This window comes from Schistocerca piceifrons, chromosome 1 (genome assembly GCF_021461385.2).
Source record: "Schistocerca piceifrons isolate TAMUIC-IGC-003096 chromosome 1, iqSchPice1.1, whole genome shotgun sequence".
NCBI lineage: Eukaryota > Metazoa > Arthropoda > Insecta > Orthoptera > Acrididae > Schistocerca > Schistocerca piceifrons.
This window is the reverse complement of record NC_060138.1, coordinates 1,237,631,637-1,237,703,725: the sequence shown is the minus strand read 5'-3', so window position 1 is coordinate 1,237,703,725 and position 72,089 is coordinate 1,237,631,637.

Genomic DNA, 72,089 nt, shown 5'->3' with positions numbered 1-72,089 from the left:
GGTGTGCGGCCACACCCATATTTGCCCTGCTTTCACGCATTAAATTTTGTAATTAGACTGTCGTTCGAGAACAATATACTACACAAAGCTTTTCCGAGTTGGCAGCCCTGTGAGAAGATACAATTTGCAATGCTGCTATGCTTTTCCTCCTGTGTCTTTGGCGTTCGACCGTTGTTTTTCAAAAATGGTTCAAATGGCTCTGAGCACTATGGGACTTACCATCTATGGTCATCAGTCCCCTAGAACTTAGAACTACGTAAACCTAACTAACCTAAGGACATCACACAACACCCAGTCATCACGAGGCAGAGAAAATCCCTGACCCCGCCGGGAATCGAACCCGGGAACCTCGGCGCGGGAAGCGAGAACGCTACCGCACGACCTCGAGCTGCGGACGACCGTTGTTTTTCTGATAAACTTTTCCGTAGTTTCAGTTGTTGCTATTCCGCTATTCTCGAAATTTATTATGTCTCCTTTTATTACGTCTCCTAGAAAGTGTTTTGGCACCGGGAAACGTAGGTTTCACGGCACTCGGCTTACTTCGCCAGAAAGTAGAGATTGTGTAAATACATTAGGAAACTGAATATACGTTACATCGACTTCATCAAAAGTCTCAAAACGCAAGCTCAAATATTTGATACTTGTAAGAGAATTCATCAAGACAGTATAACTGAATGTCGTTCCAAAGCTGCTGAACTAAGCGCTTTGTATAGGTTTCAAACGGGTTTTGCTCTTTGTGCGCCCTGCGGGAAAGGTGGTCTTGAAACTGTAGAAGATCTTTAAGGCAGTAAAGGTGAGGCCTGTAATCTTAAAATATTTTGTGATTTTTGTGGAGTAACTAAAACTGAATATTCTTCTGGATCACACAGAGAAAGAGTTCATAATTGGCTCTGAGCACTATGGGACTCAACATCTTAGGTCATAAGTCAGTTCATAATTCAAATAATAGAATATAGCATGGAATAAGGTGCATTGGGAAGGGTAGAAGAGCAACTGAAATGTTTCACGGTATCGTCACCTCCAGTACCCAGTCACTTGTTTGGACATTTTGGAAATTTGTGGTAAGTTCCTACGGAACCAAACTGCTGAGATCATCGGTCCCTAAGCCTACACACTACTTAATCTAACTTAAACTGACTTACGCTATGGACAACAAAGACACTCATGACCGAGGGAGGACTCGAACCTTCGACGGGGGGAGCCGCACGGACCGTGACAAGGCGCCTGAGACCGCGGGGCTATCCCGCGCGGCAACGACTCTGGGATGGCAATAGAAGACAGTAAAAGAAAAGCTGAAGTTTTAAGTTTCACGTTAAAGAAATCATGCATAGGGATCGTTCAAACATACCGTCGTTTGTATGTCGTACAGACTCCCGCCCTGTGGACATAGAAACTGGCACCCGTGGCGTAGTGAAGCAGATGACACAATTGAAAAAAAAAAAAAAGAAAAAAAGCTAGCAGACCCAGATGGAATCCCAGCTCGGTTTTACAGATAGTATTCTGCAGCATTGGCCCCTTACTTAGCCCCTTATCATGAATCCCTCATTCATCGAAAATTCCGTAGGAAATGAAAAAAAAGAGCAGTTTATTCCTGTATATAAGAACGGTAAAAGAACTTGTAACCTCCCCCTCACTTATCGACCTTAATGACAGCGAAAAATTAAACCGCGTGTACCTAATGGAAATTTGGTAAAAGCAATCGTCACCGAAGTTAATCTGTCGGTAAAGAGGGAGGAAAGTGTTACATCTAAATGAAAGGAAAAATGCAAATGAAACTGGTGGAAATTAATTTTGAAACGGGATAAAGTTAATAAAGAAAGTAAATGTGCGGCAGTTACGTCAACAATTAACTAGCAGTAATTAGATATTTGAGATTTGGGGGAAATTATGGTCGCCAGTCCTAAGGATAATTACTATAGTAACTGAAAAAGAAAGGTTATTACACATATAATTAGCACTATAAGCGTGGCAACTGAAGGTTGACACGTGTAATGTGAAAACTGAAAGTTTGTCAGAAGTAATAAATTTCGCTACACTCTGACTTAATTTAGCAAAAGAATTAATGAAACCGGAAAATTGAAAGTTAATTTAGTGACTGAAGTTAATAGTGAGCTTTCTTTCCGAAGCACATCGAAATTCAGTAAAATACAGTTAGTCTTGGGCTACCTCAACAAACATTTCAAAAGCTACTTGAATCTACGCCATTTAGAAATAAGAGATATAAGTTCGAACTTGAATTAAATGATTTTGAACAATTAACAATAGTAAAATTTAGTACGTACCAAGCTGAGTTGCAGTCACAGGTAAGCTAAAATATGCTAACAAAACTCGCACTCTTAATTTGTGCTCGTGTAATCTAAATATTGTAGCCAGCTATGAATACTTTAACTGGACTTTGAAATTAAAGCAGTGAAATCGAATTATATTATTTTAATGCTGGCGTTTGAATTTCAACGACGCTCGGGTTCATTTCGGAAAAGGAAGGGACCCTGCTTGGTAATGCAATTGGGACAATGAGCAACAAAGGTTCATGGTACGTTGCTGTAATTCAGTTATGAAAATGGAACAGTTTGAAAAGCTGAGGTCTGCCATACAGTTCTAAAACTTTACGTGCTTCCAGTCTTCCTTGTTGGTTGATTGAAGGTTTGAAGTCGCCGATCGAGGAGGTGGCGACAGTCACTCATTGTCGGCCGTCGCTGTTGCAGAAGCTGGACGTTGGCGCGCCTTCTTCTCGACACGGTCACCAGGCGAAACGGGCTCTTGATGTGCGCCAGCTAATGCTTCCCGTCCGCGACACCGTGTCAGAAACTATCATAGCAAGTCGAGCGCAATTACATGCTGCCAAACCCCGAAAGCGCGGCAACTCGCGGGAGCGTCTCACAACACACCTGCTCCACTGCACCACCCCAGCCAGACTCCCTCTGCTCAGCCCGCGCTCCACGCGGCAGAGTTAACACTACCAAAGATCCTAAACACTTTGGTTCTCCACACGACCTATCGATGTATTCGTTCGATAGCACAGTTTTCCCTAGGCCAGACCCAGCGTATAAATACAAATAATATTCACAAAACAAACCAATTATATGTCGACATAAATGCATATATATACAAATAGTAAAACAATTACAATATACAAAGACACAGAAATGTTATATCTTCAGGTAACAAAATAAGGAAAAAAATTTGCAGTGCAATAGATGGAAATAGGAGGATATGCATTTGCGGCGTTACAAACTGGCACCCATAATTACGGAATAATCTCCTTAACAGCGGTTGCAGCAGAGTTCTTGAACACACTGTGAGTTCGAGTGTAATTAATTTGCCTGAGACAGAAACGCTTCTGCCCACAAATCAACACGGATTTAGAAAATCTCGATCATACGAAACTCAGGTTGCCCTTTCCTTACATGATATCCTAAAAACTATGGATGGAGGGTAACAGGAAGAGTCGGTATTCCTAGGCTTCCAGAAAGCATTTGAGACGGTACCCCACTGCAGACTGTTGACGAAGGTCCGAGCATAAGGTTTAGGTTCCTAGATGTGTGAGAACCTTGAGGACTTCTTAAGTAGTAGAACGCAGTAAGTGGTCCTTGTCGTCAAGTGTAAATCAGAGACATGGGTATCGCCAGAAGTGTCACAGGGAAATGTGATAGGACTGCTTTCATTTTCTATGTACACAAATGACGTCACGGACAGGGTGATCAGGAATTTACCCTGTAGTGTACAGGAATGTGTCGTCATTGAGTCACCGTAGGATTGTGCCGGTAGATGATGACTTAGATAAAATATCTAGTTGGTGTGATGAGTGACAACTTGCTAAAAATGTAGAAAACGTAAGTCACTGCCGATGAGTAGGAAAAACAGCCCTGTAACGACCGAATACAGCATTAGTAGGGTGCGGATCGACACAGTCACTTCCACTAGATATCTAGGTATAGCGTTCAAAGCGATATGAAATGGGATGAGCACGTCACGTGGCAGTAGGGAAGGTGAATAGTCGATTTCGTTTTATGGAACAATTTGGAGACAGTGCGGCCCATTCATAAAGGAGACGGCGTGTAGAGCGCTAGCGCGACCCATTCTTGATTGCTGTTCGAATGTTTCGATCCCCGTCAGGTAAGAGTAAAGAATGACATCAAACCAACCCAGAAGCGTGCTGCTAGATTTGTTACCGGTAGATTCGGTCGGCACGCAAGTGTTACGAAGATAATCCGTAAACTCAAATGGGAATTCCTGGAGGGAAGACGATGCTCCCTCCGCAAGACTCTATTGAGCAAATTTAGAGAGGCATTTGAGATCGGTTCCAGAACGGTTCTAATGCTGCCAACGTACCTTTCTTGTAAGTACCACGAAGATAAGATGTGAGATATTACGGGTCTTATGGAGGCTTTTGTTCAGTCCTTTTTCGCTCTCTGTATTTGCGAGTGAACCAGTAGAGGAAATGACAAGTAGTGGTACCCCTCTAACATGCGCAGCACGGTGGTTTTTCGGAATATGTACGCAGATGTAGATGTAGAGCTGAGCATGTACACAGCCTTAACCAAGTGAGTGCTGTGTCTGCGCCAAAACCAGTAGAAGAGATGTGGTGTGCAATGAAGGTGACAGTGACATAGCTGCAGCATTTGATGGGCCATGGCAGAAGCGTGGTCACCTGCCATTGGATTCCGTTGTGACAGCAACACCCCTAGGGAATGGAAAGGTGCTGGACAGCGAATGTTTGACAAAATGCGTCAAAGGGTGCAAAGAAAGTAAGCAGGATCATGTTGTACTCCGAATTTTTCTGGTTACATTGGCGTCATGGCACCATATGGAGTTCTCAGAAACTTTTTAAGGTCGAAATGGAATTATTGTACACGTTACGAGCAATATGTCGTATATGGAGGCTCGAAAGTGTCTGAAAATGTGTTGGAAAAAAGTATTGTGAAAAAACTGATAAAATTGACGAGCTAGAGTACGTTAGATAAGTGAAAAAGAGGCTGGGCAAACGTTTATGTGAAAAAAAAATGAAGTACATTAAAGGGGAATAGCTCAGTGATGCAGACCTGTACGTCGTTGTCGTCTCGCTAAGGAAGTGGTGTAGAAGCTACAGTTCTATTATGGTTTACCCATAAGAAGGAATGAAGGTGGTGTAGAGGTCATGGGGAAAGAAATCTGCCCCAGCTTCTTCCATGCAGCTTCTACAGATCATAATCCACAGCACAGGCTTTGTGACGCTGGTGTAGACTCATAGTGTGGACACAGGAACGGACTTGCAACTGGTGAAATTTATGTTCACCGTCACTCGCTGCCTTCTGTAGTACCGAGCGAGGTGGCGCAATGGTTAGACACTGGACTAGCATTCGGGAGGACGACGGTTCAATCCCGCGTCCGGCCATCCTGATTTAGGTTTTCCGTGATTTGCCTAAATCGCTCCAGGCAAATGCCGGGATGGTTCCTTTGAAAGGGCACGGCCGACTGCCTTCCCCGTCCTTCCCTAATCCGATGAGACTGATGACCTCGCTGTCTGGTCTCATTCCCTAAAGAATCCAACCCTTCTGTAGTGTTAGAAGCAATTAAGGATTAAACATTTTTGGCAGGTGACTATTAATGGGCGTCAAGTAATGTATAAAACGCATGTTTGACCATCAGCTGCTTTTTTATATTTTTTTAAAACGCAAATATCGATAGGTTTCAGTGACAGACCATCTTCACGCATTTGCGTGAAAAACACTTTAAGCCACACAAGCTGCGACATTGTCGCGAGTAAAACAGCGACCCGTACTTACATTAACTTTCCTTTAATTTACGTCTATGGTCACATAGTTTTTTGTTAACAGATTACTGCTTTCGGTCTATAATATCAGATCTGCTTTATAAAACAGATCTGATGATGGTCATTATAGACCGAAACAGGTAATCTGTTGACAAAAAAAATTGTTACCATAGACGTAAATTAAAGCAAACTTTAAGCAACATCGTCACATCTGTCATGACTTTAAAAGTCCTATGTGGTATACTGGAATTCATGCCACGCTCTACGTATGAGACGTGGCCATAATCTAAGTAATGACAGATGTAATGTTGCGGCTTAAAATGTTTTAACCCTAATCCGTGAAGACGGTCTGTGACTGAAACCTGTTGATATTTACGTTTTAAATAAATAAAAAAGTAGCTGATAGTCAAACATGCATTTTATACTCATACAAGGACCAAAGAGACAGAAAACTATTTTAACGGTACTGTACTTACATGAGAAGACACATATTGTGAAGTAGTGTTTCAAGCATTTGGAAGTGCCTGCCGAAAACAGTATTTTTTGGTCTCAGTATTATGAGGTTAGGTTTGTTACACGCTGTAATTTCTTTTAATGATGGGGGATTAAGAGGTTTGAATTTCTAGAATTACTGGGGATATATGGGTCGTTCAGAGCACAAGGGAATCAAGCCCATTTTAGGTAATTTGGGACTTATATCACTTTTAAGTAGCATCAATAAACCTACTTCAAGAGCATAATAGATACGTGATTAGATATTGTAAATAACTATTATCGGATTGGTAATACTGCTGATCACGGAAGGAAGCAATCTTTCGTTCAGGGTGTAATGGGAACACGTCAATTTTCGCAGTTTGCATGTTTTGTTTTGTCGGTGTGTGAGCTTTAATTAAAGCAGGTTGATGATTATGAGTGATTCGTCTGAAGATAGGAGAGATAACGCATCGGAGTATCAGCATTCTAGTTCAGGTGAGCTAATAATTACTGTGTAAATTTGATTAATTGACGTTAAATGCATTATAAAAGTATTGTTGTGTTTTTTAATGTTTATGGTTATCAACTGCGTAAGGAATAATGACATAAAATTCTATTCAAAGATGGCTGTACAGAAGAAGATAGCCTCAAAGACGATGCTGTTGAATAATTATAATGATAGTTGCATAAGCTTGAAAGAGAGCAAGTCATGCAGACTTGCCCCATTTCAGTTTTTAAATTAATTGTCATGAATATGTACACGTGTAATACAAGAGTATCTAAACTGGAAGGCACTCACCCAGTATGACGTTTAAAGAGTTGGTCGACAGCGATTTCGTACGTCTTGCCTCGGCATATTATTGCTCTGGGTAATTAGAGGCGACGGGATTTTCTTTCCATTGAGTAACTTTTCATGTTGGCACTGTTTGGGGAGAAACACGCTGCTCAAAGATGACGCTCCTTAACGGGCTACAGTTCTGTGAAGGTGAAGGGATGGAGGCACAGTACCAGGGGTAGTGTCGGAGCCAGTCACTGCTTTCCGATCACGCGGGTGTCTAACAGAAGACCAATGCAGCCAGTCCCCGAGCAACGTCCCGCCGTTACTGGCTAAAATGGTTCAAATGGCTCTGAGCAAAATGTTTCAAATGGCTCTGAGCACTATGGGACTCAACTTCTGAGGTCATTAGTCCCCTAGAACTTGGAACTAGTTAAACCTATCTAACCTAAGGACATCACACACACGCATGCCCGAGGCAGGATTCGAACCTGCGACCGTATCGGTCTCGCGGTTCCAGAGTGTAGCGCCTAGAACCGCTCGGCCACACCGGCCGGCGCGCAAGGTTAATGCTCTATGCCTCTATGGTACATTGTTCCCAGTGACAGCCACAGAATATTTTTACAGCTTTCAAGGCTCGACGCATGATGCACCGACCCCTAAGAAATTCTTCTCTGTGAGCTGAAAGAACTTGTTTTGAATTTGCAGGAATTTGTTGGCTGGCTTTCGGATGAACATTTTTTTGAGAGAAGCGTATCTGTTCGGCCCACGAAACGTCTCAAATAGCTCCAAGCAACTGGGTGCTCAACACTGTATCGCCAGCACAGCTGGTGTATTTGTTAGACCTCTTTAGTCACCTGTGGGCGTCGTGCGTGGAAAACAAATGGTGACGTCAGAAGCCCTACTGTGGGCGTCTGTAATTTCTGGTGACAAGCCGCTCTGTTGGGAGGAGTGATTTCGCCCGTCCAATGCAGGGAGGCTATGCATGGGAATATGTTTATGCAACTGGCTTCGAAAGGGCCAGGCGCATTTTAATTGGTACGGTGTATATTCCGCGTTGCTCCGTGGGACGTATTTTGAGGAATTAGGTTTTTTCTAGAGATGTCCTTTGTTTCTGGGGGAACGGGAGGGAGGAGGAGTACGTTTGGGGACAATGTTTTGGAGATTTGATCCGAGGATGGCGTGGAGAGAGGATCGAAACAGCAGCAGACTCCCCGGTGCAGCATGCATTGTTCGAGTCCGTCCAGGGACTAGTTGCACACTTGCAGATTTGTGGCGGCGAGCATGGGGCTATCCACGTGAGACAGTTGTGTATGGTGATCTTCTTCTGCAACCCTGCAAGTTAGGAATTTTCCAGGTGTTCTATCATCCTGCTCAGTGTGTTCTTTCGACATGCAGCAGCAGATGGTTAGTTAACGCGTGAACGACTGCTATACTCTTTCAATTTAGTGGTTCACACACACTGTCGCTCAATACAGAAACAGTCACATAGCATTAATGTTGATACTCACAAAAGGGAATACGTTATGCAGAGAATTCCACTATTTCATGCCAACTTGGTAAATCTCATTAGTACTTACGCGATTTTGATATATATACGTTTGAACTCCGTAAGTGCCTTTATTGTTTCTGTGTTTAAATGTCAAATTACATCCACGATTTATTCAATAAATCCATTGTCACGACCTTTAATGTAAAAATTACTGTACGTGGATCACTTAACAAATTTTGGTCTTTTTCTTTGGGATATTAGATCTTATTTATTGTTTATCGCAAGTTTGCCAATATAGGGTACAGTAATAGGGCCACACACTTCATTAATTCGTGTTCATATAGTCCGTTGTGCACAGATTACAGTAGTATTTCTTGACGGTGGTTCTGTGTCGAGGCTCATTCCGGGGGATAAATTAATCACAGGTATGTCTCCCATTACCATATAACCGGGCATCTTATGAACTCTGAAATAACTTTTCTGGTATCTAGTTTTTCCGATGACATTCTTTTCTTTGAACATTGATACACAGATTATATAGATATTTTGATGACTTTTTTCCAGTGCACAATTTCGGCGTTAGGAAAATTTTTAATACTTCTATTAAACATAATTATTGACCGAAAGATCGCCACAGATTTTTGACATCAGACCAGTGAGGCAATATTTGCTACCAGAGAAAATTGACGATGTTGTAGTCGATAACTGGTCTACAGTCGAAACTGTATAGCACTAAAGAAAGTTGATAGTTGCAAGAGCTATAGAGTCATTCTAAAAATATTCTTTGTACGTATGATAAATGCCCCAGAGTCCATTTACAGTAGAAGGATAAAGATTGCAGGAGTTATTACTTAATATTGCTAATACGGGTGAGTTAAATGATTTGTGGAATTAATGTACATTTAAAATGTGTAAATGTCCTAATATACATAATATCGCAAGAACTAAATATTGTTATAGCGGCATAAGAATAGAGCAGATGTTTATGCACAGGCAAAAAAATCAAGAGACAGTATTCTTGAGGAATAATAGCTATGATGAGAAAAAAGACTGCTGTAAACCCCAGAACTGAAACGATAAGGCACGCGGAGTGGCCGCGTGGTTTGAGGCGCCATGTCACGGACTGCGCGGCCCCTCCCGCCAGAGGTTCGAGTCCTCCCTCGGGCATGGGTGTGTGTATGTTGTTCTTAGCATATGTAGTGTGTAATTAACTTATTTAACGCCGGCCGAAGTGGCCGTGAGGTTAAAGGCGCTGCTGTCTGGAACCGCAAGACCGCTACGGTCGCAGGTTCGAATCCTGCCTCGGGCATGGATGTTTGTGATGTCCTTAGGTTAGTTAGGTTTAACTAGTTCTAAGTTCTAGGGGACTAATGACCTCAGCAGTTGAGTCCCATAGTGCTCAGAGCCATTTGAACCATTTGAACTTATTTAACGCTAAGAAGAGAATATAAATGAATGTTCAATATTAGGTTAAAAAATACACCATCGTGCTCTCGACATCATAAGATATTGGAGAGTAATAAAATAAGTTCCAAATTGTATCGTAGTTCAACATTGATAAAATTTTAGAAAATGATAAAATTGGCAGAAAGTTACATCTTAGTTGAAACAGCGAAAAAAGTTCTAGACAGTGAAACTGACTGAATAATGCTTTTAAGTGACATCGACCTCAACGCTGTCCAAGTCAAAATCCCTTCCCGCTTCTTCCCCTACCCGAGGATTGGCAGCGGTAGGAGGGACTTCAGGAGTGCCTTCCTGCGCGATTAACACCTCGGTGTAGAATTCGAGTTTGTCGTTTGTCACCCAGTCTTCAACAAAGTGGAGCTCCAAAAGCTTTTCGAAGTCTCCGAGCTTGGCTTCTGAAAGTTCTACGCCTGCTGTGATTGGTGTTGGGACGTTTCCTTTGCTGAAATTTTTTCCTGTCCTCAGGATGCTCTTCCTCTCCCCATCTTCAAAATTGTAGAGGGCTTCACCACGAACTAGACAAATCTTCTTGTGTCTGTGTTTTATGAAAAAGACTTTTTTGGCTTTTTGAATCTCAAGATGCCAGTTACCAGTGACTTTCGCTAAGACTGCTGCTTATGTCATAACGATTAGTGTCAACACAGTTTTCATTGCGTAGTATTGCTTTAATATCACTTTTCATGTTCCTACCCTTCTGTTTTGGAAACATTTCTTTTCCACTGATCAGGACGCCGTTTTCTTTTCCGGGAGGGACCGTCACCCTTGATCCCGTTCTGGTTGTTTTGAACTACTACAACAGGTTCAAAAAAATGGTTCAAATGGCTCTGAGCACTATCCGACTTAACTTCTGAGGTCATCAGTCCCCTAGAAATTAGAACTACTTAAACGTAGCTAACCTAAGGACATCACACACATCCATGCCCGAGGCAGGATTCGAGCCTGCGACCATAGCAGTCGCGCGGTTTCGGACTGAAGCTCCTAGAACCGCTCGGCGACTCCGGCCGGCACAACGTGTTCGATTTTTTGCAGAATTCCAACTATTTCAATTACTCCCACTTCGTTTGCACTATCTTCTGCATTTAAACAGGCCACGAAATCACTCATTTTCTTCAAAAAATTCGCGCAAATACGTCAAAACATATCCTGATGATCAGCTGCGCTATGATTAACGGCATATATTTCGAAAACGCTTGGGCAGCGAGAGCTTCGCTGTTGTGTACGCGTTCGCTACAGCGTAGCCAACCTAACTCCAAATAAGAAAAATATACCTTCTAATCCTAACAAACTGAAATTTAGCTTCGAACGTGTAGATTGGTAAGTGTGATGTCAGTTAGCGTGCTTTGCATCTGGACATGACACGACGACCGCGATGCCTGTTGAACTTGGTGGGTTTTACAAACGTTGGACATTTGGCGGGCTTTGCACCCGAAGACAACGTGCAATTAGCGGCTCCTGCAACTGAGCACGATTTTCTGCAGCCATTTTCAACGGTTTATAGCGGGTTCTGCGCCCTGAAACCTATTCCATCGTGGTGCACTGAATAAATCTATATGACAATGTGTTCAACTCAGAATCGACAAAAAAGTCTTTTAGCGGCTTTTGCATCTGACTACTCTGTTTACGTCGACCGAAATGTCCTTGGGAAGAGACCGTGGGGAAGATCTCATCGAAGCTAGGAATCCTCGAGGACGATGTCCAAGACACCAGTTGGGATCAGGTAAATGAGGGACAACTGTGGTGCGAGATGTAACGGCGTAAAGTGGGAAGAGACTTACCTGCAACCGCACTCGGTCTGCTGAAACGGAGAAATAATGATGACAACGAATGTGGGTAAGCGGAGCAGAACACCGAGGCCGTCAGCCTCAAAGAGATTCATTAAAGAATTACTATAGCACTTTATGCCAGATGCCATAAGTAATAACGCCGTGGAAGATTAAGCGATACTAAACAACAAATACACAGTTACGAATAAACTTTCCTGGGCGAAACTTGCTGAGGACCAAGTTGGGAACACGAACTGAAGTTCGTTGGGAAAGAGCGTAGTTTTCACTAACAAATGTCTTGCACACTTCGTGGTACGTTGTACAAATTATTGCAGTGCGTACGTACGCGTTGTGCTGAGATGTAACACCGTTCGATGACTCCTCCCATGGAGTCCTATGGATAGAAATAGTGCCAAAGTTTTCGTGTTCCTTCTACGGCGATCAGGAATTTAAGAATGTATATATATATATCTTCCCCCCATGAACCATGGACCTTGCCGTTGGTGGGGAGGCTTGCGTGCCTCAGCGATACAGATAGCCGTACCGTAGGTGCAACCACAACGGAGGGGTATCTGTTGAGAGGCCAGACAAACGTGTGGTTCCTGAAGAGGGGCAGCAGCCTTTTCAGTAGTTGCAAGGGCAACAGTCTGGATGATTGACTGATCTGGCCTTGTAACAATAACCAAAACGGCCTTGCTGTGCTGGTACTGCGAACGGCTGAAAGCAAGGGGAAACTACAGCCGTAATTTTTCCCGAGGGCATGCAGCTTTACTGTATGATTACATGATGATGGCGTCCTCTTGGGTAAAATATTCCGGAGGTAAAATAGTCCCCCATTCGGATCTCCGGGCGGGGACTACTCAAGAGGATGTCGTTATCAGGAGAAAGAAAACTGGCGTTCTACGGATCGGAGCGTGGAATGTCAGATCCCTTAATCGGGCAGGTAGGTTAGAAAATTTAAAAAGGGAAATGGATAGGTTGAAGTTAGATATAGTGGGAATTAGTGAAGTTCGGTGGCAGGAGGAACAAGACTTCTGGTCAGGTGACTACAGGGTTATAAACACACAATCAAATAGGGGTAATGCAGGAGTAGGTTTAATAATGAATAGGAAAATAGGAATGCGGGTAAGCTACTACAAACAGCATAGTGAACGCATTATTGTGGCCAAGATAGACACGAAGCCCACACCTACTACAGTAGTACAAGTTTATAAGCCAACTAGCTCTGCAGATGATGAAGAAATTGAAGAAATGTATGATGAAATAAAAGAAATTATTCAGATTGTGAAGGGAAACGAAAAATTAATAGTCATGGGTGACTGGAATTCGAGTGTAGGAAAAGGGAGAGAAGGAAACATTGTAGGTGAATATGGATTGGGGGACAGAAATGAAAGAGGAAGCCGCCTGGTAGAATTTTGCACAGAGCACAACATAATCATAACTAACACTTGGTTTAAGAATCATGAAAGAAGGTTGTATACATGGAAGAACCCTGGAGATACTAAAAGGTATCAGATAGATTATATAATGGTAAGACAGAGATTTAGGAACCAGGTTTTAAATTGTAAGACATTTCCAGGGGCAGATGTGGACTCTGACCACAATCTGTTGGTTATGACCTGTAGATTAAAACTGAAGAAACTGCAAAAAGGTGGGAATTTAAGGAGATGGGACCTGGATAAACTAAAAGAACCAGAGGTTGTACAGAGATTCAGGGAGAGCATAAGGGAGCAATTGACAGGAATGGGGGAAATAAATACAGTAGAAGAAGAATGGGTAGCTTTGAGGGATGAAGTAGTGAAGGCAGCAGAGGATCAAGTAGGTAAAAAGACGAGGGCTAGTAGAAATCCTTGGGTAACAGAAGAAATATTGAATTTAATTGATGAAAGGAGAAAATATAAAAATGCATTAAGTGAAACAGGCAAAAAGGAATACAAACGTCTCAAAAATGAGATCGACAGGAAGTGCAAAATGGCTAAGCAGGGATGGCTAGAGGACAAATGTAAGGATGTAGAGGCCTATCTCACTAGGGGTAAGATAGATACCGCCTACAGGAAAATTAAAGAGACCTTTGGAGATAAGAGAACGACTTGTATGAATATCAAGAGCTCAGATGGAAACCCAGTTCTAAGCAAAGAAGGGAAAGCAGAAAGGTGGAAGGAGTATATAGAGGGTCTATACAAGGGCGATGTACTTGAGGACAATATTATGGAAATGGAAGAGGATGTAGATGAAGATGAAATGGGAGATACGATACTGCGTGAAGAGTTTGACAGAGCACTGAAAGACCTGAGTTGAAACAAGGCCCCCGAGTAGACAATATTCCATTGGAATTACTGACGGCCGTGGGAGAGCCAGTCCTGACAAAACTCTACCATCTGGTGAGCAAGATGTATGAAACAGGCGAAATACCCTCAGACTTCAAGAAGAATATAATAATTCCAATCCCAAAGAAAGCAGGTGTTGACAGATGTGAAAATTACCGAACTATCAGCTTAATAAGTCACAGCTGCAAAATACTAACACGAATTCTTTACAGACGAATGGAAAAACTAGTAGAAGCCAACCTCGGGAAAGATCAGTTTGGATTCCGTAGAAACACTGGAACACGTGAGGCAATACTGACCTTACGACTTATCTTAGAAGAAAGATTAAGGAAAGGCAAACCTACGTTTCTAGCATTTGTAGACTTAGAGAAAGCTTTTGACAATGTTGACTGGAATACTCTCTTTCAAATTCTAAAGGTGGCAGGGGTAAAATACAGGGAGCGAAAGGCTATTTACAATTTGTACAGAAACCAGATGGCGGTTATAAGAGTCGAGGGACATCAAAGGGAAGCAGTGGTTGGGAAGGGAGTAAGACAAGGTTGTAGCCTCTCCCCGATGTTGTTCAATCTGTATATTGAGCAAGCAGTAAAGGACACAAAAGAAAAATTCGGGGTAGGTATTAAAATTCATGGAGAAGAAATAAAAACTTTGAGGTTCGCCGATGACATTGTAATTCTGTCAGAGACAGCAAAGGACTTGGAAGAGCAGTTGAATGGAATGGACAGTGTCTTGAAAGGAGGATATAAGATGAACATCAACAAAAGCAAAACAAGGATAATGGAATGTAGTCTAATTAAGTCGGGTGATGCTGAGGGAATTAGATTAGGAAATGAGGCACTTAAAGTAGTAAAGGAGTTTTGCTATTTGGGGAGCAAAATAACTGATGATGGTCGAAGTAGAGAGGATATAAAATGTAGGCTGGCAATGGCAAGGAAAGCGTTTCTGAAGAAGAGAAATTTGTTAACATCCAGTATTGATTTAAGTGTCAGGAAGTCATTTCTGAAAGTATTCGTATGGAGTGTAGCCATGTATGGAAGTGAAACATGGACGATAAATAGTTTGGACAAGAAGAGAATAGAAGCTTTCGAAATGTGGTGCTACAGAAGAATGCTGAAGATTAGATGGGTAGATCACATAACTAATGAGGAGGTATTGAATAGGATTGGGGAGGAGAGATGTTTGTGGCACAACTTGACCAGAAGAAGGGATCGGTTGGTAGGACATGTTCTGAGGCATCAAGGGATCACCAATTTAGTATTGGAGGGCAGCGTGGAGGGTAAAAATCGTAGAGGGAGACCAAGAGATGAATACACTAAGCAGATTCAGAAGGATGTAGGTTGCAGTAGGTACTGGGAGATGAAAAAGCTTGCACAGGATAGGGTAGCATGGAGAGCTGCATCAAACCAGTCTCAGGACTGAAGACCACAACAACAACAACATATATATATATATATATATATATATATATATATATATATATATATATATATATAGTGCACACACACACACACACACACACACACACACACAGACACACACACACACACACACACACACACACACACACATTGTAAGCTTCCACCCCATGTAGCCTATGTTTGAATGAACGTTACCCGTCGCAGCTTTAATTAAAGATAATTGGAAATTATTTACTTGGTTGGGCGTAGGGAGGAAGGAGTGGAAGGATGAGGTAAAGAATTCTCATACACGTAAACAAGGGAAGACTAAGAGCTGTGACCGTGCGTCGAGTACCTAACCCGTGAATCTCGATTTTAGCAATCATTATTATCCGTTGCAGTTTAATAAGTAGTAGAATGTGCTTGTCTTACTCTCAGTAATTATGACGAACAACATTTGCAGTTATTGGTTATTGTATGAAAATTTCAACCCGAATTACCTTCAGTTCGCATATGTATTCGTCACAGCCTTTATAATTCTACTATCATTCTTGCTAATCTCGTTCTCCAATACCACTAAGAAAATTATATGAAGTATCGCCTAGGCCAATTACAGTATCTTATCAATCACATGCAATGGTTAACCATACTATTTGAGCCAATGTAAAAGTGAGGAGGACTTCCTTAATAAGTCCTTATTGTCATTATTTCCTATGCATTACTAATTAACATTCTGCCTGTCGTAGGATTTCTGCTGCTTACCTATGTTTGACATCACTTTTACATTTTGGTTGGTTGATATATTTGTGGGAGGGGACCAAAAAGCGAGTCATCCGTACATTTTACATTTTATTTTCGCTAATATTCAACACTACTTTGTTCTGAACGGTCAATGACTGATTGACTCACACTTGCTACTAGTAAACGCACGCTCGTACAAATCATACAACAAGAATTGTCAGCACTGTAACCTACAACGGATGTCCGTCACCTAAAAAACTTGGGCCGCGGTAGGTACGGTACGCTTCTTGCTGTCTCCCTCTCTCTCTTTCTTTGTCTCTGTCACTGTCTTCTACCTAAGCCTGGAATTGTTCTACGACGGAATTCGTTGAGAAATGACTCTAGTTTACGCCCGAAACAGTTTTCGCATTTCTAATGGATGTATAAAAACTTCAACATTGATGCATGCAAGTGCGTTGCAGCTCCCAGAATATTACCTCGGCGCGGTCCCTCCACTCCTGCCTCGGCACGAGAGGTGCCCTCGTCACCTCTATGACGTCAACGAAGGAATCCTTATCTTTAAGCAATGCGAAGCATGTGGCGAAAGTAACGATTTGTGAGTTTCCCAAAGCTTACATTCTCCTTGTAGCCAAATCATCACTGTTCGCAAAACAAATATCAAGTTGCCACGGTTATTTTATGGTGCAGCTTCATGTGGTTATGAGTGGCCTGCTGTTGTTGAAATCATACTCTTAATTAAATCAGCGTGAGAGCAGGTTGCTTGGTTGGTTGGTTGGTTTTCGGTTGATTTGGGGGAGGGATCAAACAGCGGGGTCATCAGTTCCATCGGATTAGGGAAGGAAATCGGCAGTGCCCTTTCAAACGAACCGTCCCGATATTTGCCTGAAGCGATTTAGGGAAATCACGGAAAACCTACATCAGGATAGCCGGATGCAGAAGGCAGGTCCTTCTCTACATATTCAATCTTCAATACGACATATTATTCCCAGTGATGAATGACTTGGCGGGGAGCTTGGCAGTGTAGGTCTGCATTTTGGCTATTGAAGAAAAGATCCACTTCTAAAGGCGCTTTGTTGTCATTCTGACAAGGGGTTTTTCCTCCTAGTTAAGAGGAAGACGTCACTGTGTGGCATGTCAAGAGGACATGAAGCGGAGGCAAAGTTTAATAGCCGAAAGAAGGAGCATGTGTGACTGCGTCCTGTTCTCGCGTCCGTCGGCCGTCGTAATTTAATACATTATTATTATTATTATTATTATTTTGGTTGTTGCCGACTTACGTGGTGAACCCTAATAAAAATGATATTTCATTCAATTTTGATTTACGATTAAATGCTTTTGTGAAGTTCTCCTTTTTAACGATATTAATCTTAAATTATTTGTTACGTTAATGAATGTTAGACTCGCAGAATCTTAAGACACGAGCATATAAGTTGAACAATGGAATAAACTTTTCATATTAATTTCCTCGGCTAGTCAGTTCACTTTAAAGCAAAAAATCTTTAGTTATTAATTACAATTGCGGCCCACTTACGCGCGAGAGTATTTTTTATTACCTCCGTTAACCATTCCATTGTAGTCGGAGTCTTGGCTCTGGCTCTCGGCTGTGGTACTGAAAATAAGAACCTTAAAGCTACGTATTTTCTGCAACGTCGGGCGGCTGTGGAGAAAAATGTATATTATGTTAATAGCGGGCGAGTATTTCGCTTCCGCTAAATTTTATAAGTTAATACCGCCACGTAATGGCGTCGTTGGCTGCATCGGCCGCTGCGATTATTGAACTGTAAATTACTCGAATGCAGGTTAATTCAAAGGAAGGCGGACATGAAATCGGGATCACCACCTACAAATTAAAAGTGAATTATAATATTAAATCAATATATTATCTGCTTAATTAGTACAAATATGCTTACATTTGCCAGCACTCGCAAGATGTCCGTCTACACGCAACCAAGACAAGAGAAGAAGTGAAGACGACTAAAAAATTAACAAAAGAGCGTACCTTGTCGTCTCTTTAGATCGTTTTGTTATATTTCTTTGCACTCGAAACATACGCAGTGAAATGATTATTTTACGGGTACATGATAAAAATATACATTATTCAATTTATAAATGTCTATTCTTTATAAATACTGTTTTTAAGTCTTTTCGTATTATTTCACTGGGGACGCTATACTGTGTAAAATTTGCTGGGGAGTCATCCTGGAGCAAAAAGGCAGCTAGTAGCAAGACTTCCTCTTGACAGCTTCCCGTAACCTCTTCAGCAGGTTTCGGTAGCATTCTCCTGTGACAGTTTGCCACTTACGAGCATAATGTGTTAGCACTACGACATGGCATTCCCAAAAACTCCTCAGCGCTACCTTTGCCAACAAGCGTTGGTATTTACATCTTCCGACGGTGAATCCATACATTTCCAAAGCTTTCTTTGCTAATTTGTATCGTGGTGACGGTGATACACCCACCATCCGTCAATGATTATTCGGTGGCTAAAGAAGTCATCTGGATTTGTAACTTACCCATACTGTACAGTGTACGTAATGTTTTATTGTGACACGTGTACCTGGGATTTCGCTGTTAGCACAAACACATCTAATCCGGAAATCAGTGATTACCGACAGAACGCAGATAGTTATAACCTGATGGATATCTCGTGAGTGACCCTTACTACGCAGAACAACTATCAAAATGCGAAGAGTGATAATAAATTAAAGTCTCACAGTACTTAGCCGTCATTTAAAATGCTGGAATTAAGTTTAAATGAATTCAGATTGCAGAATGAGACGGTCGTCAGATATAAAAACGAGCAAAAATTAATTTTAGTGAATGACTGTAATGACTTTGAAACAACGCGAAATCGTGTGAGAAGGACAAGGCAGCAACTTGACAAAATGCACATGCGCTAGCCTACATGTAATAGAGGTGACATGAACACAAAAGACGTTAATTTGGACTGTAAAAGTGCTAGTTACCAAAATCATCACTAATAATAACCGAGCGAGGTGGCGCAGTGGTTAAACACTGGACTCGCATTCGGGAGGACGACGGTTCAATCCCGCGTCCGGCCATCCTGATTTAGGTTTTCCGTGATTTCCCTAAATCGCTCCAGGCAAATGCCGGGATGGTTCCTTTCAAAGGGCACGGCCGATTTCCTTCCCCGTCCTTCCCTAATTCGATGCGACCGATGACCTCGCTGTCTGGTCTCCTTACCCAAAACAACCCAACTAATAATAATTAATGACGAGCAACGCTTTATAAAAACTGTACTGTGTTACATAAATCACGGTAAACGCTATCTGTTCGAAAAAATGCCTAAACTTGACAAATTAATTATTATCATTTACATATTACTCTGCAATTGATTGCTTGTCAGATTAATGCAGTAAAACTTTTCATTCATGGCAACGACTGCATTCAATACAAATGTTACGCAGACGTAAACACACAGCGTCGTTTACAAAAATACAACATAAATTTCTAGAACTACTTTGACTACAAGGAAGTCAACACGCTTTTATCGTAGAAAATGAATTTCAATTAAATCATTTTTAATTTAAGCTGATTGTCTACAGTAGTAGTGCAATAATGTCTGAAACACTATAGTTACTACTACTTTTGACCACAATAAGTACTTGATTATCAGTCGTAAATTTAACAAGGTTTTGATATCTTTTGACAATTTGTTTCACTTGTGACTTTCTCGGAATTTGTGGTAATAGGATAGAACGATAGAACGCTGCTGATGGCTAAAGACTCAGGACAAGTTTGTCCTGACTGATCGCGCTATAACGCTCCAAAATGTTAGGAAGACGCTGGTATGCCTATTACACAGCTACAAAAATACTGAGTGAAACTTACTTTAGGATACGTTGCTTGTGGTGCCAAGTAGTGGTTATTATGAGATCTATTATAGGTAACAGGCTCTTCTTGATTATCGAGCAACTTGAATAAATACTGGACAACTCAGTATTCTTCTTTACTTCTAATATCCCCTTGCAATCATAAACTGTGTCAACATACATGCTCGCCTACTTATAATTTGCCTGGCCATATATTACAAAATTTTCAGAGCCAACACTTTGTGTTATTGTTATATGAAATATATTCTCTTCGTTTTATACTATGAGACTTCCCCTGACATGACCAGCTTGTTTACTACAGTGATTTGATATAAATAATTCTTACTTGTCCTATCAATATACGTTTCATTTTTATAAACACTAATTATCGGCAAAATTTATAAATATATATATTTGCAAGAAATGGTTATAAAATCAAGCAATCAAGTAGATGAAAAATGCGTGAAGCACAGTTTTATTATTGCAGTCTGGCCTGACATAATTCCAACATTTCTGTAGCTGTCTCAGTTGCCGGCCGGTGTGGCCGAGCGGTTCTAGGCGCTACAGTCTGGAACCGCGCGACCACTACGGTCGCAGGTTCGAATCCTGCCTCGGGCATGGATGTGTGCGATGTCCTTAGGTTAGTTCGATATAAGTAGTTCTAAGTTCTAGAGCACTGATGACCTGAGACGTTAAGTCCCATAGTGCTCAGAGCCATTTGAACCATTTTTATGTCTCAGTTTGGCAGGCTTTTTGAATGGTTGAGGTCATTCGCGGATCCCAGCTGAGACAACATTTGTCATGTTCAAAATGTCGCGCAAGACGGTAAAAAGAGATCTACGAGCGACTTTGATTTCTGCCATTATCGCCTCGATCACGAAAAGCCTATCGTCGGGCACCAGGGTTTCCAGTTCACAGAGAAGTGCTCTCCCACATAGATCTTCATTATTCTGAATTGTACGACCACGCTGGAAGCCCCTACGCCACTTAACCAGTAAGGATGTAACCACTGTATCTTATGAAAGTACACTGATGGAGTACACGTGCTCCAAATCAGTATCGGTTCCTGCATTGTTGCTCCCCTTCAAATGCAGAAAACAAATTACTGCTTTGTTTTGGGCTCCTATACAATTGTGCTTCGGTACTTTAGTGCAGGTATTTTAATGCAGACCAACAAAATGTTAATTACACAGCTTTATTTTTTCATGCTCGTAATTAAAACTTTATATCTACCTCTGGTATAGCTGAACGTGCATCAGAAACAAGCGTGCCAAAAAGGCAGGCTGAGACCTGAAGAGGGGTGCAGCCGCAGCGGGCGGTGCTAACGGCTGCGGCCTGTGGAAGCACAATGCGCTGCCCCTTGGGCCCGGCGCTCAAGTGTCGGCTTTGTCTCGCCTAACGCAGCCGTGTGCTATGGATCCCCTGGGACGCCGGCAACCCGGTAAGCGCCGCCCACGACGGGGCCCCTGAGACCGCGTGTTATTCGGCTCCTGCATCGCAACCAACCCAGAAGGCAAGGAGAATGCCACGAATCACCGGACCAATCCTCGGGACGCTATTAGCAGGGTGCGCGATTTTCTACGGCACCCAAGTGGCTTCCTACATTACAGTGTCAAGTACTTATTCTTCAATATTGTTGTTGTGGTCTTCAGTCCTGAGACTGGTTTGATGCAGCTCTCCACGCTACTCTATTCTGTGCAAGCTTCTTCATCTCCCAGTACTTACTGCAGCCTACATCCTTCTGAATCTGCTTAGTGTATTCATCTCTTGGTCTCCCTCTATGATTTTTACTCTCCGCACTGCCCTCCAATACTAAATTGGTGATCCCTCTATGTCTCAGAATATGTCCTACCAACCGATCCCTTCTTCTAGTCAAGTTGGGCTACATATTTCTCTTCTCCCCAATTCTATTCAATACCTCCTCATTAGTTATGTGATTTACCCATCTAATCTTCAGCATTCTTCTTTAGCACCACATTTCGAAAGCTTCTATTCTCTTCTTGTGTAAACTATTTATCGTCCACATTTCACTTTCATAGACGGCTACACTCCATACAAATACTTTCAGAAAAGGCTTCCTGACACTTAAATCTATACTCGATGTTAACAAATTTCTCTTCTTCAGAAACGCTTTCCTTACCATTGCCAGTCTACATTTTATATCCTCTCCACTTCCACCATCATCAATTATTTTGCTCCCCAAATAGCGAAGCTCATTTACTGCTTCAAGTGTTTCATTTCCTAATCTAATTCCCTCAGCGTCACCCGACTTAATTCGACTACATTCCATTATCCTCGTTTTACTTTTGTTGATGTTCTTCTTATATCCTCCCATCAAGACACTGTCCATTCCGTTCAACTGCTCTTCCAAGTCCTTTGCTGTCTCTGACAGAATTAAAATGTCATCGGCGAACCTTAAAATTTTGTATGTCTTCTCCATGGACTTTAATACCGACTCCAAATTTTTCTTTTGTTTCCCTTACTGCTTGCTCAATATAGAGATTGAATAATACCGGGGAGAGGCTGCAACTCTGTCTCACTCCCTTCCCAACCATTGCTTCCCTTTCAAGCCCATCGACTCTTAAAACTGCCATCTGGTTTCTGTACGAATTGTAAATAGCCTTTCGCTCACTGTATTTTAACCCTGCCACCTTCAGAATTTGAAAGAGAGTATTTCAATCAACATCGTCAAACGTTTTCTCTAAGTCTACAAATGCTAGAAACGTAGGTTTGCTTTTTCTTAATCTATTTTCTAAGATAAGTCGTAATGTCAGTATTGTCTCACAGGTTCCAACATTTCTACGGAATCCAAACTGATCTTCCCCGAGGTCGGCTTCTAGCAGCTTTTCCATTCGTCTGTAAAGAATTCGAGTTACTATTTTGCAGCCGTGGCTTATTAAATTGATAGTTCAGTAATTTTCACATCTATCAACACCTGCTTTCTTTGGGATTGGAATTATTATATTCTTCTTGAAGTCTGAGGGTATTCGCTTGTCTCATAGATCGTAGAGTTTTGTTAGGCTTAGCTCTCCCCAGGCTATCAGTATTTCCAATGGAATGTTGTCGACTCCAGTAGCCTTGTTTCGACTTAGGTCTTTCAGTCCTCTGTCAAACTCTTCACGCAGTATCATATCTCCCATTTCATCTTCATCTACATCCTCTTCCGTTTCTATAATATTGTCCTCAAGAACATCGCCCTTGAATAGATCCTTTACATACTCCTTCCGCCTTTCTGCTTTCCCTTGTTTGCTTAGAACTGGGTATCCATCTGTGCTCTTGATATTCATGCAGGTGGTTGTTTTTTCTCCATAGCTCTCTCTAATTTTCCTGTAGGCAGTATCTATCTTACCCCTAGTGATATGCGCCTCTACATCCTTACATTTGTCCTCTAGCCATCCCTGCTTAGCGATTTTTCACTTCCTGCCGATCTCGTATTTGAGGCGTTTGTATTCCCTTTTGCCTGCTTCATTTATTGCATTTTTGTATTTTCTCCTTTCATCAATTAAATTCAAGATCTCTTCTGTTACCCAAGGGTTTCTATTAGCCCTCGTCTTTTTACCTACTTGATCCTCTGCTGCCTTCACTGTTTCATCTCTCAAAGCTACCCATTCTTCTTCTACTGTATTTATTTCCCCCATTCTTGTCAGTCGTACCCTAATGCTCTCCCTGAAACTCTGTACATCCTCTGGTTTAGTCAGTTTATCCAGGTCCCAACTTCTTAAATTCTCACCTTTTTGCAGTTTCTTTAATTTGAATCTACAGTTCATAACCAACATATTGTGGTCAGAGCGCACATCTGACCCTGGAAAGGTCTTACGATTTGAAACCTGGTTCCTGAATCTCTGTCTTACCATTATATAATCTATCTGAAACCTGTCCGTATCTCCAGGCTTCTTCCATGTATACAACCTTCTTTTATGATTCGTGAAGCAAGTGTTTGCTATGGTTAAGTTATGCTCTGTGCAAAATTCTACCTGGCGGCTTCCTCTTCCATTCCTTACCCCCATTCCATATACACCTACTACGTTTCCTTCTCTTCCTTTTCGTACTATCGAATTCCAGTCACCAATGACTATTAAATTTTCGTTTCCCTTCATTATCTGAATAATTTCTTTTATGTCATCATACATTTCACCAACCTCTTCGTCATCTGCGGAGCTAATCGGCATATAAACTAGTGCTACTGTGGTAGGCACGGGCTTTGTATCTATCTTGGCCCCAATAGTGCGTTCACTATGTTGTTTGTAGTAGCTTACCCGTACACTTATTTTTTTATTCATTATTAAACCTACTCCTGCATTACCCCTATTTGATTTTGTATTTATAACCCTGTATTCACCTGACCAGAAGCCTTGTTCCTCCTGTCACCGCCGGCCGCGGTGGCCGTGCGGTTCTAAGCGCTCCAGTCCGGAGCCGCGCTGCTGCTACGGTCGCAGGTTCGAATCCTGCCTCGGGCATGGGTGTGTGTGTGATGTCCTTAGGTTAGTTAGGTTTAATTAGCTCTAAGTTCTAGGGGACTGATGACCACAGCAGTTGAGTCCCATAGTGCTCAGAGCCATTTGAACCTCCTGCCACCGCACCTCACTAATTCCCACTATATCTAACTTTAACCTATCTATTTCCCTTTTTAAATTTTCCAATCTACCTGCCCGATTACGGGATCTGACATTCCACGCTCCGATCCGTAGAACGCCAGTTTTCTTTCTCCCGATAACGACGTCCTCTTGAGTAGTCCCCGCCCGCAGATCCGAATGGGGGATTATTTTACCTCTGGAATATTTTACCCAAGACGACGCCATCATCATTTAACCATACAGTAAAGCTGCATGCCCTCGGAAAAAGTTATGGCTATAGTCTCCCCTTGCTTCAAGCCGTTCGCAGTACCAGCACAGCAAGGCCGTTTTGGTTAGTGTTACAAGGCCAGATCAGTTATTCATCCTGACTGTTGCCCCTGCAACTACTGAAAAGCTGCTGCCCCTCTTCAGGAACCAGACATTTGTCTGGCCTCTCATCAGATACCCATCCGTTGTGGTTGCACCTATGGTACGGCTGTCTGTATCATTGAGGCACGCAAGCCTCCCCACCAACGGCAAGGTCCATGGTTCATGGGGGGCATGGGGGGGTCTTCATGCTAGCGAGCGTGTATTCCGTAAACGTCAGTCTTGCATAAACACGTCTGCTCTTCTCGCATGACGTTCTGAAAACAGTTGATAAACTCAGAAAGAGAGATACAGAATTTTTCGAGTAACTTTTGCTTTTGTAATATTTTAACGAATCTTAACAAAAGCAAAATTACTAGGATATCAAACGAAAATTTGTGACAGGCAAAATGGTTCAAATGGCTCTGAGCACTATGGGACTTAACATCTGTGGTCATCAGTCCCCTAGAACTTAAAACTACTTAAACCTAACTAACCTAAGGACATCACACACATCCATGCCCGAGGCAGGATTCGAACCTGCGACCGTAGCAGTCGCGCGGTTCCGGACTGAGCGCCTAGAACCGCTAGACCACCGCGGCCGACTTTGTGACAGGATTGAGGATTTCTCGGTAGGGAGGAAACCACATGTCTTGGATGGAGAGGCATCTAAACATACATAACATTTCTGAAGGTAACATGGTTAGATCGAGAACTAGTGCGGAGGTACTAAATAGAATTGGGTGAAATAGACTTTGTGGCACACACTGACTAAAAGAAGGGACCGGTTGACAGAACACGTCCTGAAGCATGAAGCCATCGTCAAATTTATCCATAAAGTGCTACTGTTCTCCAGTCAACCAAAATTTGTGAATCATAGGCGCTGCAGTCACGGACTGAGCGGCTGGTCCTCGCGGAGGTTCGAGTCCTCCCTCGGGCATGGGTGTGTGTATTTGTCCTTAGGATAATATAGCTTAAATAGTGTGTAAGCTTAGGGTCTGATGACCTTAGCAGTTAAGTCCGGTAAGCTTTCACATACATTTGAACATTTTTGAAACATATTTCAAAAAGGAGTCACGGCAGCATACAGTGGAACTTAAGAAAACCTTTATAGAAACACACCAAATTATGCAGGAAACTTACGGTGATCAGAATGAGATTTTGACTCTGCAGCGGAGTGTGCGCTGATATGAAACTTCCTGGCAGATTAAAACTGTGTGCCGGACCGAGACTCGAACTTGGGAACTTTGCCTTTCGCGGGCAAGTGCTCTACCATCTGAGCTACCAAAGCACGACTCACGCCCTGTCCTCACAGCTTTACTTCTGCCAGTATCTCGTCTCCTACCTTCCAACCTTTACAGAAGCTCTCCTGCGAACCTTGCAGAACTAACACTCCTGAAAGAAAGGATACTGCGGAGACATGGCTTAGCCACAGCCTGGAGGATGTTTCCAGAATGAGATTTTCACTCTGCAGCGGAGTGGCAGAAGTAAAGCCGTGAGGACCGGCCGTGAGACGTGCTTCAGTAGCTCAGATGGTAGAGCACTTGCCCGCGGAAGGCAAAGATCCGGAGTTCGAGTCTCGGTCGGGCACACAGTTTTAATCTGCCAGGAAGTTTCATATCAGCGCACACTCCGCTGCAGAGTGAAAATCTCAGTCTTCTGACTGGTTTGATGTGCCACGTCAAGAATTCCTCTTCTGTGCCGAACTTTTCATCTGTGAGTAGCGTTTTGTGACATCTCGTTTTGTCTCGGCTCGATGGTGATGGTTGCCTCAGTCGAGATGACGTGGAACGGTGTCCGTAGATCACGACAACGCCAATCTGTAACTATTACGAAAACAGATTACTCGCGGTGTTTGGTTATTTTCAGATACTGTTTCTCAAAACTGATATCAACATCTCGATGAGCAGCACGCCGTAGTGTGTGCGACGCCCTTGCTTGTAATGAAAGCTATGGTGTTCGCTGTCTGTCGATCTTTTCACTTATAAATATAGCGACTGATTTTTCTATTTCTTCTTGCGACAAAAGGGTGTACATTATGGGTGCTATAATTGGAGTGTTACAGTTTGTACCCCACCGTACACAATTATTAGTTGGATATATTCCAGTATCTGTCTTTCCCTACATTTCTCCCTTCTACAACGCCCTCGAGAACCAAGAAGATAACGTAACACATGTCTTTCACCTTGCATTTTCTTTCTGCCAGTGTTTCTCACACACCTCGCCAATTCTGCTCGGAACCTTCTCATTCGTTATACATTCAAGACACCTTATTTTCGACATCATTTTGGTGTACGTTAGGTGGTTGCCACTTTCACCCAATGATTTTAGAAATTCCAAAGGAATTTTATCCACGCCTTCCACCTTACTTCATCGCCTTTCTTCCAAAGCTCTATTAAACTCTGATTCTAATACTGGGTTCCCTGTGTCATTTATATTGCCTCCCATGTATTTTCTATCACCCCATCGGACAGTTCCATCATTTCGTAGAGTATTTCCGCCTATCTGGTCTTCTCTCTGCGTTTAACAGTTGAGTGCCCGTTGAATTCTTAATGTTGACGCCTTTGATTTTAATTTCACTGAAGGCTGTTTTGACTTTTATACATGCTGAATCAGTCCTTTCGACGAACATTTACAGTTTCATTTTCTGACATTCACCCTTCAGCCGTTTGTTCGTAGCTTCCTGCAACTCCAATTTATTTCATTCCTCTAATGTTATTCCTATGTGACTTAATGTATATTTATGAATTGCCTTCTTTTACAGAAAAGTTTGCATTTTTCTTCTTTCGTAGGTCAATTCAACTACTTCTGCGTTACCGAAGATTACTTCGTAGAAAGTGTTAGATATTCCTGGTACTGTCTCTCCAACTCCTGTGATTGATTCTTAAGAGATGTTCATTCCTGTTCATCAGAAATGCTTGATGTGGTATTCATTATTGCAGTGTCTACAACCTCAAAAAACATCAGATGCATTTTAACGCATCTCAGTACTTCAGTATCACACTTCTTTCCACGTTGATTCTTCCTGAGGATTCTCTTAAACTTCAGCATTCTCTCCATCGTTACTATATTATGAACAGTGCACTTTCTGGTGCTAGCTGAATTTATTTATGGGCGTTATTATTCTTTCTCCCCTCTCATTCCTCTTACCGAGCCAATATCTCCCGTAACTCTGTCTTCTATTTATTCCTCTACCACAACGTTCCAGTCACCCGTGGTTATTGGATTATCATTTTCGTTAAAAAATTTTAATAATCTTGGTCGCAATAAAAAATAAAATTGGATTTTTATTGCGAACAATAGTATTAAAAGTTATTGATAAGTAATACAGATCGCGGTATATCCTTCACCCGACCATGTCAGATATTACCATTTTCCTTTAGATACTGACTTACATCTTCAATGACCTTTTGCGCTTTCTGTATTGCCTCATTTTCTGCTTATGGTGTCACCATGTATATGTGAATTATTGTTGTCGTCGTTGGTTTGTCATCGATTTAGACGGGAATAATCCCATTATTGTACTCATCGTAGATACTCGCTCACTGCCCTATCAGCTTATTCGCGACCAATCGTACTCCCGTTTCACCATTTTGTGCTGCTGCTAATACTACCCCATATTCGTCTAACCAGTAATCGATTTCATTTCAGATTTTCTTGCAGAATAAGGCTGGTTCCTTATAATGGAAGTTTTCTGCCGCCATTAATGACGAATTTGATTCAAAATGGAACTACTGGCTGGAATCGAACCAAGAACCCAGGTGATTTTGGTTACTAGTCGAAGATGTTATCACTATAACTCGGTGACGAGTTCTCTTCTACACTACCAGGAAAAAATTGCAACATCAAAAAATAATTAATGTAGAGCAATGAAATTTCGGGAATACGTATGTCTAGGTAACATATTTAAGCGATTAACAAAAAATGTTCAAGTGTGTGTGAAATCTTATGGGACTTAACTGCTAAGGTCATCAGTCCCTAAGCTTACACACTACTTAACCTAAATTATCCTAAGGACAAACACACACACCCATGTCCGAGGGAGGACTCGAACCTCCACCGGGACCAGCCGCACAGTCCATGACTGCAGCGTCCAAGACCGCTCGGCTAATCCCGCGCGGCTAAGTGATTAACCACGCAAGATCACAGGTTAATGAACATGCGAGGTAAACCATTGCAAATGTGAAAGGCTGGTAACGTAATAGCCGGTGTAACAGCGAGAAAGTAGAACGAAAACATGCAAACGTGCATGCATTGTTCCGTACAGGTGCCGGATGACACTTTGTGGGGTGGAATTCAACGCCTGTTTCACTTGGTCGGTGAATACAGGAACGGTTAATGTTACTTGTGGGTGACGCTGGAGTTGTCATCTGATGATGCCCCATATGTGATCGATTGGAGACAGATCTGATGATCGAGCAGGCCGAGGCAACGTATCGGCACTCAGTAGAGCATACTGCGTTACAAAAGCGTTACGTGGGTGAAAGCCCGTTGGGAAATTTCCTCTGCAATGCTGTTCGTGAAAACTAGCACAAAAGGGTGAATCATCAGACTGACGTTCAAATTTACAGGCAAGTTGCGCGTCATAAACACAAAAGAGTTCCAGATGCCTGTCATACGGAAATCGCACCCCAGTCGAGGTGTCTAGCACGCAGACAGGTTGTTTGCAGGTCCTCAACCAGCTTCCTCCTAACCAACGCATGACCATCACTTGCATCGACGTAGAACCAGCCTTCATCAGAAAACACAACAGACTTTCAGGCTTTTGGTTTACACTGCTGAGGTTGCAAATGGTGGTGATCTGTTTTTGAAATAGCCGAGTTATAACATTTCGTTTTGACACTGGGGTGGCACCTACTGCTCAAACTACTGCTGCATATTGCGACGGGGAGACAGAAATATAAAGAAGTGCGCTTGAAGCAAATGGTTCAAATGGCTCTGAGCACTATGGGACTTAACATCTGTGGTCATCAGTCCCCTAGAACTTAGAACTACTGAAACCTAACTAACTTAAGGACATCACGCAGGATTCGAACCTGCGACCGTAGCGGTCACGCGGCTCCAGACTGAAGCGCCTAGAACCGCACGGCCACACCGGCCGGCGCGTTTGAAGCGTTCTCACGCTAAATGTGCATATACAAATGTTGGTTAAAATGTTATTGCAAATTTTGGCTCTCACGTAAGTCTCAGGGGATGATTTCCACACTTGGTGCATTAGTACGCTTCCAAACCCGCGCAGTTGTTATTGTTTTTTAATTAATTATTCACACAGACATAAGTACAGTTTACGCTAGGGAACAAGAATTAGGCGATTATTGTACTAAAATTAGTTTTTCACGACACAGTTCAATCACTACTTATTGGCGTTGTTCTTTTCTTTCACACAATGAAATTAGCACTGGTGAGACGGTTTACAGTTCTACTTTAATAATAATTTACCTCCGAGCCTCCAATAGCAGTAATGTAGGCTGCTATAAACGAAAATTATTCAGATAATTCTAACAGAATCACAAGTCCCACTGTCCTCTTTGTTCTAACAGTTTTGGCGCGAACTCACAGTTCGCCACATGTTCACTTACGACGATGTATATCTCGTAAATCGTACTCACACAAATAATCGTAGCACTTCCATTTCACCAAATATACGCTTGCACACTTGCACTATTAAACAATACTCTTTTTCGAAATAAATCGACGCGAGAAATTCTTACTTAAACGACCACATGGGCCACCCTCAAGTGGGGCTTGCTCGCCACCCACCCTCCAAAACGACTGACCGACGACTGACCCTTGACCAAGATGGCCGAGATATAGGCTCACCCCCCTTGGTTATTGTGGTATACACCACTTCTAACAAACACCGAACAACGCGCTCCAGTACGCGGCCGCCAAATACATCGCTGGCCGCACTTCTCCGGGCGGCCTGCTGCTTCCATCGCTGGCCGTCTTCACACGCACGCTCCCTTACGTGGCAGAGAAATGCATCGCTGGCCGCACTTCTCCGGGCGGCTCGCGGCTACCATCGCTGGCCGTCTTCGAGCGCGTGCGTTTGTCAGCACACAGCAATTGGCTACGCCAGGAAACATTGCGATTGGTTTTCCCCGGAAAACAGCGACCCCAGCCGACGGCTCCATTAACTAGCAAACCTTATATAAACCCGGCCGCCGCCGCAAACGACAGTTCTCATCGGGAAGTGCAGTACGCCGTGTTCCAGCTGCTTATGGATGACTCGCCGCACCACTCGAGGTTACCTGGCTGCTCGGCGGAAATCTAGCGACTTCACTTGGAGAGACTGGACTTGGGAATAATTACAGGACGTGCACCCCACTATGCACATTTGGACATTGGTATAACCAAACTTTAATTCTGCATTACTTCTGAGTGTGAGCCTCGGTAGACGCTTGGCTAACATAATTGTTAAAAAGTGATTTGTGATTTAATAAACCAGACTGACGAGGTTATTGTGTTATTCCTGGTTATAACACAATAAAATGGCGACGAGCGCGCACGAGGAGACGTTGGAAGATCTCCTCAAGAAACGTCTCCAATAGCAGGACGAGAACCACAGGCTGCTACTCAACACCCTTCAGCCACATGTACAAGGGTTCATGCAGACGCAGGCCACGCAGCAAGTACCGCCGTTTCCGTCTTTTGAAGAAGCGTTAGAGGACTGGGAAGCCTACGAATCCCGATTGCTGGAACATTTCCGTGCTTTCAAGGTAACTGACGTTGACCTCATGAAATCTTTGTTTTTGTCTTGGTTAAACCTGAGATTTATCGGCTCTTGTCCAAACTGGCCCCCTTGTCAAAACCGTCGGAGCTGACTTTTGCCGAGATTCGCTCGTTGCTCACTAAATATTACCAGCGCCATACCCATGTTATTTCATCTCGAGTCGCCTTTTACCAATGCAAGAAACAGCCGAATCAGACGCATCGAGAGTGGGCAGCGGAATTGCAATGTTTGGGGCGACGATATCACTTTGTTACCTCTCAAAATAAGGACTCCTACGCCGAAGAAATGATCCGGGACATGATAATCAGGGGTACGCCAGACAGGGAGTTCCAACATGAGGCCCTTCAGCTCGTCGACCCCTCATTGGATAAAGTCTTGGACTTGGCACAAAGCTTCGAGGTGACCTGTGCAGCAGGCAAGAAACTAGAATCATGGGTCGACATTGCAGCAGTCAATGTCAACACATCAGAGCCGGCGGCTAGGGCCCACCCGAGTGATGATTCCGAAATAGCGATAGTGCGGGCAGGCCGCCGGTCCACTCAGCAGAACCGTCCACCACCTTGCTCCAACCGCTCAAACCGGTCGTGGGTGCCAACACGTTTGCCATCATGTCCTGATTGTTTTAAAAACATCAACGAGATGACTGTCCTGATCGATGGGCCTTTTGCTACAAATGTTCTTCCGAGGGCCATTTAGCTTCTGTGTGTCAAAAGTCCCGCCGACCGCAGCAACCTTCGGATCTTCCGATGGATGTTAATCTGATCGCCGCTATTGATCATCAGGAGACCACCAATAGGCTTTTTATTGAAGTCCTGATTGCGGACAAACTGATTCAATTACAGGTCGACACTAGCGCAGCCATGAGCATTCTAAATTACGCCACATATTTGAGACTTAGCGCTCCTCCCTTGCACGACATGCAGCGACGCCTCATGGCGTATGGTAAACATTCCATTCCAGTCCGCGGTCAAGTCGACTTGCCGACGACATACCGGAATGTCACTCGCCAGGTCACCTTCTTAGTCGTTAACAGAGATTCCTCTGAGAATTTATTTGGGCTGGACGCATTTCGGAAATTTGGTTTTTCAATCGATGATTCTGTGAATTTGGTGTCAGACAAGGTTCCGTACTCGGATCTGGACAGGCTTTGCCAGGATTATGCAGACCTGTTCACCCCCGGCCTCGGTTCCGCAAAGAATTTTGAGGCACACATCACACTGAAACGGAACGCGCGGCCTCCGTATTTTCGTGCCCGTGCCGTTCCTTTAGGTCTCAGAGATCAAGTGAAGCAGGAGTTGGACCGCCTCACGGCAAGTGGCGTTCTTGAGCCTATTCCTTCTTGTCAGTGGGCTACTCCCCTCGTCGTTGTTCGGAAGCTGTCAGGGCAGCTCCGTCTCTGCGGCGACTTTAAAGTAATAGTTAACGCCCAATCAGAGATCGAGACATATCCTATTCCAAAGCCGGAGGAGTTGCTGTCCAAATTGAAGGGTGGAAAATTCTTCTCGAAAATAGACGTCGCTGAAGCATACCTCCAACTCCCACTTGATGCCGCATCTCAGCAGTTCCTGACCCTCAACACACCGCACGGGTTATATCGTCTGAAACGCCTTGTGTTTGGGATAGCCAGTGCCCCTGCTATTTTCAAGCGGTTTTTGGAACAATTAGTCCTTAAAGTGGATGGATGCATTAACTATTTGGACGACATCGTGGTGACGGGTCGTACGAAGGAGGAACACCTTCACAACCTGCACTCTTTTTTCCATGTCTTACGGGAGGCTGGACTAAAATGTAGGAAAGGAAAACGTTGTTTTTTCCAATCTGAAATTGAGTACCTGGGCCACGTCATTTCCTGTTCGGGTGTTCGTCCGTTAGAGAAACAGATAGAAGCCATCATCAAGCTGCCACGACCTACAACGCTGACACAAGTTCGTTCCTTTCTGGGGAAGATTTCATATTACCGGAAACTCTTACCAGCGGCTTCGACGGCAACTGCCCCCTTGTCTCAGTTATGCAAAAAAGGGGTTCCTTTCGAGAGGACGCCGGAATGCGACCGCGCCTTCCACAGGTTGAAATCCCAATTATTGCAGGCCCCGTGCCTCGCACGTTTTGACCCTACTAAGCAAATCGTCATTGCAACGGATGTCTCGGATACAGGCATCGGGGCGGTCCTGGCTCACAGGGAGGCAGATAGGTCGGAGCACCCTGTGGCCTATGCATCGAAAACATTAACCGATACGCAGCGCCGGAATTCCCAAATTGAAAAAGAGACACTGGCCATCATCTTCGCCTTAAAGAAGTTCCATGTTTTTGTGTATGATACAAAGTTTCACCTCATTACGGATCATAAACCCCTCATATCATTATTCAATCCTGCAGCAAAGATCCCTGACCAGACTGCTCACCGTCTTCAGCGCTGGGCTTTGTTTTTGGCACGATACCAGTACGAAATCCACTTTCGCAACACAACCGAGCATGCCAACACTGATGCCCTCTCCCGCCTTCCGTGGGGACCGGATTTGGATTTCGACAAAGAGGAAATTCTGTGTTTTTTACGTAGACGAAGAAGCACAGGCCGCAGTAGAGGCGTTTCCCCTTACCACCTCTCGGGTAGCGGACGCCAGTAACGACGAGGTGCTGCGACAAGTCTGTCGTCACGTGCGTAATGGATGGCCCGAACGACCGCCTCCCACGGCTTCTGCGGCGTTTCTTCAGTTCTTTACTGTCCACCATCAGCTTCAGTTGGTTGACGGGGTCCTTCTACTTCTTTCGGACGATGGACATCCACGGGTAGTCATTCCGCAGTCTTTACGTCAGCACGTTCTGCATCTGTTACACCAAGGTCGTTGGAGGATATCCCGGACGAAGCTTTTGGCTCGCCGGTTCACATACTGGCCCGCTGTGACTCAGGAGATTGAACGCCTCACGCAGGCGTGTCCCTCCTGCCAACGCCAGCAGGCAGCTCCACGACATTCCTTTGCCTCTTGGCCACCATGTGCTCGCCCTTGGGAACGGATGCACGTTGATTTTGCTGGGCCGGTGTTTAATGCTATGTTTTTTATTGTCGTCGACGCATATTCCAGGTTTCTATATGTTGTCCGCTGCAACTCCGTTTCCACCTCCGCCACTATTGCAGCCTTAGAAAAAATATTTGCCATTGAAGGTCTGCCGGAGGTTCTCGTCTCGGATAACGGTCCGCAGTCCCGCAGTGAGGATTTTCGGGTTTTCTGTGCCCGGCATGGCATTCGCCACATTCCGACGCCCCCCTTCCATCCTCAATCTAATGGCGAGGCAGAGAGGATGGTCCGCACCTTCAAAACGCAGATGAAGAAATACCTCCAGGAACACTCCCCCGACGCATCTCTTACTTTTTTCTTGAGCAGTTACAGGTCCACGCCCATCGGAGATAAAAGCCCGGCGGAACTTCTTCACGGACGGCAGCCCCGGACCCTCTTGAACCTGCTTCTGCCGACACCTCGGTTGGCTCCATCGCTGTCTGCTTCTCGTTTCCGCCCAGGTACTCTGGTGTGGGCGAAGGGCTTCGGCCGACAACCAGCCTGGATTCCGGCCACCATCATCCAGGGCAGGGGCAGGAAAGTCTTCCGGTTTCAACTTCCCGACCGGGAGGTTCTTCGACATGCCAATCAGCTTCTCCCTCGTCTGCCTTCCCCATCGTTTTTCTCCTCCCCCCCCTCGGCATATTCTCCGCCCGTCCCCTGCTTCCCCTGATTCCCCACGCCAAGCAGAGGAGGACACGCCAGGGTGGTCCTCGCAGTTGGCCTCCGGTCGGCTCACGGACGACGCCTCGCAGCCAGAGCCTCCTTCCTCGGACGTGGACTAGACCCAGCCACAGCCAGCCGGGGACTCCGAGGTCTCCCCCGATCGCCACCCCCAGGTTACTCCGGATACCGATGAAGACATGCCACTGGTGCCTCCTGCACTGCCTCCTCTGCTGCCGCGGTCCGCACGCTATAACCTTCGCCCCCGGCCGGGGCGTTTTCGCCTGTATGCTCCTGTGCCCAGTCTCGCCGCCGACGCCGAGGTTTCGGAGGAGGAGGACGCCATGTACGTGGCGTTCATTCGCAGCCAATGTTTCCACGCTTCCCCACGGGGGAAGGGGTGTGGTATACACCACTTCCAACAAACACCGAACAACGCGCTCCAGTACGCGGCCGCCAAATACATCGCTGGCCGCACTTCCCTGCATTACTTCTGAGTGTGAGCCTGGGTAGACGCTTGGCTAACATAATTGTTAAAAAGTGATTTGTGATTTAATAAACCAGACTGACGAGGTTATTGTGTTATTCCTGGTTATAACAGTTATGCAAGTACCAATCTCACCAGTTAAGGTTACAAATTTTGATACATATATCCCTCGACAGAAATAAGTAGACCATCGAAACCGCGCTAAAAAGTACATCTCATTTACTATGTTACATTAATTTCTAGGATTATTCTATCGCCCGTAAATCAAGTTTTAGTTTTTGCAAAATTTCACCACTTAGCGCAAATTTGTTTGTTGACATCTGTGCTGCAAAGTTTTAACATAGCACTGCATATAGCAGCCTTCTTAGACGTAATCTATAGCGGTCTACACATTGCGCTGCTCAAAATCTTCATACCTATAATAATTAATTAATTATGGGCGATAAATGTTAATAATACTTTGCAAATAATAAAAACTATTGCAAGTTAAGTATATACTATAACTTGACTAGTTTAAAATACGTGTGAAGCCACCCAAAATATTATATAGTGCCGTCCTTTACGTCCAGAATGTTCTATTGAATTTTATAAACAATTTTCCCTCAAACTTTGTCTCGATCTTTACGGGCTTAATTATATATGAATCTTAACATATGACTACAGCACTCGATCCGCTACAACGAAACGTTTTTAATGAGTGCTCGCTCATCCCTGTAAGTTGTTATTTACTATTTTTATTAATCTTTCAGTATTCGTGATATTAACCGATTTTGAGGTTACTATAACATTCGCGTCTCGTGACTTGAAATAAAGATCTATCTTTCAGAAGGTTCATATTGCTGACAACAATCCACTGCCGCATCGCTCTTCACCGTAAGTAACATAGTTTTCGCGTAATGCGCGAAAAACCAAACAATGCCCCAAGCTTCAGGCCATGTGGCCGCCATTTACCGTTGCAAATCTCGCGCGGGCGCGCCACGCACTTCCGCGAATCGCGCACCATGTAGCGTGCTCGCTCTCCATAAAGCAATCCTTGCATACTAGAAATATTCACATAGCAATGGTGGTTTGTACCGTCACAAGATACAGCATGATGCGCCAGATCCATACACCGAACTCAGTGGTGTTCCGTCTCGCTAATGCCACGTCGCCCACCAGACCCCGGCCATCTTGCGACCATACATTCTCGCTGCTGTCAGCTACATTCCTGCCAGGTCTTTCTGCAACGTCGCAGAAGGGACATACAGCTTCTCGTAGCCATATTACAAGACATCGTTCAAACACAGTGAGGTGCTGATAATGGCGTCTTGTCGCCTTAAAGGCATTCTTCACTAACATCAACGCACCACGTCCAATATCAAAGCTAGCTGGCGTTCAGGACAGGCACAGCGTGTATTTAAAGGAAACCTGATAGAGGGGCAGCAGCCTTTTCAGTAGTTGCAGGGGCAACAGTCTGGATGATTGACTGATCTGGCCTTGTAACACTAACCAAAATGGCCTTGCTGTTCTGGTACTGCGAACGGCTGAAAGCAAGGGGAAACTACAGCCGTAATTTTTCCCGAGGGCATGCAGCTTTACTGTATTATTAAATGATGAAGGCGTCCTCTTGGGTAAAATATTCCGGAGGTAAAATAATCCCCCATTCGGATCTCCGGGTGGGGACTACTCAAGAGGACGTTGTTATCAGGAGAAATAAAACTGGCGTTCTACGGATCGGAGCGTGGAATATCAGATCCCTTAATCGGGCAGGTAGGTTAGAAAATTTAAAAAGGGAAATGGATAGGTTAAAGTTAGATATAGTGGGAATTAGTGAAGTTCGGTGGCGGGAGGAACAAGACTTCTGGTCAGGTGAATACAGGGTTATAAATACAAAATCAAATAGGGGTAATACAGGAGTAGGTTTAATAATGAATAAAAAAATAAGTGTACGGGTAAGCTACTACAAACAGCATAGTGAACGCATTATTGTGGCCAAGATAGACACGAAGCCCACGCCTACTACAGTAGTACACGTTTATATGCCAAATACCTCTGTAGATGACGAAGAAATTGATGAAATGTATGATGAGATAAAAGAAATTATTCAGGTAGTGAATGGAGACGAAAATTTAATAGTCATGGGTGACTGGAATTCGTCAGTAGGATAAGGGAGAAAAGGAAACATAGTAGGTGAAATGGATTGGGGCTAAGAAATGAAAGAGGAAGCCGCCTGGTAGAATTTTACGCACAGCATAACTTAATCATAGCTAATACTAGGTTTAAGAATCATGAAAGAAGGTTGTATAAATGGTAGAACCCTGGAGATACTAAAAGGTATCGGATAGATTATATAATGGCTAGACAGAGATTTAGAAACCAGGTTTTAAATTGTAAGATATTTCCAGGGGCAGATGTGGACTCTAACCACAATCTATTGGTTATGAACTGTAGACTAAAACTGAAGAAACTGCAAAAAAGTGGGAATTTAAGGAGATGGGACCTGGATAAACTGAAAGAACCAGAGAGTGTACAGAGTTTCAGGGAGAGCATAAGGGAGCAATTGACAGGAATGGGGGAAAGAAATACGGTAGAAGAAGAATGGGTAGCTTTGAGGGATGAAATAGTGAAGGCCGCAGATGATCAAATAAGTAAAACGACGAGGGCTAGTAGAAAGCCTTGGGTAACAGAAGAAGTATTGAATTTAATTGATGAAAGGAGAAAATATAAAAATGCATTAAATGAATCAGGCAAAATGGAATACAAACGTCTCAAAAATGAGATCGGCAGGAAGTACAAAATGGCTAAGCAGGGATGGCTAGAGGACAAATGTAAGGATGTAGAGGCTTATCTCACTAGGGGTAAGATAGATACTGCCTACAGGAAAATTAAAGAGACATTTGGAGAAAGGAGAACCACTTGCATGAATATCAAGAGCTTTGATGGAAACCCAGTTCTAAGCAAAGAAGGGAAAGCAGAAAGGTAGAAGGAGTATATAGAGGGCCTATACAAGGGCGATGTACTTGAGGACAATGTTATGGATATGGAAGAGAATGTAGATGAAGATGAAATGGGAGATATGATATTCCGGGAAGAGTTTGACAGAGCACTGAAAGACCTGAGTCGAAACAAGGCCCCTGCAGTAGACAACATTCCATTAGAACTACTGACAGCCTTGGGAGAGCCAGTCGTGACAAAACTCTACCATCTGGTGAGCAAAATGTATGAGACAGGCGAAATACCCTCAGACATCAAGAAGAATATAATAATCCCAATCCCAATGAAAGCAGGTGTTGACAGATGTGAAAATTACCGAACTATTATTTTAATAAGTCACAGCTGCAAAATACTAGCATGAATTCTTTACAGACGAATGTTAAAACTGATAGAAGCCGACCTCGGGGAAGATCAGTTTGGATTCCGCAGAAATGTTGGAACACGTGAGGCAATACTGACCCAACGACTTATCTTAGAAGCTAGGTTAAGGAAAGGCAAACCTACGTTTCTAGCATTTGTAGACTTAGAGAAAGCTTTTGACAATGTTGATTGGAATACTCCCTTTCAAATTCTGAAGGTGGCAGGGGTAAAATACAGGGTGCGAAAGGCTATTTACAATTTGTACAGAAACCAGATGGCAGTTATAGGAGTCGAGGGATAGGAAAGGGAAGCAGTGGTTGGGAAGGGAGTGAGACAGGGTTGCAGCCTCTCCCCGGTGTTATTCAATCTGTATATTGAGCAAGCAGTAAGGGAAGCAAAAGAAAAATTTGGAGTCGGTATTAAAGTCCATGGAGAAGAAATACAAACTTTAAGGTTCGCCTATGATATTTTAATTCTGTCAGAGACAGCAAAGGACTTGGAAGAGCAGTTGAACGGAATGGACGGTGTCTTGAAAGGAGGGTATAAGATGAACATCAACAAAAGCAAAACGAGGATAATGGAATGTAGTCGAATTAAGTCGGGTGATGCTGAGGGAATTAGATTAGGAAATGAGACACTTAAAGTAGTAAAGGAGTTTTGCTATTTGGGGAGCAAAATAACTGATGATGGTCGAAGTAGAGAGGATATAAAATGTAGACTGGCAATGGCGAGGAAAGCGTTTCTGAAGAAGAGAAATTTGTTAACATCGAGTATAGATTTAAATGTCAGGAAGTCGTTTCTGAAAGTATTTGCATGGAGTGTAGCCATGTATGGAAGTGAAACGTGGACGATAAATAGTTTGGACAAGAAGAGAATAGAAGCCTTTGAAATGTGGTGCTACAGAAGAATGCTGAAGATTAGATGGGTAAATTACATAACTAATGAGGAGGTATTGAATAGAATTGGGGAGAAGGGGAGCTTGTGGCACAACTTGAGTAGAAGAAGGGATCGGTTGGTAGGACATGTTCTGAGACATCGAGGGATCACCAGTTTAGTATTGGAGGGCAGCGTGGAGGGTAAAAATCGTAGAGGGAGACCAAGAGATGAATACACTAAGCGGATTCAGAAGGATGTAGGCTGCAGTAGGTACAGCGAGATGAAGAAGCTTGCACAGGATAGAGTAGTATGATTGAAGACCACAACAACAGCGGCTCTACAGGCGCCACTCTTATGCGACTGGCGAAGTATTTGACAGACATTATCTTTCAGATGTATAAACATGTCTATAAACTTGCATTTTGTCTTACAACTCCTTCTTAGTGTTGCAATTGTTTGTCCATCAGTGTACATCAACGAAAGCAACAGAAGCTGCAAGAAAAAGGAGAACGCCAAATAATTTGCAGTCTCTTCACGACAGTCATCATCGGAGACGATACTTGACGCTGTGGTTTCATGAGGTTTATACGCCGAAGTCCATTTAGTACACACTTACTGAAACTTTGTCGCTAGTTAAATATAACTATAAAATAAAGGATGAATGATAAGCCAATATTTTGGAACAGGTATTTTAAGACCGGCAACAGAGTAAATTGAAACGAAGTTACTTTATTTGCCTTTAAAATGATATATATCGGTCCCAACACACTTGACAACGTTTATAGAGATACTGGCAACTCTTGGTGAATACCTTATTTGGAATTAATCGGAGCACTAAAAGCACAAATCTATGGATGACAGACAACATATAGTGAAACCAACGATCCACCTCTGCGACTTTGATAATCGCTTACCCCGTTCTGTGACGATAGTGTTGATGGTTTACAGTGACAGAGTAGTATTAAACTTTTCTTTTTTTATTTATATTGAATTAATATCACCTTTCGAAGTTTTAGTGATCGTATACGTAATGAGCTTTGACATTATGAGCCATAGCAAATCACAACAAAATATAATTTGTCAGCCGGCCAGAGTGGCCGAGCGGTTCTAGGCGCTAAAATCTGGAACCGCGCAGGTTCGAATCCTGCCTCGGGCATGGCTGTGTGTGATATCCTTAGGTTTGTTAGGTTTAAGTAGTTCTAAGTTCTAGGGGACTGATGACCTCAGAAGTTAAGTCCCATAGTGCTCTGAGCCATTTTGATTTGTAATTTGTCTCTGGTAACATTTTTCTTAAATATATTGCAAATTATTTTCATTCGTTCTCTTCTTTCACTTTGTGTCTCACATATAACTGAAATTGTTTGAGTTTCTGTCCTTTTGAGTTCCCGTCATCACAAATATTCTGCTTTTAAATTTGCGTACCCTAATTAGATGGCTGTCGTTTCTAACTTAGGAACTCTATGACTTTTGTTCGATGGACAGTTGCTAATTTTTTATTGGCATCTGTCGCACTTATTCTGTACTACCTGTTGATGTCTGTGTTCTCTATCGATACAAGACAGGCGTAATACTGTGTGTTTGGTCCTGAGAACGTCTGCACCAGTCATAAACATATTCCCCGCTCTGAGGTCTTCCTCTGTGCATTTGCACTAATGTTGACTCGCTCTCCGTCGCTATTTCTCATAGAATATATCACAATGTGATGGTTATCTGATGCATCACTATACAGTGTGATAAATTTTCACACTTACTGCTATGGGGAGTCATGAATAAATAAATCTATTATGCTAATGTTCTCTCGTTGGTCATGCAAAAACACGAATCTCAAAAGCAGAAGACATCGAGAGGACCTTGTAGCGACAGAATTTTGTAGTCAAGTGCCTAATTGGAAGTCATTTTGTACGTAGTGTTCAGTTTATTATCACTTTGTCAATATCCATGTTCAGCACCATTCATATTGTGGCCAGTTAGTATATTAAGGCTAAAATTGGAAAGATGTTTCACTCTGATTCATGTTATGAATTCCTTGAAAATTTTGAAAGAGGCGACTGGTCACATGAACTGGAATTTGCAAACTGATATTCAAAACTACCACGGCAAGCCTAGCCATAAACATTCGCCTTTAAAATTAAGCACTCCAGTCAGGAGATAAAAGCTAGTTTCGAACATTACCGAACATAAAAAAACTTGCAAGGACTAACCAGCAGACTGCATGAAAACTCACGTAATTGCAAATTATGTCAAGATTGTCGTTAATATCAACATAACATCCTTAAACGTAGGTCTTGAAAAAGCTCTGAAACTAACCACTTCACAAAACAAGAAAATGGTTAACATCCAAACTGATGATGTACAGAAGATTTTTCATCTACTAGAACATGAATTAGTCACTGAAAAGTCAGAGAACGCACCAATTTGACTCTAAAGAGAATAGAAACCACATACAGCAATAGACAAGCAAATCCTGAATAAAAAAGTGATTTCCAAATTAATTAAAAATAGTGGAAAAATCTCATACTTTCTTCGCCCCTTACCTCAATAGCACCGACATAATTTTCACTGTAGAAGATGAGGCACCATACAGCAAAGGCTTAAAAAACAACATTGAAGCCCCACTCAACAAAAGGGCTGAGGAAAGTTCCTACTCAGTGCAGCGTAGATATCAACCATCGCCCGTGACCAACAAAAAGACGAAATAGGCTCCTTTAACATAAATTAACGAAACTATAGACAAGGAGATCAGCAAATTATTTCCTGTACATGTGAAAAGAGATGTATCACAAACGGTAAATAAATATTAAAGACGCAATAATTTTAAACGCTGACAAGACCAATAGAACCTGTAAACATAAGCAAAACAACACATGAAAAGAGATGTATGACAAAAGGTAAATAAATATTAAAGAAGCAATAATTTTAAAAGCTAAAAAGGCCAATAGAACTGTAATCATAAGGAAAACATCACATCTTTAGACATCTTCCAAGCACACAACGTAACAAAAATTGCCAAAGACACAATAACAAAATTCAAAAGCAGAAAAAACTTATCTAAAAAAATACTTCCTATTCACCATTCAAAAAACAAGAAACATTCTAGCGTAGATCTCAAAAGCACCCTACCTCAGTTCACAAAAAAAAAAAAAAAATACACAGGTATCGGGCCTTGTATGAACAGCTTAACATAAAAGTTCTTAAGGATTCAAGAAAATTCGCTGACTACAAAAACCTCAGAAACGTAGCAGAAATTACATCACTTGTAAAAGGCATGAAATAACACATGGAGAGACATTTGCCTCATATGACATTTAGAATATATATTCCTCTGTACCAATAGATCATACTTAGCAAATTAAAAATGCTACAGAAATACAAAACAATCTGATCAACACACATTGCAGAACTGACGAACTACACGAGTTATTGTTAATAAAGTAATTCCGAATCCAATTATGAATAGGTTAATATTGAATAGATAAAATAGTCACAATCACACAGATTTCTTTTAAATTCAACCACAAAATATACAAGCAGACAAATGGCAAAGGGGTCAAACTTGCCTTCGGTGCTAGCTGAATTGTAATTACCAAACTCCCAAAAACAATGTACATGGCACTATAATTCTGATCATTGTCAATACGCTTCACGAAAGTATAAATTTCACTACAGCACCAGTTCTACAGATGTGTAAATGATAACATTTTGATCAGTGATACAAAATACTCATATATCAGTTTCACCAAATTATATATGTTTCACCATGGTATCATGTAGATGATAATCTTCTTATTCTCGGTAATCAAAATAATTGATAACAAACACAATTTGAAGTTTACTGGAAACACACCATAATGTACACTACCGTGCCATAGCTCTTCTCTTCAGCAAACAGCACACAAAATGGCGTCACTGCAGTCAATGACTGACAGAGAAGCCCTATTTTTGCTATATGAAATTTAATGTTAACAAAAGATGGAAGTAATAAACTAAACAGCTATTGTCAAAAATTGTAGCATCCCCACAGCAGTCACGTGCAAACACTCAATAACGCACAACCAACTGCAACACAAAAAAAGAGAATAAAGCTTTACTGGATCAGTGTTTGATTTCATACTCAGCCATTCTCGGTGGGGTTTGCTGCTGTTCCCTAAATAATTTCTGTACTCTGATCAGTATGCGACTAATACACGTATTACTGTCGCTTTTAATTCATTCTTTGTGCGCGTTGTTGCATATCTGCAGTTGCCGTAAAAATTCACTTGTCTCTCACCTGTCTGTAAGTAAAGTTATTCTGTTATACTCTGCAGGACCAAACAGAAGCCGAAGATCCACTTTGAGACAACTCCCCAGTTGCGACCCATGAGGACGAGTTGTGCACCCGCTCAGCAGAGTGCCTCTGACATTTATACCGCTAGCTATGCTGACATGTTCTGCGTGTGTGTGTGTGTGTGTGAGTGTGTGTGTATTCTCCCAGAAAAATTATCGTGTAGCAAGCCCCTGGCGTGAATGGAACCCGCAGTGCAAATTCAGTCGCCACAATCTCGTCGCGCTGCTGTGGCCAGACTCAGTCGACGTACACATACACAAACATTTGTTCCAGTTGTTCCCAAGGTAATACTGCTAGCAAACGCCAAGTGCAGCCTCAGCTGCCCTTTTTTATACGCCGTCACTTATACCTCGTCGTTGTAGCCCCACTCAGCAAGAGTTTCACTTGCCATGAGTGGCGATCTCTACTTACATTGAAAATAAGGGGGTGTTCACCAGTCGAAATATTGGTGGCTGTCTTAGAAGTTACATAGCATCGTTCCTGAACGTTATCAGAACATTCCATAGGTCGGGAGATGCTCAAGTTTCATACAAACATTTTTGTTAACACATACAGTGTGGTGGCAAAAGTCATGGCATACCGATGTGCACAAATGCAGATGGCACTAGTATCGCATACACAAGGTACAGGGTGACAGTTACTGAACTAGATAAAAAAAACGTAAATTAGTTGCAAACTACGGCGTCCACATACTTCATTCAACATGTAAACGTCACTGCAGATATTCGAATTTAGGTTATGACATGTTCGATATGCCTGCCATCATTGGCGATGAAGAATAGCCATATTCTGCATGACCCGTCTGTCTGTTACTGTTTGGAATAAAAGGTGAAACATAGCAGTCACCATCGTTGAAACCTGGTAACTCCATAGGATATGACCTGATTAAGTGACTTCAGTTTGGTATGGCATATCTGAAGGAGCTTGTGCATTCTCTTCTTCGTCGAACTGAGGTGTTTTACGGTAATTGGATGATGCCTTCTAGGGGGGGGGGGGGAGTTGACAGTTTCTTTTGAGAGGTATGGTTATGTTCTCCATTCTACCACCACGTCTAAACCATTATTTATTGCTCAGTTATCTTCAGAATTTCTGTTATTCACTATACAAAACTAAATTAACGAATATCTCTAGTTGTTCTATATATTTACTACAGTGGGAAGTAAGCTGACTCTAGCGAGGTCAGTAAAGTACTGATTTTTCGCAATCGCTCAGATAAGGTCAGGTCAACAGTGCGCCTGACTCATGCTTGAGCCATTGGCAAAGGAACTATACCATTTACTTCTATAAAATTAAGTGTTTAAGTATTGATTCGAAACTCGGTCAGTTTATGTAAGACTATGAAAAGAATAAATACTAGTACTGTGAATCTCGATGTGGTTCACTGATTAGTTACTTGAGTAACCTACTTTTCGTAAAATTCTCAGAGGTGCACCGCATTAACTACAGAAAGTTATACTTTTGTAATCATATGCGATTTATCATAAAAACACATGGTACACGTTTCCAGGAAGCTAACTCTTTTACGATTCACTTTTTAGAACTATTGAAAGTGCATAATGTTAAAGTAACATTGTTTTACTTCTGAATTATGTTCATTTTATCGCAAAAACATATGGTGGACGTTTCCATGAAGATACCTCAACTATTTTTTGAATTATTAAGAGTCAACCAAATTTTGGACATAAATTTCGCAAAACGAGTCAGATTAACTAATGTTTGTATTTAAGCTACAATGTCAAGGTGACACCACTGTATTGATTATACGTAATAATGAAGTTGTACCAGATTTCAATATAATATTGTAAAGCTTCAAGGTTCAGAAGCTAAAACTGAGACAGCTTACAGGGACCATTATCGTCGGTTCCACTTGGAAAATTCTGGAGTTCAAGATTTAAGGATTAACAAACTGAGGATTTCGTAGAACGTAAGTGTAGAGATACGTACAGAAAAATTGGGATCATTGTTAGTTTTGTAACCACTAAAGACGCTCGCTAGGCACCGCTGCCAGCGCTAAAGTAGTTTTGGAGCAAGCGTTCTCTTCGTCCTCTACACCGAGCATACATACATAACGAGGTTTTTGCACCTGAGAAATTAATCGATAGATGTCAGTCATACGGAAATACGCTCCGCTATACTGTGAATCTGTTCGAATCCGCTTACAGTTCGGACGGCGTTAAGCTGACGTTGTTGGTTTTTGTTGAATGATATATCACACATAACTGGTGAAAATGTGTGAAAGTGAACTTACCTGGATTAAGAATTTATCTGGGAAGCTCGTGTTCCGTAATCGCTTTTCTGTTTTCTGTGCCGCCCGCTATGTTACTGAAAACCGCGTGACAAATATCCGAGATTATTCTCCATATTTAAGGCAAGTAGTTAACATTTTGTAAATGGGAACAAGAGTAGAATTCGTCTCTAAACCGTTTCGAGAGCTGAGTACAATAGTAAACATTATTTATGTGACAACTAATTTCTTTTGCGTTTGAATGTTTTTCACAATATACTGTTTCGTTAAACGACAGTAGACTTTTGTTTATCGTCGTGGTTCTTGACTCCTAGGCGTTATTCTTAGAGAGTCAGAACATTTTATTTCAGTTTAAGCGAACCGAGAAATGGACCTATGGAATAAATCTTACGGAAATTTCGTAAATGGGAACAACACTAGAATTCATCTCTAAACCTTTCCGAGAGCTGAGTACGATAGGAAACATTATTCATTTGAAAATTAATTTCTGGCTGTCCGCACAAATAATTTTCAGGCCCTTGTAACAGGCTGTGGTATCTAAAAAAATCGCACAAGACGACAAAATATTTCAACTTACAAAATTAGAGAACAAAATAAAACACCTTAATAGAATCCCCACCCCCCACACAACCATCAATTAGTTTCTCACCATTCGCTTCGATGTTTGCTACAGTCGGATCCATGAACTATGGCGGGTTGCGCAGGTCAGCGCAGTGTAGAGGTACAGACGGGGATTGCAGCGCAGCCGATTGCATTCAACAGCTGCGGTAGGCGCATAGAGATGGAGGCGCCAAACAGTTCGTAAGCTTGAATTTAAGGGGAAGCGGGCAGCGCAGAAAAGTATTCGGTGAATTTTTATTCAGTTTTTTGCAGTTTTCAGAGAGTTAAGCTCCCACCACAACGGTGACATAGTCGGATCGAAGGGTTCAAATGGTTCAAATGGCTCAGAGCACTATGGAACTTAACTACTGAGGTCATCAGTCCCCTATAACTTAGAACTACTTAAACCTAACTAACCTAAGGACATCACACACATCCATGCCTGAGGCAGGATTCGAACCTGCGGATCGGAAGGATGAGGCATGTTGCTATGCTTCGTCCGGAGCACCTACGACAGGGAGGTACGAATCTTTGTGTCTAATGACAAAATAAAAGTTTACAGATAATTATTTTCATAAAACACGTGTACAGTGCTTAACTACTCCCAACATGGACACAGTCTACCACAAATTACATGTTATATAACATTCTGAATGAAATAATTTTAAAACCACAAAAATATAGTATGTAATAATGGACTTTTGCGACGTTTTATTTACACCACACACATTTCGCTTTTTTTGAAGCACCTCGGTTAAAACAAAGTTGATAAAGTACACGAAATCAGTTATTGACTCATAAAAGCATAAAGATTAAAATGTGTTGAGTGATAGTGAAGTTCAATGCGCCAAGAAACGAACTTAATTGAGAGTGTCTGTCACACACAAACAGCAATTATTTGATAAAATATATATCAGTCGAGGCAAACGTTGAATAAGATCTAACAACCTCAGCGATGCACACAACTACAACAGGTAATCAAGTGGCAGTATAGAAGCCAAAATACTGTCCACTGAAGACGCTTCACAAAAAACAGAGGGTACCGATAAGACTTTTATTATTATTATTATAGTCGCAAAAGACAGAATACATCTCAGTATAACTGGTAAAACTGGAGCTGCAAAAGAGAAGCTATAGAAAAAGAAAAGACAACGCGAATATTGTGTGTGTGTGTGTGTGTGTGTGTGTGTATGTGTGTGTGTGTGTGTGTGGCTCACCTTTGGTTGTGTCCGCAGCTCGTGGTCTTGCCGTAGCGTTCTCGCTTCCCGCGCACGGGGTCCCGTGTTCGATTCCCGGCGGGATCAGGGATTTTTCTCTGCCTCGTGATGAGTGGGTGTTGTGTGTTTTTCATCATCATTGACGCGCAAAGTCGCCGAAGTGGCGTCAACTAAAAAGAACTTGCAATACGGCGGCCGAACTTCCCCCGCATGTGACCTCCCGGCCAATAATGCCATACCTTTGGTCGTTTTCAATCGCTGCAAGCCTCGTCATCTACGGGGCTGCAGTCCGTGCCAGTTCTGACTCATCTGGTCTTAGAATGATGACGATGGAATCGAACATGTTAGCGATTAAAATTTATCTCTCCATGTCCTCCTCCTCTAGCCGTTCTGCGTGTCGAACACATACAACCCATGCTGAAGCTGTCATGCTGTTAAGCGCTTCTTGCAAAAGTCACTGTGTGTCAGCAATTTTAAATGTAGTGTTTCGTTCTGCAACATATCCTTTCATTTGTGCCCATATGAGCTCTATCGTACTGTACTGGCAACGATATGGTGGCAAACGTGAAACTGTATATCCATATTCCTGTGCAATACAATCGATTTCATAAACTTTCAGATGAGACTTATGAAGCCCTACAAGTGTAGCGTCGCTGGTTAATCCGCGACCCCCGTTTTTGCAGTAAGTTTTGTTACGTTATGACAAACTGTATTGGAAGCCTGCAGTGTAGTAGCATCCAGTGGCAGCTGACTTGTGGCCTGCCGATTGCATCAGCCACCTGCCCTTCTGGCCGAGCGGGGGAATGGTTTTGTGTGCCGCGCATAGAGTCCACTTATTCACCTCACCTAAGAAGCTAAATAACTATGTTAAATATTATCTGTTTTATTCCAAAAGTGGTACAAGACATTTTGTTATTCAGACGAACAGTGTGTCAAAATTTGATACTGCTACCTATAACAGTTTCGGAGGTATGAAAACCCCATTAAAAAAAGTACTTGACCGAAATTTAAGAAAGTGAATTGAGATAGCAACCATAACAGTTTATATTTCTTTTGTTATCTGAAAATAGTAATAGCACTCCCAGTGTGCCGGTTCATTTTATAAAAGATTTTTAATGCCAAACTTTTGAAAATTTTTCTTTCGTAATGAAAATAACAGTTTAAAAGTTAATATTTATATTTTGTGTTAGGGCGAGAATAAATGAGAGTGAATGTGAGTGCTTATGGGAGACGTTCGTCAAATTTCAAATTTATATGGTAATAGACCTTACGTTACTAGGAAGTGTTACGCCACCAGGGTGTCATGAAAGTGGTAAATCCCCTTAACTGCCGGATAACGTATGTCTATGAGTGTTTGCTTATGTAATAAAGCATCCAGAAAGTCGGTAACTATATAATCAGTTTTCCAAAAGTTATCTGAAGATTAATTTTCATTTAGTTTCAATTAATAAACATTATAGTAATGGTTTGCTTGTCGAAGTGAGGCCAATGAATCTGATGTAGTGATTGGCTCAGAATAGTTTTAGCGCGAGGAGGATCTGGAAGGTGTGATGGGATTGACTGGCCTTTTCGAACAGCCAGTCGGAAGTCCGTATGGTTCCCACGAACCGTGAGATACTTAGGTTGCATCAGTAGCTGGAAGGGGGGGGGGGGGAGTTGTTGACTAGCTTTTCAGACCTTAAGGTCATGTTAAATGTGTCCGTCCGTAAAATCTGTAACATGAAGAAGTGTTAGGTCCTTCGCGTTGAGATGGATTTGAAATAGTAGCTTTTTTTGTACGAACCTTTTGTAAAAGTTTGAGAGTCGTGGGATATTTTGTTCGGGAGATACACGCGTGTGACTTGTTGGGCTTTGAAAATTTCGTGTGGCGATTTTCTGTGTTCTACAACAGAATATATTCGGCGTGTAATCTTTGTGAAAGAAATCCACTGAATGACTTACGTAAGCAATCAACGTTAGGTGTATAAAGTGACCGTATATTAGCGTGGTTATTATCAGAATGGACTACTTAGGAGAATTCTGGTTGCTTTAGGTGTGACATAAACTGGGAACTTATAGTAGCAGTTTTGCTTATTAAATGTGGGATGATGACAATTGTTTAAGCAAAGAAAATAAAATCTACTTTTACCAGATTTCCGAACTTTCAATGAAGATCAGAACTACGTATATCCACCGAGAAATTTATTATGAATATTTACAGGAACAATCATAACAAGATTTACGCGGTTCAAAAAATGGCTCCGAGCACTATGGGACTTAACATTTGCGGTGGTCAGCCCCTAGAACTTAGAACTACTTAAACCTAAGTAACCTACGGACATCACACACATCCATGCCCGAGGCAGGATTCGAACCTGCGACCGTAGCAGTCTCGCGGTTCCGGACTGAAGCGCCTAAAACCACTCGGCCACCGCGGCCGGCGATTTACACGGCCTCAGTAATTGTAGATATTAGGCGCTGTTTTCATCAACGCTGCTTTTTCATCACCTTGTAAGTATCTAAGTTGCTGAGTGAAGGGACACTGAGCAGATGTCGATCTAAGGTAGGTGAATATCAATTTGCTGCTTGCTTCAGTGACAATGGACTGAGACAATTCCGCCCTCAAGATTTAGAAATTCAGGTCGAGTTTGACTGGCAGTGTGCGGAATATTCTTACTTGCAAACAACAGCATAATACAAGCTTTTTTCGTACTTGTTGTGGTAGCCTCCTCAGCAACAACTGAGTGGGAACTCGTATTGTCCATAACAATCGCTGAGTTTGCAGGCAAGTAAGGGAGAAACTGTTTCATAAATCATAATGTAAATGTCTCTGAGTTCATTTCAGAATGATAATCACCTGAATTGCTCTTTGTTGTCCAGAACATTAATTAGCTTTCTGGAGTGAATTCGGAAGCAGAACCAGCGTGAAGCACAGTTATTCGTCCCTTTTTACTAACTGATACTTTAAAGCCACCCGAACCATCACTCAGTTTCCAACACACTTTCCTTGTATGTTTCAGGTTCACCCAGGGTTTCGTTGAAGCAAAAAATGTTCTGATTGCCAGATTTTCTTATTTCAAGAATACTTCTTAAAAACTGTGCCCTTGAAGCAGTGATATCACAACGTTCCCTTAAAAATTTTTGTCCGTCATTTGTATCTACATATTTGAAGCCAATGTCTTTCAGTATTCTTCTGACTTCAAAATTTATAGTTTCACGCATTTTCAACGCATTTTTTTTAACAGTAGGAACTTCGCCTGTCTTGCAAATATTTAATGCAAGTGGCATTAGATTATCTTTTTTCTAAATCGTTTAGATTCGTTACAGGTTTTTCACGACTATGATGTTTCTCTGGTGATCTGAAAACTGGGCCTCCACTTATCTGGACAGATAAATTATCTCCACTGGCAATGCGCTAAACGGTTCTCAAGCCGACGCCATTCACTTCTGCTGTGCGTCCCTGAGACAGATCCACCGTTTTCTGCTTCGCGCTTGGAGAAAGCGTGCATCCTGTAAATTACGTGTCTCGCTTGCTTATGGAGAATTTGTCGCTTACCACCACCACCAGCCAAAACAAATCGCAATAAACTGAATAAAAATTGACCGAATAACTGCCACCAACACGATTAGGACTCGCACTGGCCGAGACGTTCACAGCAAAGCGCTTAGAAAATTACTGAACGTACATTGGCTGTCGGAGTACGAGGTCACGTCAGATGCACGGAACGACCCTAAACTCGACCTCCGTCGTTCATGGCTCCACCTATAGTCAAGTCAATCTTTCTGTGTGTGTCGCAGGGAGATGCAACAACTCGTTTGTAAGACACTGCTGTTTCTACAATTTCTCTCATTCCATTGTACACTAATGGCCATTAAAATTGCTACACCAAGAAGAAATGTAGATGATAAACGGGTATTCATTGGAAAAATATATTATACTAGATTTGACATGTGATTACATTTTCAAGCAATTTTGGTGCATAGATCCTGAGAAATCAGTACCCATAACCACCACGTCTGGCTGTAATAACGGCCTTGATACGCCTGGGCATTGAGTCAAACAGAGCTCGGATGGAGTGTACAGGTACAGCTGCCCATGCAGCTTCAACACGATGCCACAGTTCATGAAGAGTAGTGACTGGCGCATTGTGACGAGCCAGTTGCTCGGCCACCATTGACCAGACGTTTTCAATTGGTGAGAGATCTGGACAATGTGCTGGCCAGGGCAGCACTCGAACATTTTCTGTATCCAAGAAGGCCCGTACTGTACCTGCAACATGCGGTCTTGCATAATCCTGCTGTAATGTAGGGTTTCGCAGGGATCGAATGAAGGGTAGAGCTACGGGTTGTAACACATCTGAAATGTAACGTCCACTGTTCAAAGTGCCGTCAATGCGAACACGCCGGGTGATACGCCAGTAAGGCGATGTCGAATACACGCTTCCAATGTGCGTTCACCGCGATGTCGACAAACACGGTTGCGACCATCATGATGCTGTAAACAGAACCTGGATTCATCCGAAAAAATGACGTTTTGCCATTCGTGCTCCCAGGTTCGTCATTGAGTACACCATCGCAGGCGCTCCTGTCTGTGATACAGCATCAAGGGTAACCGCAGCCATGGTCTCCCTGCTGATAGTCCATGCTGCTGCAAACGTCGTCGAACTGTTCGTGCGGATGATTGTTGTCTTGCAAACGTCCCCATCTGTTGACTCAGGGATCGAGACGTGGCTGCACGATCCGTTACAGCCATGCGGATAAGATGCCTGTCATATCGACTGCTTGTGATACGAGGCCGTTGGGATCCAGCACGGCGTTCCGTATTACCCTCCGGAACCCACCGATTCCATATTCTGCTAACAGTCATTGGATTTCGACCAACGCGAGCAGCAATGTCGCGATACGATAAACCGCAATCGCGATAGGCTACAATCCGACCTTTATCAAAGTCAGAAAGGTGATGGTACGCATTTCTCCTCCTTACACGAGGCATCACAACAACGTTTCAGCAGGCAACGCCGGTCAACTGCCGTTTGTGTATGAGAAATCGGTTGGAAACTTTCCTCATGTCAGCACGTTGTAGGTGTCACCAACCTTGTGTGAATGCTCTGAAAAGCTAATCAGTTGCATATAACAGCAATTTCTTCTTGTCGGTTAAATTTCGCGTCTGTAGTACGTCATCTTGGTGGCGTAGCAATTTTAATTGCCAGTAGTGTATGATCTTCAGCGTTTGTGACTGGTTTAAGAGAAGGTTCTGAATACCGATATATCGTGCAGGTCTCACGTGTAGAAAAATGACATTCTTCGAGAATCTCTCGCCAAACGCAACTGTAATCGCCTGTAGGAGTTTCAGCTCTTTGGAAGAAAAGAAAAAAAATAGAAAATTCTAAGAGTTTGTACCTCTTCTAGCTATACGCCAGGAATCGTGTCCCTTGTTCAGTTAGTGGGGAGGAAAACGCCCGCTCGTCGTGCAGTGAGATGTCACGTTCCGCCGGATTCTCCCTCCCTCCCTCCTCCACACCCCTTGTCACTGCTGGGGTGAAGCGGGACTTCCCGTGATTCAGGTCTGGCCCCCTCGCAACACCCGTTTTTGAAGCTGTTACTTCCTCCTTCTGCTGCCGGACGTGATTTCCTACTTCGCGTAACGACCGATATTTTTTCCGACTGAGAGCTCTCGCAGCCAGCTGCAATAAATTCGCATCGAACTTGTGCCCGTCCTTTCCTGTTGGAGTGCTGCAGTCTTCTGGAGGAAGTTACGTGCGCCGTGTTTCATACTGCGCTTACTCGTGAACGTCTTGATGCTTCCGTTACATAAATACGCATATGCTCGTGTATCTTTCTGGACTACAGTTAAATGAGGAGATTAATGTCACTATAGAAGACTTGTGCACAACAGACTAATATTCCTAAAACTACTAACAAGGGAACCTCCCCATCGCACCCCCCTCAGATTTAGTTATAAGTTGGCGCTGTAGATAGGCCTTGAAAAAGTGAACACAGATCAATCGAGAAAACAGGAAGAAGTTGTGTGGAACTATGAACAAAATAAGCAAAATATACAAACTGAGTAGTCCATGCGCAACATAGGCAACATCAAGGAGAAAGTGAGCTCAGGAGCGCCGTGGTCCCGTGGTTAGCGTGAGCAGCTGCGGAACGAGAGGTCCTTGGTTCAAGTCTTCCTTCGAGTGAAAAATTTAAATTTTTATTCTCAGACAATTATCAAAGTTCAGGCACCCAAACATAACTTCGCTCTCCAAAATTCCAGGACATGTTCAGATTTGCTTGGACAAATGCAGGATTTGACGGTCTACACACGGAAAAATTTGAAAACGTTAAAAACATATCTTCTGACAGAGCACAGGGAAAACTGTGCGACTGTGAAACTGTTGCATTCATTTGTTGCAGTTTATGTGACAAACTCTTATGTTTTCATCACTTTTTTGGGAGTGATTATCACATCCACAAGAAAACCTAAGTCGGGCAAGGTAGAAGAATCTTTCTACCCATTCGCCAAGTGTACGAGTTAGGTGGGTCGACAACATATTCCTGTCATGTGATGCACATGCCGTCACTAGTGTCGCATAGAATATATCAGACGTGTTTTCCTGTAGAGGAATCGGTTGACCTATGACCTTGCGATCAAATGTTTTCGGTTCCCATTGGAGAGGCACGTCCTTTCGTCTGCTAATCGCACGGTTTTGCGGTGCGGCCGCAAAACACAGACACTAAACTTATTACAGTGAACAGAGGCGTCAATGAATGAACGGACAGATCATAACTATGCGAAAATAAAGAAAGTAAAATTTCCGCTCGAGGGAAGACTTGAACCAAGGACCTCTCTTTCCACCGGTGTTCACGCTAACCACGGGGCCACGGAACTCCCGAGCTTACCCTCTCCTTGACGTTGCTTATCTTGCCCATGTACTACTCAGTTTGTATATTTTGCTTATTTTTTTCATACTTCCGCACAACTTCTTCCTGTTTTCTCGATTGATCTGTGTTCAGTTTTTCAAGGCCTATCCACTGTGCCAACTGCGATGGGGAGCTAAAGCTACCCCTTCGACAGCAATTTTGGACGAGGGTGATCGTGTGTTAATGGAAAGGTAATCTGAATTTATTTCGTCTCCAGCGTCTGCTAAGTAGTGAAAGGAAGTAAAGTGATTATAGGGGAACTGAACCAACTGTCTATTGTCACAAACTACAATTATGTCGTAAAGTAAAATAAAGCCAATCGCCAGCCCAGAACAGGCAAGAGTAATTTCAACTATATTTATAGTAAATGTTTTCAGATGTAAAATAACTGTTGAATTAAGCTTCACATCAACGCTAAAAACGTTTGTAATTGGGCATAAACACAGTAGCGAACACTAGAAAAGTAGGCTGTCATAAATTAACCTACATTCTGCAAAATGGTGGCAAAAAACTGGTTCACGGTAAACTACACCAATACGTTAAGGGAGTAATGAGACATGATTATTCCACCATGACACTCATCCGAGGAAAGCACTAATCGGTATGACGTAAGATTGTCCTGAAACTGTATTTAAGTTGAATAGAATTTTTGAAATAGTTGCTAACAGTTTATTTTAATTTCCACGATCCCAGTTATGTTCATTGTCTGTTAATGAGACTATGCACTGGACAGATCGTGGTGTGCACATGAGGTCTCTGAATCTGTTATGTTTTATAATAAGTATTTCAGAACAAATCTTTAACAGAACGCAATCTTCAAGTAAAAAATACACGGATTTTAATATATATCCCTGTTAAATTTAATGACTTACGGACTACAGGATGTGTTGACCTCGAAACTGTTCCGTCTGATAACTATCTTTGACGGACACAAGCAAGAACAGATACTAACAACATATGTACGTAACCAAAAATAAGCGAACAGAGAATAAACCATTTACATTTATGTAGGTACTTAGTCTGTTATAACTTGTAATCTATTTAGTAACCATCCCTGCACTTAAATATTTAATATTTGATGACATGATTTTGACAATTACTTAAATTTGTCTCTTTATATAGAACTTCAAGTCAGTAGCCTTTTACTAGTAAAAAACAAACAATAAAAAAGGAAGAAACACCTGCTGTAAAGTATTCAGTACTTCTTTAAAAGATTTCGGTTACATATCTAAACACTTTTACCTCGTTTTGATTCTCAGACGATTCACTGAATCGAAATAGGAGCCTAACAAGGTTAGTGACTCAGGATAAATCAAGGTATGTGACAAACTATTGAACTTTCATACATATATTGCGGAAACTTCAGCAAAAAGGCATTCATGTATAAAAGTAAAAAACCAAACATTACTTTGCCTGACGGTGGATGCAGAAATGGCCTTGTGATGATGAAGCGACGCAGTGTGGGGCGATCCTGACTCTTGATGCCAACCGCTGTATTATTTCTTCTTGACGTTGTTGTTATATATTTTAGAGAAAACCAAAAAATGCCATGATGCTGTAGCTGACACTCGTTTACATCTGAAACATTACCAGTCCGTCCTTCCAGCACTTTAGCCGGACTGAGCACTCGAATTGTTCACTCTTCAACGAAAAACAACAAGGGCTGCAAGCATCCTTCACGCAAAACACGACCACACGACCACACCACCACTACATCCGAATTTTTCTGTTGGCACTACAAACGCTGGCAAATGACGATCACCAGGCATTCGCCATGCCTACACCCTGCCATCGGATCGCCACATTGTGTCACTCCACACAACGTTTTTCCACTGTTCAGTCGTCCAATGTTTACGGTCCTTACACCACGTGAGGCGTCGTTTGGTATTTACTGGGGTGTGATGTGTGGCTTATGAGCAGTTGCTCGACCATGAGATCCAAGTTTTCTCACCTCCCTCCTAACAGTCATATTACTTGCAGTGGATCCTGATGCAGTTTGAAATTCCTGTATGATTATTTGAAGAGATTTCTGACTATTACACATTACAACCCTTTTAAACTGTCGGCGGTCTCTGTCAATCAACGGACTAGGTAGGCCTGTACGCTTTTGTTCTTCTCTGTCAATCAACAGACGAGGTCGGCCTGTACGCTTTTGTTCCGTACGTGTCCATTCACGTTTCCACTTCATTATCATATCAGAAACAGTGGACCTAGGAATGTTTAGGAGTGTGGAAATCTCGCGTACAGACGTATGACGCAAGTGATACCCGATCACTTGACCACGTTGGGGTCCGTGAGTTCCGCGGAGCGCCCTTTTCTGCTCTCTCACGATGTCTATTGACTATTGACTTCGCTGATATGCAGTACCTGGCGGTAGGTGGTAGCACAATGCACCTAATATGAAAACGTAGGTTTTTAGTGGTTTCCGGATACTTTTTGTCACATAGTGTACGTGTTATTACAGAAAAGTGTTTTTGTGTCAAGATAAAGTTTGTATAAAAACCTGGCAGAAATATATAGAAAATTTACAAATAAGATAGGTACACTTAAAATCTGTACTAGGAGCACAGTTTTGGCAAACCATTAAGCATAATATTTTATACAGAATATTTTCATTACATAGGAGTTTTCCTTGCAAGTTTAAGCAGTTCATATAGTTTGTGCAAATGCAATTATTTAATCATTCACTTATTCAAATTTCAAAATGTTGCTATTGTTATTTTGCACGGTAATTATTGAATGATCATTTTAATATTTATTGCAATAGATAATATTTTGTAAATAGTTATTTTAGTCCATAAAATGAAGCCAAGTACAAAAAGTATTTTTTGTAAACGGGAGCTTATTTATGTATAAATCATGCATTTAAAATCATTCACAAAATCACCTAAGAACATTACTAAATTGTTGTTGTTGTGGTTTTCAGTCCAGAGACTGGTGTGATGCAGCTCTCCATGCTACTGTATCCTGTGCAAGCTTCTTCATCTCCCGGTACCTACTGCAACTTACATCCTTCTGAATCTGTTTAGTGTATTCACCTTTAGATCTCCCTCTACGATTTTTACCCTCCACGTTGCCCTGCAATACTAAATTGGTGATCCCTTGATGCCTCAGAATATGTCCTACCAACCGATCCCTTCTTCTAGTCAAGTTGTGCCACAAATTTCTCTTCTCCACAATTCTATTCAATACCTCCTCATTAGTTATGTGATCTTCCCATCTAAACTTCAGCATTCTTCTGTAGCACCACATTTCAAAAGTTTCTATTCTCTTCTTGTCTAAACTATTTATCGTCCACGTTTGACTTCCATACATGGCTACACTCCATACAAATACTTTCAGAAACGACTTCCTGACACTTAAATCTATACTCGATGTTAACAAATTTCTCTTCTTCAAAAACACTTTCCTTGCCATTGCCAGTCTACATTTTATATCCTCTTTACTTCGACCATCATCAGTTATTTTGCTCCCCTAACAGCAAAACTCATTTACTACTTTAAGCGTCTCATTTCCTAATCTAATTCCCACAGCATCACCCGATTTAATTCGACTACATTCCATTACTCTCGTTTTGCTTTTCATTATGTTCATCTTACATCCTCCTTTCAAGACACTGTCCATTTCGCTCAGCTGCTCTTCCAGGTCCTTTGCTGTCTTTGACAGACTTACAATGTCATCGGTGAACCTCAAAGTTTTTATTTCTTCTCCATGGATTTTAATTCCTACTCCGAATTTTTCTTTTGTTTCCTTTACTGCTTGCTCAATATGCAGATTGAATAACATCGGGGATAGGCTACAATCACGTCTCACTCCCTTCTCAACCACTGCTTGCCTTTCATGCCCCTCGACTCTTATAACTGCCATCTGGTTTCTGTACAAATTGTAAATAGCCTTTCGCTCCCTGTATTTTACCCCTGCCACCTTCAGAATTTGAAAGAGAGTAGTCCAATCAACATTGTCAAAAGCTTTCTGTAAGTCTACAAATGCTAGAAATGTAGGTTTGCCTTTCCTTAATCTATTCTATAGGATAAGTCGTAGGGTCAGTATTGCCTCACGTGTTCCAACATTTCTACGGAATCCAAACTGATCTTCCCCGAGGTCGGCTTCTCCCAGTTTTTCCATTCGTCTGTAGAGAATTCGTGTTAGTATTTTGTAGCCGTGGCTTATTAAACTGATAGTTCGGTGATTTTCACATCTGTCAGCACCTGCTTTCTTTGGGATTGGAATTATTGTATTCTTCTGGAAATCTGAGGGTATTTCGCCTGTCTCATACATCTTGCTCACCAGATGGTAGAGTTTTCTCAGGGATGGCTCTCCCAAGGCTATCAGTAGTTCTAATGGAATGTTGTCTACTCCCGGGGCCTTGTTTCGACTTAGGTCTTTCAGTGCTCTTCACGCAGTATCATATCTCCCATTTCATCTTCTTCTACATTCTCTTCCATTTCCATAATATTGTCCTCAAGAACATCTACATACTCCTTCCACCTTTCTGCTTTCCCTTCTTTGCTTAGAACTGGGTTTCCATCTCAGCTCTTGATGTTTATACGAGTGGTTCTCTTTTCTACAAAGGTCTCTTTTAATTTTCCTTTAGTTAGAGTCTATCTTACCGCTAGTGAGATAAGCCTCTACATCCTTACATTTGTCCTCTAGCCACCTCTGATTAACCATTTCGCACTTCCTGTCGGTCTCATTTTTGAGACGTTTGTATTACTTTTTACCTGCTTCATTTACTGCATTTTTATATTTTCTCCTTTCTTCAACTAAATTCAATATATCTTCTGTTACCCAAGGATTTCTATTAGCCCTCGTCTTTTTACATACCTGATCCTCTGCTACCTTCACTATTTCGTCTCTCAAATCTACCCATTCTTCTTCTACCGTATTTCTTTCCCCCATTCTTGTCAATCGTTCCCTAATGCTCTCCCTGAAACTCTCTACAATGTCTGGTTCTTTCAGTTTTTCCAGGTCCCATCTGCTTAAATTCCCACTTTTGTGCACTTTCTTAAGTTTTAATCTACAGTTCATAACCAATAGATTGTGGTCAGAGTCCACATCTGCCCCTGGAAATGTCTTACAATTAAAAACCTGTTACATAAATCTCTGTCTTACCATTATATAATCTATCTGACACCTTTCAGTATTTCCAGGCTTCTTCCATGTATACAACCTTCTTTTATGATTCTTGAACCAAGTGTTAGCTATGATTATGTTATGATCTGTGCAAAATTCTACAATTCGGCTTGCTCTTTCATTCTTTAACCCCGTTCCATATTCACCTACTACATTTCCTTCTCTTCCTTTTCCTACTATCGAGTTCCAGTCACCCATGACTATTAAATTTTCGTCTCCCTTCACTATGTGAATAATTTCTTTTATCTCATCATACATTTCATCAATCTCATCATCATCTGCGGAGCTAGTTGACATATAAACTTGTACTACTGTAGTAGGCATAGTCTTCGTATTTATCTTGGCCACAATAATGCGTTCACTATGCTGTTTATAGTAGCTTACCCGCATTCCTGGTTTTTTTATTCATTATTAAGCCTAGTCCTTCATTACCTCTATTTTATTTTGTATTTATAACCCTGTATTCACCAGACCAGAAGTCTTGTTCATCCTGCCACCGAACTTCACTAATTCCCACTAAATCTAACTTTAACCTATCCATTTCCCTTTTTAAATTTTCTAACCTACCTGCCCGATTAAGGGATCTGACATTCCACGTTCCGACCTGTAGAACGCCAGTTTTCTTTCTCCTGATAAGAACGTCCTCCTGAGTAGTCTCCACCCGGATATCCGAATGGGGGACTATTTCACCTCTGGAATATTTTACCCAAGAGGACGCCATCATCATTTAACCATACAGTAATGATGCATGCCCTCGGGAAAAATTACGGCCGTAGTTTCCCCTTGATTTCAGCAGTTCGCAGTACCAGCACAGCAAGGCCGTTTTGGTTAGTATTGCAAGGCCAGTTCAGTCAATCATCCAGACTGTTGCCCCTGCAACTACTGAAAAGGCTGCTGCCCCTCTTCAGGAACCACACGTTTGTCTGGCCTCTCAACAGATACCCCTCCGTTGTGGTTGCATCTACGGTACGGTCATCTGAAAGTGTTAAACACTCCATAAAAGAACATTATTACGTATATTATTTATTAAGGACAGTTAAATGAAAAAGAGACAAATGGAAAAAGTAACTAAACTTTTTATTATTTCAAAAGTAATGGCCATAACTGTTAATACGTTTATCCCACTGTAGGGAAAGACGGTCACTGACTTCATCGATAAAGATTTACGATTGCCTACAGAACCATGGCCGTATCCAGGCACGCCATTTCTTCGTCCAAAGGAAATCGACTGCCATGAGTGTCTCTCTTCACGGGGAGGGGTCGAAAATGTAAGAGCTTCCGAGCAGAGCTTCTGCAGCGTAGTGGAAACAACACCGTCACCGTATGGCTGGGCAAACACGCGTTCCTATGTAGCGTCTCGCAGTTCTACAAGTCGACCGTCCATCCTTCTGTACTATCAGAGCTCCGACTTTTACCACGAATCCTCATAATTTCCTCAAACCACCTTCCGTCGTCAATTCACAAAATAGTTTACAGGTTTATCTGTTGCTGAAATCAATACTAAACGTCACTCGCATTGTCTATGCATTGCACCTCTTTTGTTCTTTAATAACACTAGGGAGTGTCTGTATACTGCACAGAGTTACTCTCATAATACGCTACGGTCTACCTAGAGCATGTATTTTAAAATCCATGTTGCGTCATACGGGTTAAAAACGTACGAGCAGCATTACGTCCGTCATTTGTCTCCCTCTTTGATACAAAACCGGACCGCACGCACGGTGGACAGACCGACGGGGAAGCCAAACCCTGAATTTGTCGCGCGCAACGAGTAGTCGGACATCTCTTTATACGGCCTGCGTTTCATGAATACCTGCAGTGAATAAACACACGTCTGCTGCTATTTGAAAAGAGCCTGTGCCCTCTGCCTTTTCGCTTGAAAGAGTTCGTTTCACTGGACATCATATGCAAATACCTCCTCTCAGTTTTTGCCGAGTGGAGCGTACGTCTCTTCAAAAGGTCGCGTTCCACAAGCACTATCGCTGTTTGCAAAGCGACCAGGCTTTAATGTTTTTTGCAATTCCTTTGTAATGAAGTGTAAACTGTGTTAGATATCGTGAAGTGTTTTAATGTAACAGGCTTATTTGCGAAGGTTTCTTCGTATGTTTAACTTATAAAACAAGATAATGTCCACATACAAAATACTGCAGAAAAGTTAGAAGACAGAACGAGGAGAAGGATATGAAACAAATACTGCTGACATATGCTAAGTTACTGAAAGTGATGAAAAGACTGCACTCACCGGTCTTAGGCTGCTGAAAACAGCGTGGTTCATTTGACTTCGAACAACCTTGGTAGAAATGTTTTCCTGAAATTCCACATTCAAATCGCCAGCCATCTGATTCTCCCGATTGCCCCTTGTGGCTCTGTGGGGGTGACGTCACGTCCATTCGTCAGACACTTATGGTAGCGCTAAGCGGCACTTGACGCATGTGGAGACATTATCTTTGTGATACTGAGTTTGCCATATACAATGTCGACCTCGCAATCAAGAATTCTTGTGTGAACACCGATGTGCTATGACCCATGCACGAACCATCGATTATCATCTCATGTTCAAAAACGGTTAACTACGCTCCTGGCTCTAGCAGACTGCTCAAGTACCGTGTCTATACTCGCACTGGTCCAATTTTCTGTCGTCATACGTGCCACATCTTCAAAAGGGACAACCTTTACGGTGACTTTTGGCCACTCAGTTTATACCATGAGCGTCTCAGTACTTAACTTAGCTGTATCGTTACGTTAATGGGCCCGAGGTGGAAAACCTTTCATGTAATAGGTCACCTATCCAATCAGATGTTGTAATGTTTGAATCCTATACACAGGGAATTAGATTAGTGGAGCAGATGCAGGAATCCTGCATCGCCGTCTTAGGCAAGGTCTTAGTGTGGATAGTTTGCCTTTCTCCGACCTGTTATGAAGTGTGTCACTGTGCAGTATAGATGACAGTTACGAGAACTTGTACAGTGTGGTGTGGGGTTCGTGTTGTTACGGATGAGGCGAGAGGAAACGGTAAAACCTAGTGCCGGAACACACACTATTCCTCTTGAATAGCATCAAAGGAGCCGCCGAGCTTAACGTCACAATCTGACCGACAGATCACCGTCAACTGCGCCACACCTCCTCACTTCGCGAGACCCTGTGGAGAGGTTTGGAATTTAAATCAGAACTTGCCGCAAATTGCTGATGAAGAACTTCACGCCAGCAACTCTTCCCCCCTTTGCGGCGGCGCGGTTCTTTCCGTCCCTTTACGACGGACCTGCACCTACCTGTGAACATTGTCTCAGCAGATCATCAGTAGGAAAGCCGAATGAAACCTACTGTACTTCGGCGTGAACCAGGCTGCAATAAAAGTCACTAATCTACGTTTCGGAAGAAACACGAAATGAAAGGTTGGAAATTTTGTTCTCAGTTAATATATTCTAAAACTTTGGTGAACAAGTATCACTGCCAAGCCCGTGCTAGTCTTAACACAGTCACTCACAATCCCTTTCACACACGTTAGCAAGTTTATGGTGTTGCATTTCCCGAAAACGTAATAGCTACAAAAATACTGATTGGTTTAGATCGATAATGCTCGCCAAATATTAAGTCTGTCGGTACAAAATGCAGTCACAGTTTTTAGCCACCGACCTGCTCAATACGCATCGCGTTTTTCCTCGCTCTGTTTACGAGTGGAACAGCAGAGCAAATGACTAGTAGTAGCACAGGGTACCCTCCGCCCCCACAGTATAGTGGCTTGCGTAGTATCTATGCAGATGTATCTGGTAAAAACATTACATCGTGTTTCCTTTATTTTTTTAGTCAATGGTCACTTCTCGCTTGTCTAAATAATTTTGCAGTTCATTGTGGTCTCCTTAAGACTTTACTGGGCGATAAACGACAGTTTGATCTGCAAACATAAAACATCGCTTATACGGGGTTGTCCACTGATCGTGACCGGACCAAATATCTCACGGAATGAGCGTCAAATGAAAAAACTACAAAGAACGATACTTGTCTAGCTTGAAGGGGGAAACCAGATGGCGCTATGGTTGGCCCGCTAGATGGCGCTGCCATAGGTCAAACGGATATCAACTGCGATTTTTAAAATAGGATTCCCAATTTCTTATTATATATTCGTGTAGTACGTAAAGAAATATGAATGTTTTAGTTGGACCACTTTTTTCGATTTGTGATAGACGGCGCTGTAATAGTCACAAACATATGGCTCAGAATTTTTGATGAACAGTTGGTAACAGGTAGGTTTTTTACTTTAAAATACAGAACGTAGGTACATTTGAACATTTTATTGCAATAAATGCTCCAAATGATGTTCGTCAACCTCAATGCATTTGGCAATACGTGTAACGACATTCCTCTCAACAGCGAGTAGTTCGCCCTCCGCAATGTCCACATGTACATTGACAATGCGCTGACGCATGTTGTCAGGCGTTGTCGGTGTGTCACGATAGCAAATACCCTTCAACTTTCCCCACAGAAAGAAATCCCGGGACGTCAGATCCGGTGAACGTGCGGGCCATGGTATGGTGCTTCGACGACCAATCGACCTGTCATGAAATATGCTAATCAATACCGTTTCAACCGCACGCGAGCTATGTCTGGACATCCATCATGTTGGAAGTGCATCGCCAATCTGTCATGCAGTGAAACATCTTGTAGTAACATCGGTAGAACATTACGTAGGAAATCAGCATACATTGCACCATTTAGATTGCCATAGATAAAATGGGGGCCAATTATCCTTCCTCCGATAATGCCGCACCATACATTAACCCGCCAAGGTCGCTGATGTTCCACTTGTCGCAGCCATCGTGGATTCTCCGTTACCCAATAGTGCATATTATGCCGGTTTACCTTACAGCTGTTGGTGAACGACGCTTCGTCGCTAAATAGAACGCGTGCAAAAAAATCCGTCATCGTCCCGTAATTTCTCTTGTGCCCAGTGGCAGAACTGTACACGACGTTCAAAGTCGTCGCCATGGAATTCCTGGTGCATAGAAATATGGTACGGGTGCAGTCGATGTTGATGTAGCATTCTAAACACCGACGTTTTTGAGGTTGCGTATTCTCGCGCAATTTGTCTGCTACTGACGTGCGGATTAGCCGCGACAGCAGCTGAAACACCTGCTTCGGCATCATAATTTGTTGCAGGTCGCAATTGGGAAACGGTCCATTTTAACACGGGTAATGTATCACGAAGCAAATGCCGTCCGCACTGGCGGAATGTTACGTGATACCACGTACTTATACGTTTGTGACTATTACAGCGCCATCTATCACAAAGCGTAAAAAGTGGTCCAACTAAATCATTCATATTTCTTTACGTACTACGTGAATATGTAATAAAAATGAGGGTTCCTATTTTTAAAAAATCGCAGTGGTTATCCGTTTGACCTATGGCAGCGCCATCTAGCGGACCAACCATAGCGCCATCTGGTTTCCCCCTTCAAGCTAGACGCATTTCGTTCTTTGTAGTTATTTCGTTTGATGCTTATTTCGTGAGATATTTGGCCCAGTCACTATCAGTGGACTACCCTATATAGATTAAGAACAGCAGAAGGGTTCTAGCACTTCCTTGTAGAATTCCAGATATCATTTATGTTTCGCTCTATGATTTATTATGAACTGTGGTCTTGTCACAGGAAATAAGGAATCCAGTCGCACAACTGAGACTCTACATTCTACACCGTAGTACACAATGCGAGTGGAAGCCGCTTGTGGGAAACATGCAATCACCTTGATACCTCCTGTTGATAGCACCCATTTTTCCACCTGAATTAAAAACCATCTGTGATTCAGAAGAACAATATTTTCTAAACCCGTGCTGGTTGTGTGCGAAAAGGTTGTTTTCTGCGAGGTATTACGTAATTTTCGAACAATCACTGCAGGTCAGTGTTAATGATGTGGAACTTTAATTCCACAGATGACTTCTACTTCATTTCTAATTAATTGTGTGACTTGGGCATCATTCCAGTCTTTCGTACGGCTCTTTCGTCGAATACGCAGTTGTGTACGACTTCTAAATAAGAAGCTTTCTCATCAGTACAGTCATATAAGTAGGCTGTTTAGGTTCTTATAATGGTAACGCCACGTAGCGCTCTATATGAAAATCACTGGCTGTGCTGTGTGCAGTCTGTGGCTAGTTTGCATTGTTGTCTGCCATTGTAGTGTTGGGCAGCTGGATGTTAACAGCGCATAGCCTTGCGCAGTTGGAGGTGAGCCGCCAGCAGTCGTGGATGTGGGGAGAGAAATGGCGGAGTTTTGAAATTTGTAAGACCGGATGTCATGAACTTTTGATGACTATTAAGGTAAATACTTTGTTTGTTCTCTATTAAAATCTTTCATTTACCAACTATGCTTATCAGTAGTTAGTGCCTTCCGTAGTTTGAATCTTTTATTTAGCTGGCAGTAGTGGCGCTCGCTGTATTGCAGTAGTTCGAGTAACCAAGATTTTTGTGAGGTAAGTGATTTGTGAAACGTATAGGTTAATGTTAGTCAGGGCCATTCTTTTGTAGGGATTTTTGAAAGTCAGATTGCGTTGCGCTAAAAATATTGTGTGTCAGTTTAAGCACAGTCATGTATAAATTTTTCTAAGGGGACGTTTCACAGTCTAAAAGGAACCTAGATCGTACACAGTACAGAATGGAACAGTTCCCTTTATTAAGTGCTGGCCGAGGTGGCCGAGCGGTTCTAGGCGCTACAGTCTGGAACCGCGTGACCGCTACGGTCGCAGGTTCGAATCCTGCCTTGGGCATGGATGTGTGTGATGTCCTTAGGTTAGTTAGGTTTAAGTAGTTCTAAGTTCTAGGGCACTGATGACCTCAGAAGTTAAGCTCCATAGTGCTCAGAGCCTTTATTAAGTATACATACTACACCAACAGTATCTATCTCTAAATCACTCATGTCAGCAACTATCCTTGTTTGGTTTAAATTTAAAGCATCACAATTGAGGAAGACAGAATATGCCCCTAGATTAATGTAGAGAGAGAGAGAGAGAGAGAGAGAGAGAGAGAGAGAAAGCCACTATTGTTACTTCTTTCCATTTTCTCACTCCAAATGGCGTCGCAGTATGACTTATTTCCAAATGAGAGAAAATCATTGAATGAAAACTCTGATACATACTGTTACTTTTTAAGTACACATTTAGTCACCAAGTCAGTGTTAGTTACAGTTGGCAAGTTAATACGCACAATAGAGGCACTTCTTAAGTTTCCAACCTGTCCTGATGTCGAAAATACATACGAGTGTTAATGATTACTTAACGACAGTACAGAAAGCTGCGCGGAATTTCAATTATTAGAAATAAAGTCACAGTTTCTACAGAAGAACTCCTAAATGTGTCACATTTACTCTAAGCTGATATAGATACACAGAGCTCACTGACCACACGACCGACCGTCATGAGCGCTGAAGACTGGCTCAGCTACAGATCGCAGTCCCGCTCACAGTATTAAAGCGCGCGAAATATTCTGATTCTGTCTGCTCATATCCCAATGTAGCCAGTCAGCTTTCGATTTAGATCCAACGAATTCCATGTTTTCCACCTTGAACGAATCCCATTACAAAGCTACTTATTACATACTTACTTTACTTATTAAATATGTTTTCGAAAAACAAATAAAAGCAAAATCAATCTTTTTATTAATTGTCTGAATGACAACCGCGTGGGCTAGCCGCATGGTGTATGCCGCCTTGACACGGTTCGCGCGGCTGTCCCCCTCGGAGGTTCGAGTCCTTGCTCGGGCATGGGTGTGTGTGTTGTCCTTAGCGTAAGTTAGTTTAAGTAATGTATAAGCCTAGGGACCGATGAACTCAGAAGTTTGGTCCAATAGGAACTTACCACAAATTTCCATTTTTTTTCGGAATACCAGAACTAGGTATTGTGGTTATAAGGTTCCGTGAAGTGGCTGATTCACGTTTCCCAATTCCACCTACGCATATGACTCATATACGAGATACACATCCATGTTCTTTGTACACACAGTTATTTACAGTTGCAAAAGTTCACACGTCACATACATTTCACACTTATTCACTGATTCTCTCAAGCAAATAAACAAATGAATTTAGCAATATTTAATATAAATCATAATGTCAGCAAAAATGACAATCTTTACTCTTCATGAAGTCACTTATTTATGAAGGCTCTAAATTTCCGTGTTTTGAGTGATTTTGCGTGTCTTTAAAACTACTGTAGATGTGAAGCTAAAGTTAGCACTGCTGTTACCTATTGACATAACAAGATGTCATACAAAGTTATATGTCGTTTGTCTTGTGGAAAAGGTAGAATGTAATTTACAACGTAACATTTGGCACCTGGGACGTTAGTGACACCTTTCGGCTGAAGTCACAGGCTGGCTCACGCGACAAAGCATCCGTCCCAGTGAAGGTACGACTAATTGACAAACTGCCTATTGGCTTCTGTCTCGGGTTCTTCGGCCGACGTTCATCTTGTTCAGAGAAGCTGTAGAAATACAAAAACACGTGAACAGTTTCAACAAGAAAGAGGAAAGTCTTGAGATAAACGGATCCTGGCTTCCCGTACTGCAGCGAACGACCGTCGCAGGTAGCAAAAGGAGAACCGCACCTGGTCGTGCGGTAGCGTTCTCGCTTCCCACGCCCGGGTTCCCGGGTTCGATTCCCGGCGGGGTCAGGGATTTTCTCTGCCTCGTGATGGCTGGGTGTTGTGTGATGTCCTTAGGTTAGTTAGGTTTAAGTAGTTCTAAGTTCTAGGGGACTGATGACCATAGATGTTAAGTCCCATAGTGCTCAGAGCCATTTGAACCATTTTAACCAGAACCGCACCGGAAATGACCGCGGAGAAGCCCTCGGACGTTGGCGCGCCAGGTACATATATCTGCGGCCACGAGCTCGCCTCCAGTTCACCACCGGCAATGGAGGGTGAAGCTTTGACAATGCCAGCCACTCGTGCTGGCGAAACGTCACAAAAATCATTAGATGAACGTCGGCCGAAGAACCCGAGACAGAAGCCAAGAGGCAGTTTGTCAACAAGTGGCCACGAAAGCCTTAACAATTTTGTACGACTAATTGCCTGTATGCAGCTAATTTATGTCTGATTCTATATGAGCAGTGCCTATGCCGTAGGAAGACACTGATCAAGTTCAAAGAAGGGCAGTTCGTATCGCGAAATACGGAGAGAGAATCAAGAATATGATACGCCAGTTGGGGAATCAATCATTAAAACAAAGAGTGGATTCATTTTATTCGATTTCTGTCACGAATGACCAGCGTAATAAAATAATAGAAATCAGAGCTCAAACGGGCCAGCTGATGTAGCCGAGCGGTTCTAGGCGATTCAGTCCGGAACCACGCGGCTCCTATGGTCACGGGTTCGAATCCTGCCTCGGGCATGGATGTGTGTGATGCACTTAGATTAGTTAGGTTTAATTAGTTCTAAGTCAAGGGGACTGATAACCTCAGATGTCAAGTCTCATAATGCTTTGAGCCATTTGAATCATTTTTGAGATCGAACGGAATGTGGTACTATGAATGTGGTTCAATGAAGGATCAAAGGTTTAATCAGTTTTTTATTACAGAAGGTGGCCAGTTCCCTGACCGATTGCACTAGGAAGATCAGCTGAATGAAATGCATATTTCCTTGAAAAGAGGTTATAACATGAATACCAAAAGAAGGATAATAGACTGTAGCCAAATTAAATGGGGCTACGCTGAGAAAAATAGATTAGAAAGGAATCTGATTAGGAAGTGAGATACTAAAACTTTTGCTGCTTGGAGAGCAAACTAACTAGCGTTAGACTTTGTAGATAGGATACCAATAGCAAATTGACATTAGCGAAAAAATGCTTTCCTGTTAAAGGTAAATATGCTAGTATAAATTTAAATGTTGAAATAATTTGTGCAGGTATTTTGAATGTACCCTTGTGCTGAAGTGAAACGTGGTAGATAAGTAGTTCACACAAGAAGAGAAAAGAATCTTTTGAAATATTTTGCTACAGAAGACTATTGAAGTTATATGGTACATTGAATAATGAACGAGGAGATGTTCAGTATAACTGGTAAGAAAAGTAACTTATGAATCAGTTTAACTAAAAGAATGGCTCAGTTGATAGAATATATCGTGATGCATCATCTGTGATTTCCTGTCAGAAAGGTCACAGTTCCTGATGCATCATCTGTGATTTCCTGTCAGAGAGGTCACAGTTCGTAGTAATTGACGGAAAGTCATCGAGTAAAACAGAAGTGATTTCTAACGTTCCCCAAGGTAGTGTTATAGGCCCTTTGCTGTTCCTTATCTATATAAACGATTTGGGAGACAATCTGAGCAGCCGTCTTGCGTTGTTTGCAGATGACGTTGTCGTTTATCGACTAATAAAGTGATCAAAAGATCAAAACAAACTGCATAACGATTTAGAAGAAATATCGGAATGGTGTGAAAAGTGGCAGTTGACTTTAAATAACGAAAAGTGTGAGGTCATCCACATGAGTGCTATAAGGCCTGGCGGAAGTTCGAAACCTCCCTCGGTCATGGGTGTGTGTGTTTGTCCTTAGGATAATTTAGGTTAAGTAGTGTGTAAACTTAGGGACTGATGACCTTAGCAGTTAAGTCCCATAGACTTTTAAACACATTTGAACATTTTTTTTTGCTATAAGGAACTCGTTAAACTTCGGTTACATGATAAATCAGTCTAATCTAAAATCCGTAAATTCAACAAAATACCTAGGTATTACAATTACGAACAACTTAAATTGGAATGAACACATGGAAAATGTTGTGGGGAAGACTAACCAAAGACTGCGCTTTATTGGCAGGACACTTAGAAAATGTAACAGACCTACTAAGGAGACTGCCTACACTACGCTTATTCGACCTCTTTTAGAATACTGCTGCGCGGTGTGGGATCCTTACCAGATAGGACTGACAGAGTACATAGAAAAAGTTCAAAGAAAGGCAGCACGTTTTATATTATCGGGAAATATGGGAGAGAGTGTCTCAGAAATGATACATGATTTGGGATGGACATCATTAAATGAAAGGCGTTTTTCGTTGCGACGGAATCTTCTGAAATTCCAATCACCAACTTTCTCCTCCGAATGCGAAAATATTTTGTTGACATCGACTTACATAGGGAGGAACGATCACCACGGTAAAATAAAGGAAATCAGAGCTCGTACGGAAAGATATAGGTGTTCATTCTTTCCGCGTGCTATACGAGATTACAACAATAGAGAATTGTGAAGGTGGTTCGATGAACCCTCTGCCAGGTTCAAATGGCTCTGAGCACTATGGGACTTAACATCTGAGGTCATCAGTCCCCTAGAACTTAGAACTACTTAAACCTAGTTAGCCTAAGGACAACACACTCATCCATGCTCGAGGCAGGATTCGAACCTCCGACCGTAGCGGTCGCGCAGTTCCAGACTGAAGCGCCTAGAACCGCTCGGCCACTCCGGCCGGCCCCTCTGTCAGGAACTTAAATGTGATTTGCAGAATATCCATGTAGATGTAGCTGTAGAAGGACTGGTCAGTCTGGTCGTGTACAGGTGCGCGGGTCGTGGTGGAGGGTGTAAAAATTTTTACTGCAGTACAGTAACTTTTACTACAGTAAACAATT